General features: G+C 39.2%; 2 protein-coding genes across 2 annotated transcripts; one reads left to right on the top strand and one right to left on the bottom strand.

Annotated features, from left to right (window-relative positions):
- Positions 1-52,041: 52,041 nt before the first annotated feature.
- On the top strand, positions 52,042-54,406 carry LOC149234654 (galactan beta-1,4-galactosyltransferase GALS1-like). The gene is made up of 2 exons (XM_089461218.1): positions 52,042-53,526; positions 53,618-54,406. Exons 1-2 carry the CDS (start codon positions 52,316-52,318, stop codon positions 53,973-53,975), a joined length of 1,569 nt encoding a protein of 522 aa, XP_089317344.1. The 5' UTR covers positions 52,042-52,315; the 3' UTR covers positions 53,976-54,406.
- Positions 54,407-61,778: 7,372 nt separating this feature from the next.
- LOC149234653 (CCG-binding protein 1-like) lies at positions 61,779-68,705 on the bottom strand. The gene is made up of 3 exons (XM_089368332.1): positions 68,352-68,705; positions 62,476-62,549; positions 61,779-62,147 (listed from the first exon to the last, which is right to left on the bottom strand). Exons 1-3 carry the CDS (start codon positions 68,602-68,604, stop codon positions 61,779-61,781), a joined length of 696 nt encoding a protein of 231 aa, XP_089224458.1. The 5' UTR covers positions 68,605-68,705.
- Positions 68,706-72,089: the final 3,384 nt, after the last annotated feature.

Raw genomic sequence — 72,089 nt, 5'->3', positions numbered from 1 at the left:
GAGCTGACTCATGCTCCCCCTGACAGTAGGCCAGATCTGCAAAAGATGTTCTTCAACAAGAACCAAGACTTATACACCATAAGGGACCTTCCTATCACCAAAAGACTCAATACATACATCCATACTCCCTACCAAGAGGGGACATATCAGAAACAAACAATTATATTACAGCATTCATCCTAGGCATAGTGGGGAAAACAACATAGGCCGTTACATGACCTTGACAACATAAAAGAAATATCACAAAAGAGAGGCATGACATAGAGACAACAGATCTAGACCAAGACTTTATGAAAGTCACCAGCAGCATCTGATAAACATCTTTTAGATCAGCAACCAGGATTTCTTTCTGAGAAACCAATAACCAAAACATCGAAATGCCAACAATGCTTTATGAGACTTTTAAGCTGCTCTTCCTGAACCTGTGCCTACTGCACCCCTTGAAACTGTGTCTGAAGAATTCTGACATACCCATCTCAGATCTTTTTAAACCAGAGTTTGCACTTGCTGTTCAGAACTCCATATACGCGATTTCTCCTGCATAGACCAGCGTATGTACGCGGATATACTCTCTGCAACATGCGTACAACATACACGCGACTTACCCCCCATAAATCTGCGTATATACGCGGATATCCCTTACGTAACTTGCGTATACCAACTTTTCTGTAGAACAGACAAGATTTAACAGTAGGATGAAGCATCAACTACTCCAAGCTTTTGTCTGAGATATTCAAAAGTTTCCCTGGGCAGTGGTTTTGTGAGAATATCAGCAACTTGTTCCTTAGAAGGAACATACTCCAACTTGACCTTCTGCTCAAGCACTTGCTCCCGAAGAAAATGGTACTTGATTGGTATGTGCTTGGTCTTTGAGTGCATGACTGGATTTTTTGAAATGCTGATTGCACTTGTATTATCACATAAGATAGAGACTGGTGGAGTGCAAGTGATTTGAAAGTCCTGCAAGGTTTGCATCATCCAAAGAAGTTGTGTACAACAAGATGCCGCAGCCACATATTCTGCTTCAGCTGTAGATAAGGCAATCGAACTTTGTTTCTTGCTGAACCAAGATACTAGTCTGGAACCCATGAAGAAAGCACCACCACTTGTGCTTTTCCTATCATCCACACTTCCAGCCCAATCTGCATCTGTGTAAGCATGAAGAGTGAGATCTGTATTTCTAGGATACCATAAGCCATAGTTTTGTGTCCCTTGAAGATACTTGAAGATTCTTTTGACTGCCTGAAGATGAGTTTCCTTTGGGTTGGCTTGAAATCTTCCAACAATTCCTACTGCATGTGTAATATCTGGTCGGGTACCTGTCAAATAAAGCAAGCTCCCAATCATGGATCTATAAGTGGGTTGATGAACTGCTGCTGATCCATCATTTGCACTGAGGCTGCATCCTGTAACCATGGGTGTACATACAGGCTTTGACTCTTCCATGCCATACTTCTTCAAGATCTGCTTGAGGTATTTGGTTTGAGACAAGAAGATACCTCCTTCATTTTGTTGGATTTGCAATCCAAGAAAGTATGTCAATTCTCCAAGTAGTGACATTTCGAATTCTTTCTGCATAACCAAGGCAAAGTTTTGACTCATAGTCTCTTCATTGCTGCCAAAGATAATATCATCTACATAAACAACAAGAATTAGTAATTTGTTATTTTCAACTTTTATATAGAGATTGCTATCTGCTGATCCTTTTGAAAAGCCTTGTTGGTGAAGATATTTGTCCAACCGATAGTACCAAGCCCTTGGAGCTTGTTTGAGTCCATAGAGAGCCTTTTTCAATCTGCATACAAGGTTTGGATCATTCCCAAGAATGAAACCATCTGTCTGTTCAATATATACTTCTTCTTCTAAGTCCCCATTCAGAAAGGCTGATTTCACGTCCATTTGAAATACCTTGAAGTTTTGAAAGCTTGAGAGAGCAAGGAACATTCGGATGGCCTCAAGTCTTGCCACAGGAGCAAAGGTCTCTTCAAAATCTATTCCTTCTTGCTGCGCATACCCTTTACAAACAAGTCTGGCCTTGTTTCTAATTACTTCTCCATTTTCATTTAATTTGTTCTTGAAGACCCATTTTGTTCCTATTACATTCTTATCTTTTGGTCTAGGAACTAATTCCCAAGTGTTGTTCTTTTCGATCTGCTCAAGTTCTTCATCCATTGCTTTGACCCAACATTCATCTTTGCAAGCCTCTTTAACATTTTGTGGTTCAGTGGAGGAGAGTAATGCCAAATAGCTTGAAGCTTCTGCAAGTGTCCTTCTTGTTTGTACTCCTGCTTCTTTCTGCCCCACAATCTGAGATTTTGGATGATTCTTTTGAACATATCTGGATGGAGTCTTCTCTTCTATTCTTGTCTGCTCCTCTGGTTCTTCCTGAGGTTCTTCTTCTTCTTGAGGTTCTTCTTCTTCATCATTCCGCCTTTGGGGGTAACCTTCATCTTCTTCAATGTCTTCATGATGAACTTGCCTAGGAATATATCCCTTCTCGTCAACCACTACATCAATGTTATCAACAATTCTGCCAAGTCTTTTATTGTAGCACTTGTATGCTTTGCTATGTGGAGAATAACCAAGAAGAATGCCCTCATCTGCTCTTGGTTCAAGTTTGCCAAGTTGCTCATCAGTATTCTTGATATAACATTTGCTTCCAAAGATTTTGAAGTGCTTCACCGAAGGAGTCTTACCACTCCAGAGCTCATGAGGTGTTTGAGTGCTGTTTACTCGGACATTTGTTTTGTTAAGAATAATAACAGCAGCATGTGCAGCTTCACCCCAGAAGGTTGCGGGAGTACCTGATTCATCGAGCATAGCACGAGCCATTTGTTGGATAGTTCTGTTCATTCTTTCCACAACCCCATTTTGCTGAGGTGTTCTGGCTGTAGAGAATTCTCTTCTTATCCCATGTTCGTCACAGAAATCGAAAAATTCATTTGAGGTGAACTCCCCACCTCTGTCAGATCTGAGGCACTTAATTTTGTGTCCTGATTCATTTTCAACCAAGGCTTTGAAGGATTTGAATTTTTCGAATGCTTCATCTTTGTGCTTCATGAGCCCTAACCAAACAAATCTGGAGAAATCATCAATGAATAATATCAGATATTCTTCTCCTCGAGGTGTCCTCTTCCTAAATGGACCACATACATCTGTATGGACTAGCTCGAGAGGCATGCTAGCTGATCCTTCCTTCTCTGGAAAGTTAGTTCTGGTTTGCTTTCCAAACTGACAAGATTTGCATATGGTATTGTCTGGAATTTTGATATCTGGAAGACCACGAACTGCCTGATATTTGCATGCTTTCCTTATTTGTGAAAAGCTTAGATGTCCTAACCTTCGATGCCATAACCAGTGCTCTTCATCCTTGCTTAGATAGCATTGTTGTTGTCCTTCTTCAAATATGTACAGATTATTTGGAGTTCTTTTGCCTTTGAGTACTGTTTTACCTGTATCAAGATCACGAACAAGACATCCATTCGATCTGAAAATAACCTCGGTTCTTTGATCACACATCTGGCTGACACTTAGAAGATTATGCTTCAATCCATCAACATACAAAACATTTCCAGCTTTGACCTTTCCTTTTAACTGAGCAATGCCTTTTCCTTTTATAGTTGCAGGAGTATTGTTTCCAAAAGAGACTTTCTTTCCTTTTTCTAGAACAGAATAAGATTCAAGTTTTTCTTTATCACCTGTCATATGCTTCGAACATCCACTGTCAATGTACCATAGATTTTCCTGTCCCTCTGCATAAAATGCTATTCCACATCTTTCTGTTTGAGGTTCCTTTATTCTCCATGTTTTGGTGCTTGAGGCTTGCTCCTTTTTCTGCTGAAACCTGCTCCTGCATTCAGATTCTTCATGACCAAAGTTATTGCAAATAGAACATTCGACTTCATTTTCAAGAACTGAAAAGTTGTTATAGGTCCTTTTTGTCATCCCTGTCATACTTCTTTGTTTTTGAGCTTCCCTAGTCATGATTGTTTTATATGCAACACATTGAGCTGCTTTGTGACCAAAATTATGGCAAGAAAAGCATTGTCCATTGAAGAAGCTTCTGCGGTTATTGAATCTACCTGCCAACTGATTGTAATTTCTATTTTCATCTTTTCTTGAACCAAACTGAGAATATTTTACCTGTGGCTGGTTGTAGCTTTTGTTCACCCTTAAGATGGATTGCCCCTGATAGTTTATGTTTGTATTTTGTCTCTGCTTTACCTAATTATCTTCATTGTTCTTCTGCTCATTTCTTCTTGCCGCATCAAGATAACTTTTTGAGGTGGATGCTTGAGAGGTTTCTCCATTGTAACCCAAACCTGTCTTGTTTAGAGGAGACCGCTGCACATTGATAATCTCATCCAAAGTTTCAGATCCTTTGACAAACTTAAGATTAATAGCTTTTTTTTTCTCAATTTCTTTTCTGAGACCAAGAATTTCACCTTCTAGTTTTTCAAGATGTTTTTCTTTTTCATCAATTTGAAATTGTAGAGTATCAATGATCACATTCTTTTCTTCTATACATCTCTTGAGTCTAGTAATTTTATCATAGAGGGTATTCACATCTACAGCATCCTCATAATCATCATCTTCAAATGCCATTAACAACTTATATTTATTACCTTGTTCATCTTCATCACTGTTTGATAAACCATCACTATCTTCATGGGTGTAGTAGCTTTTCTTATTTGCACTTTGTTTCTTGTTCCATCTAGCAGGTTCCTTTCCTTTATCCTTATAAGGACATTTTGCAGCATAATGACCTACTCTTCCACAAGCAAAGCATTTGAAAGGTAGCTTACCTCTGAACCTTCCAGAACCCCTTTGAAGATTTCTGACAAAATTTGATTCTTCTTCCTCTTCTTCTGGAACATGGCTTGCTTCATAGTAATCTTCTTTGCCTGATGCCTTAAAAGCAGCCTCCCTTCTATCTGATGGACCTCCCTTTCTCATTTCATAAGCAGTTAGAATTCCATGTAGCTGAGACATAGTGAGAACACGGAGATTTTCCTTTTCTTCTATTGCAGATACTTTAGATTCAAACTTGGGGGATAATGATCTTAGAATCTTTTGAACTACTATAGCCTCTTTTATTTCTTCACCCAAATTTTTCATACAATTAACAATCTCATCTACCCGAAGAAAATAATTAGCCACACTTTCATCATTATACATCTTGAGAGTCTCATATTGAATCCTGAGAGTTTGAAGTTTAGCTTGTTTTACCTGTTCATCTCCTTCATAGCTCGTGACCATTTTGTCCCATATCTCCTTTGCTGTTTTGAAGTGCATTACCTTCATGAATTCTGTTTTGGATATACTTCCTAATAGAGTACTGACTGCTTTTGCATTTGTTTCATACTTCTTTTTCTCAGCTGGATCTGTAGGAGTAGCTGAAGGAAAAGCATAGCCTGTTTCTACAATGTCCCAAACTTTTGTACCAAGAGATTGAAGATATGCAGTAACTCTTACCTTCCAATAATTGAAGTTTGTCCCATCAAAAACGGGTGGCCTGATTGATGCTTCTCTCTCGTAGTTGCTCATGATGAACGATCTACCTTCAAGCGATCAAGCTTCTCTGAAGGACCTGCTCTGATACCAATTGATGGAAATAATACTGAGAGGGGGGGGTGAATCAGTATTATCAGAACTATAAAACTTTTTAATGCTTAGAAACATATACGCTACTTTCGTTAAGAGAACCAGCGTGTACACGCAACTGTGAATAAAGAAAACAGCGTATAACTAGAAATCTTATAATTCAGTCAGTTTATCTTCAGTTAAGTGCATGAGGACATTATTCACCATATTAAGAGTAAGCAGATGCAGTAGAACAGATCACACAGAAACCATACACATGAACACCAAGATATAAGGTGGAAACCCAATGTGGGTGAAAACCACCTGCTGCAAGTTGTCTCTATCTTTCTTTAATATGAAACTTCAGTTTACAATATTTTTGTACTGGTGCAGCCTTATACCAGTACGCAGGCTACAACCTGCAGAAGGCTACAACCTTTTCTCGTTCTCCAAACTTCCTTGGAAGGGAGCTCCAACCCCCCTTTGCTCTTGTACTAGCTAAGATACTAGTACGCAGGTGCTGACCTACAATCTTCTTTCTTTCAGGTACCACCTTTCATACATTTTCAGACTGGATATTCCTGAAGCACAACATTACAATCTGTAGACCCCAATTCATTCAACTTTCACAACAAACCAATACTAGCATTATCAAACTTTGAATCACTGAACCACTGAACCCTGTCAATCACCAGATACCAGAACACAGAGCAGTCTACAGAACTCTGCAATAACAGTCAAATCCAACTGCAAACCCAAAAATCAAGGTTCAAGAGATATACGCTACTTCAATGAGCGAAACCCGCATATACACGCGCTTTTACCTAAGCCAACCTGCGTACAGATCTAAAAATAAATTCTCTCAACTTGCAGCTGTACCAGACATCAGTTAGACCCAGAACATAATATTGCGACAGTATGTAGATCTAGAAATACGCATAATCAACCATATCATAATAGTGCATTTCAAACCATTAGATCCCGATTTATCCTTAGATCTAGTCTTCCATCAACCGATGTGATTTCTCCTTAGCTCAGATCAAGCAACCCAGACCCTGCATATCAGATCTCTTTCTCTTTTAGATATTCAAGCCTTGTCGAAAGATGATATTGCCTAATGATCTTCTTCTCCTTATATAGCCTTAGGCCTTGCTCAATACCAAGAGCCAAAACCATAGTAACACAATACCATCAACTTCAAAACTAGGGATCGACACGCCCGTCGAGACACAATGGTCCGAAACCATAGGCACAACTTCCAAGGACTAACCGCCATGGACCAAAGGTACTTTTCCACATACACGCGCTTTTGCTGAAGCCAACCAGCGTGTACACGCGACTTGGGCTTAACGAACCTGCGTATATGAACTTCCTTGGCATGCTGTACTAGGATCTGTCTTCTGATTAAGTTGCCATCACCTGTACCAACCTCTGAGCACCTGTACCAACCTCTGAGTGAGTTGCCATCAAGGACAACACTTGAATCATAATGCCAACAATTACCATGCTTGGTAGAAGGGAGGCTAGACATATAGTCCATGGAGATGGATTCCCATGGCTGGCTGGGAGTAGGAAGAGGAGTGTATAGGCCTTACTTCTTGATGATTGGCTTGGCGATGGCGAGGACACTGTAGGATATGATATGTTTCTCAACATCCAGTCGAAGTTTGGGCCAATAAAAGTACTTTTGTAGTATAGCGACAATTTTCTCCACACCAAAGTGTCATGCGACCTGATTGTAGTGCGCCTCCCAAATCAACTTAGCATGCTCACTTGAAGGAACACAAAGGTGGCCTCGGTAGCATAATAATGCATTCTGGAGTTGGAAATTAGGAACTTGCTTTCCATCTACTAGCATCTGGTATGTGGAGGTGAACTCTGGATCATTTTTGTATTGTTGCGGCCATCTAGAGGTCTCATGACCACAAGAGTTTAGAACAATAGTTAGTGCTACAACTAGGAGTTGGCTAAGGCAATTTGAAACATTATTGGTGCTTCCCTTTTTGTATTTAATGTTCAAGTGGAATTGTTGCATATATGTAGACCACTTCTAATGGCGATCGTTTTGCAACTTTCCCTATGTCTGTATAAATTGAAGAGGTCAGTGATCAGTGTGGATGACCGTCTCCTTCCCCAAAATGTAGTGCTTCCACTGTCAGCAAGCTTGTACAATGGAATAAATCTCTTTATCATAGGTGGGGTACTTCTGAATTGTATCGGAAAACGTCTCACTATGATAGGCCACTAGATGCCCGTGCTAGGTGAGGATTACACCAATAGCATAGTTTGAGGTGTCTGTCTCGATTTCAAATGGATGCTGCAGGTATGGAAAGGTAAGTATTGGTGCAGAGAAGAGGTGTTGATTCAATTAAACAAATGCCTTATGTTGGGACTCAGACCAGAAAAACTTTTCTTTCGCCCCGCCCTTAGTAATCTCAATCCAAGGACAAGTAATATGGGAGTATCCCAACACGAACCTCCGATAAAAATTTACAAGACCCACAAAGCTGTGAAGCTCCGTTAGAGTGGTCAGGGCTGGCCAATCCTAAATGACTTGGATCTTAATTGGGTCCACGTGCACGCCACACTCATCTATGATGTAACCTAAGTATTGGACTTGGCTCATGCCAAAGTTGAATTTCTCCAAGTTGGCACACAATTTGTGCTTCCGAAGGGTTTCAAGAACCTGTCAAATGTGTTGCAAGTGTTCTTCCCAACTCTTGATGAAGATGAGGATGTGGGCCAGATAAACCACCACGAACGAGTTGATGAAGGGCCATAAGATGTCATCCATTAGCCTCATAAAAGTAGCAAGGGCATTTGTCAACCTGAAGGGCATAACCAACCATTCGAAAAGGCCTTCCTTGGATTTAAAGGCGGTCTTCCACATATCTGTGGGCTCTATTGGAACCTGGTGATAACCAAAATTTAGATCGATCTTGGTGAAATACTTGGCCCCCTTGAGTTGTTTCAGTAGTTCATCAATCTGTGGGATTAGATACCTGTTCCTAACAGTGATTTTGTTTAATGCCCGATAATCGATGCAAAGCCTTAAGGTCCCATCCTTCTTCTATACAAGTACAATCAGGCTCCCACAAGGCGAGGAACATGGTCGGATGTGCCCTTTTTGTAGAAAATCCTGCATTTGCCACTTGAACTCTTCATTTTCCAAAATGGAGCAACGATATATCATCTCATTGGGTAGAGGTTCTCTAGGAGTCAGATCAATTGAATGCTTGACCTGACAATGCAAGGGTACCCCTGTGGGTGAGGAGAAGATCTCCCTATATTCTTCCACGACTGTATGCACCAGCGTCTGCTTCTTCGAGGAACCCTTCTCGAGGGCCATGGATGTGTCCATGACCTTTCCCTTACTTTGAGAGTGAATCAGAAAGAAAATGAATTTCCTAGACTAGGAGATGACCTTACTGCATTGTTTAGTAGAGATCAAAGAGATGGTGGTAGGTGGGGCTACCTTCTATATCCTGTATAACTTCGTACCCAAAGAAATAATAACAAATCAAGGTCTAGACTCATATACAACATGTCGCTTCCATAAGTATGGTTTTCTAATAACATCACAAACTTCAAGAGGAGTGATATCACATAGTACCTCATCTGTGAAGCGCTTGATACTGTAGAGAAGGCGAAACTTCTAGCTGACACAAAGATCTCGTCCTTGATGAAGCCACCTGATGGTGTATGACTTTAGATGTGTTGTAGTCTGTAGGCCCAACCACTTCATGACCTCTACTAAAATGTGGTTATTTTGGCTCCCACTGTCGACAATGAATTGCAACAGAGAACACTTCACCCACATCTATGAGTGGAATAAACGCTCCCCCTCTTATGGATCTTCAGGCTCAATATTCTGGATCTTGGTGGTGGCCATAGTGGCAATGGGCTCCACATCAATGATCTGATTCCATTTTTCATCTCCCTTATCAGGTTTTGACTCAAATTCAGAATATGTGTCGGACTCAGAAGCCTTCAGCTGGGCCACCAGTGACCGCTTGGCCCAACACTCACTTGTATTGTGAGTGGAGCTCTTATCGAACTCACACAACTTTCCTGTTTCCTTCATTGTATTCGTGGTCTTTTTCTTTGCTTGCGGCTTTGGTGGGTTATCCTGGGTCACCCTGCCTTGGCTTGGCCCTTTTCTCCGCAGTTTGGGGGCACCTTTCCCTTGCTTCAGATTCACAAATCCAAAGTCTTGTTTTTTCTGTTTGTGTTTCTACTCAATCTTGACAACATATAAATATGCCATGCCAAGCGAGGAGATGTCTAGGAACTCCATCTCATCCCGGATGTACCTGTGTAAGAAGTCACGGTACTTGAGTGCCAAATGTTTCTTAGAATCCTTGATACCCAACTTTGTGTGAAGGGTATGAAAAACATTGGTCAACCTTGGCACGTCTTGGTCCCTTCCATGTCGCAGTGTGGCCCACTTTATGTATTTATCCTCATAGCTCCCGACAGGGTAGTACTACTCCTTGATGGCATCCCAGAATGAATCCTAAGTGGGTGCGACTAAAAAGAGTGAGGGCGTAATTTCATCCTTCTACTCACAGTAGGTTTCCCACTAGTCCTTGACTTGGGGGGCGGCTTTGAGAAGAGAAAAAGTAATCTTTTCCCGGCTAAAAAAATCATGAAAATAAAAATATCCTTCTAGCGGATTTAACCATTTATCTACAATGTTCACATCTATCTGACCCTCAAATATGGGAATGTCAAAGTTAACTTGTACCTTAAAGAGCGTGGCGCTTCAAGAGCAGTTGTTTGAAGTAGATGTGTTGCCCTTGGGTAGTTGCTGAAGGGTCTGGGCAAAATTGTCCATCATCGCATTCCTTTGTCACTTGAGGGCTTCTTCGAGCAAGATTTTGAAAGGATCCACTGCCCCCTCACCTTTCCTTTCTTCTGCCATGGAGGTCGTTGGGATTTGGGAGGCTGGTCTTGCAAAGGTTTGACCAGTTCAAGCCCTAACTCCTTATATCCTGACCTCATTGGGGACATGCAAAGAAAAATAGAGAAAGAGCATACCACTCTGATACCAATGATCTGAATTTAAACATGAATGCAAAAAATTACATATATAACCATAAATACAAAGATACAGTAGAAATAACACTTCATTTCATTAATATCAAATACTAAAATATGCTTACAAACATAATGGAAATAAGACTAGCTCGGGCGATGGTAGCTTATCTCTGAGAAGAGATGTGGTAGCTACATGCCTCTGAATTGTGTTACAATGAGGCTCAAGGGCCTATTTATTATTGAAAAACATGAGAAAACCCTAAACAACCAAAACCATAACCCCAGGAGATATAACGCCAAGAGTTTGAGAATTTCGTTGGGGTTAGTTGGGCAGCCAACTTCTCAGGGTCATAACTTGGTCATATTATCTTTGTTTGGTGTGTATGATACCTTATTGGAAAGGTCTCTCCGAGCACTATAGGTTTTTCCACAGGCTCTTGCCTATGGCAATGGGCTTGCAATAGACCTAAAAAAACATCGTTTAGGGCATAAAAACTGCTTCGGAAGTTCGAGACCCAAAAACTACTAAAAATAGTAAATGCTAAAATAAACAAGGAAACAAATGAAACCGACTGGAGCTCTAGGTGGAATACGTTGGTGGCCACCAATATCCACCTAGATCAGAAGTAGTATCGCATTAACCCCTACTTGTTTCTCTTGTGCCTGCATGATTTTTTCATTCTCCGCCTTACAACTCCTTATTTCTTCCTTCAATCTTATCAATGTATCTGCCAAATCAGACGAGATCCCAACACCATGCTTCTCATCTGATTCATAGGGAGAGTTTCTGTATTCTACCATCTTTCTAGCCATTTTAATCTTTCTCCTGCAAGGCATACTATGTCAGCTAAACCAAATCACAATAAACCAATGTACCTTAGCATAGTTCGGGGAGGATATCTCATCTGCAAGATCATCAAATCAGCATGATACATGTATAACATAATCATAACAACATATATACATATGATACATAAGCATATAACCATGTAACCATTAGTCTAGCTAGAGTTCTGTCATCAACGCATGAACATATCAACTACACATACCATGACCTCATGCATGACAACACAACCATATCACTGTATACTGATCGTACGCAAACAGAAACAACATGTGCCAAATCATACACTCATGAAAACACACTTCACACAACAACATCCTCATTCCCATCGCAACATCGCTATGACCATGACTAACACCATGCATATGCAACAATAATTCAAGGATTACTAACACATGTGAAATCAACATGAATGCATGACAAACACATTCACCCAAGGAGAGTGCAACCACACTCTGATACCAATCTGTAACCACCCTCCTCCCACATCTACCCAAGTAACCAGCCAACCGGGGTAAACATGTGATGAGAGAGGCCAATATGAAGAGATTCAACCTCCTTGGTGACCTTAAAGAAATGGAATTGACGTAACACATCAATCATACCTTCCACATCAACAACACCCCAGGAGACATCCCAACCACTCAGATATCCTGCCCTTGGGTTCCATTGATCTTTTAGACCTCTTGACCTTTAGACGCTCTCATGCTATGGGCATGCCAGTGATCCAGATTGTTGGCTTGTGGGGGACTGACCCAGGTTCAATGTTAATTAGCCAAACAAATCCCTACACTACTGGCCCTTTCGACATCAACCCGTGGAGCGCAGATCGAAGTCTCACCCGAATCAATATTGGGGGATGCTAGAACCAAGTTTTTGCACCTTGAGATGGTTGTGATGGCGGTTTATTCCTTCTATTCCTACCTTCGCGCAAGTCACTTAGATCTAGGGCTCGCCATACTAGCCCTTTATTCTGCCCTTCAATACCTCTACGAAAGGGTACAATTGACCTTCACGTATCCCTAACCTATGGCTTAGGTACTTTCGCACTGCTATGGCAGCGTACCGTGCAGATTCCCAAACTAGTTTAAGTGTCTTACTTATCTTATTAAGAAATCATAGTCAACACCACGTAAAAAGATGTTCTTACTTGCGTTCACTTAACCAACATAGTTACATACATTTGTGCATCATATAAGAAATATAAATGAAATTCATACATAACATGTCAAAATGTAGTAACCAGAAACAAAGACAAAAAATTACAGAATACTTCTCTTTATTGATAATTTCAAGTAATTACAGACTCTATCTGCCCTACGCACACAGTTGCAGGGGTCTGTGCACTCAGTTGCAGACTTCTGCCCTAGGCCTTTGCGCACTCAGATGTAGAGCCTCTACCTATGCTACGACCCGAAACTTAGACTTCTATTTCAGATCTATGATTCTCTTCTTCATGACATGACTCTAAAATTACTTAGAGCTTAGCTCTTTTTATACATTCACATGGTCCGTGGACCATGGGTAGATCTTTTACAACCGACTTTACTTTACAAAACTAATGGTGGGCAACCCTTTATGACTTATGACACCTTTGCGCTCCACGACCACAAAATGTGGAGTCTTTACAAGTTTATTACAAAATTTGACCAAAACATGGGCTTTTAGCCCCAAAACTGTCCTTGGGAGATCCCGTTCCCACTAGGCCCCCAAAAAAAACATCGTGACTCACCCTCGAGTCACTCAACACGTGCGGAGATCTTTACGCGAAGCCCTTCCAGCTCGACCCGTATGACCACAACCTCAGCAGTGCACTGAACTTCCACCTGTTTCGCATCTTCGATCATCTGCTCGGTCACTGCTCCTACGCTGTCGACCTAAAGCTTTCGCTGCATTTCTTGCAGAATCACAAGCTTGCCTTCTATAGATCCTATCACTGTGTAAGCCTCATCCAGCCAGGGCTTTAGTCTGGCCTTCAACACTACTTCCTTGTGTAGCATTGCATCCACCTGTTCCTTCAGCCGCTTGGCATCCTGCAACTTGGCTAGTCTTTGTGTCAGCGCGATGATTCACATTGTGCCCTTAACCTCATCATAGTGTTGTTGTAGCTCGCGCGCTTTCGTCTCTAGCTGTTGTACATTGGGGTCCCCATGCAAGCTGGTCAGGACCTCAAATGACTGCTCAAACAATTGCATGCAATCTGCTACTGCACTGTCCACCGCCCTTCACCTCCTTGTGAAGCCTAGCATTCTTGGGAAGAAAGAAAAGACGCGAAAAACTACTGTGCGGTCTTTCAAAATGGTGCACCTTGTTCTTTTCATCCACTGGTTCCTCCAATACACGTTCACCTCTGATCTAATTCCCAAGGTGTCTCGACTGGTTACATCGTGATTCCTTGAACCCCACAATAGACTATGCTTCAGATTTAGGCCTACTGAATTCTTTGTTCCGCACGGTCTAGATGTCTGCCACTTTGGCATTCAGGTTATCATTAGAGTACTTGATGTACCAGGTTAGTGCGCGATCCTGCAGATCACTAACCAGTGTCGCCTTCTTCATGTGATAATTTGTAACATCCTGAGCTTCCCATAGAGCTTTCACAATGAATTATGAGTTGAATGTTGGGCCTTCAATTGTAATTCTGTCATTTGTAGGTTCAACTCCAAATGAACCCATGCCATCTTAGTACGAGTGTCATGCATCTCTGTGGCCAACTTGTGGATGCATACCTCAACTGGCTCCTCCTTCTAAATGGCCAACTCTAGGACCATTCAGCATGCCTCCTCAACGACCTGCATAATGTGCTTGCTCTGATTTTTCACCTTAGTCTCGACGGTAATGTCAACATCTCTCAGTACTGCCATATGCTCATTGTTGATTTGCTATTCACTGATCACCTAGAGGGCACAATGCTCTTGGGACCTCATCTCTGCAATCACTCCATCCTGCAAGAGGTGGAGTGCTTCTCGCAGGAGAACTTCCAGGTTCAACCCTACTCCCTTTAGGGTGCTGATAATGGGCATGTTAGCCTCATTCTCTATGATCAGTGCTCCATCAGGCAGCACTATCGCACTGATGGCCTTCATGTGCAGCATATCAGCAGCCTCTAAAGTGTCAATATCCAAGCTGATAGACACCATGCCAGCCTATGACGCACAGGTTTGCAACTCCTACAAACCTGTCTGGATAGCCCCCAAGATGATCTGTTGTTGTTGCTCAAATTTTTGCAGGGCCTCCGCGGTGACATCCCTCACTGTGTCACCGATATCATGCAAGTCGCCTTCTGTTAATGTGATAGGGTCCAGTGATGTCTTGGTAGCCTTTGATTTCTTTCTAGGCCCTCCCTTCTCTAGCTCCCTTGGGTGCTTGATGCGGGTGGACATATCCTATGGGTCCGTGTCATGCTCTTCTGTCTCAGGAAAAGGCGACCTCGCGCCTTTGTCAAAGCCTCACTCTGTCCCATTTGTCTACTTCACTGTCTGTTGCACAGCCTCGCTCTCTGCCTAAGCCTTATCATTGGCCTCATTCTTCCTCTTTTCAGCCAACTGAGTCATCTTTAGCTTGGCCTCCTCCTTCTTCTTCTGCGCAACGGACTTTCTCCCTCCCACCGCCAAGTCTGTTGTGGCGTGCCATTCTACTAGCCATTTATCAAGTACCGCATCAATGGCGTCATCTATTGCGAGATAAGGCAAGTCGTACCATTTCTGCATAGGGTCCTTCCGCACCCTAATGGATACACGATGAAAGTTTGCTTTAAATTCTGCATAGCCCTACAGGTTGGTATACACCGTAGGCGAAAATCACGGTTTTTGATTGATGGCCATGTGAATGTTCATCTCCATCAAGATCCAAAATATCTTGTTGTCCCTAACTTGTTGCGCATCCTTGGTCGCCCACAACAAAGCGTACTTCGGTGCTTCTGGGAGGTCTGGCATGACCGAAGGGAACTGGCTATCCTCTGGTAGCTCCCATGCTACGAGCACAATTGACAGGAAGAGCTACGCATAGTGGAACATCTTGCTGAGCTCTTGTGCTTCGCGACAGTTCGCCAAGAACTCTCCACGAAGGTAGTCCGACCAGTTGAACTGGACCCCTTCAGTGCATTGGGCTGTTAGCACAATGACAGGCACCAACACCTCATCGAGCGACACTTCCTCATCACCTTCCCTGCTAAGATCTGTGTGGCTACCTTCACAGCAGGGTCGCAGATGCTGGATATAGCATATCCGTGCGGCTTCATCACCAGTTTGAATTTTTCTTTCATGGATTCTACGAGAGCCTGCTCGCCACCTTTTTTTCCAAATATCATGGCCGGATTCTCTCTTGTATACGGAAATCACGTTATCCTATAAATCAATCTATCTGTGATGGGTATTGGCTCCTCCAGCCATAGACACCCATCATCAACCAAGCACAGCAGTTGCTTGATGACCAAAACTGTCACCAGGGTGTGGTTGTAGTGCGGCACCCAAAGAAGGTTGAGCAACCCTACCTTGTCTACTCCTCTGAGCCACCTCCGCGACTCCAATGCAGTCATTCAAGTATTGTTAAATAATGCGGCGCATCAGCTGCTCAGTCGCTTGATGCGGGAATTTCTCATGATCATCCAAGTCTCAATCCTCAAGTTTCAGCAACGGCACCTGCGCCAAGCGCGGTTCATCGAAAAAAATCTCATCCAGCAGCAGAGGGGTTTGCAAGGGGATCTTGCTCTCATCGATGTCCTGCGGCAGCTTGGTCTTGGGCTTGTGAAAAGGGACATACTCCAACAACTGAGTAATAAGGTCCGCACGCTGGGCTTCAATCTCCTCCACTTCAACTCCCACATCCTCATCATCCATCAAGATGTCTTCAACGTCTTCCTCCTTTGGCTCCAAATTTATGGCCTTGCCCTTCTCTTGTGCAATTGGTTTTGGTGGGTTTCTCCTTGGCGATGAATGCACCGGTATCGCAAGTTGCTTGCCCTTTTTATCCTTGGAGGTCTCTTTGGCCGGGGTCAACTTTGGTCTCGGCGTCCTAGGTGATTTGGGGACTTCAACTAGAACTTCGACGACCTCTAGAGCATCTACTTTTGCCTCCATCTCAACTTCTGGCATTGATTCCTCTACTCTGGTATCTACAGCTTCTATGGGTGCTGACATAACACTTTCTAACAATGCTTGCAACATCTCTAGCAAGTTTGCAAATGCTGGAGTCTCTTTCAAAGCCTCGAAGAATTCTTAGTTCATGGGTGCCTGAGAGCTCAACAACTAAATTCTCAAAATGCCAAGTGTTTTCCATTGGACAGCCACTTTTAATTTATAGGGCCTTTTGAATTCAAATCCGACCGCTCCCCCTAAATTCAGTTCATTAATGTCGGATTGGCAGAAGATTTTCAAGGATCTGAGCCATAAATTTTGTCTTAAATGTTGGCCGCCCACTCCATTTGGCTGCATTTCAACTGTCAAATCATGAACACTGACTCTAATGGTCACTTTCCGGCTAACCTACACGATTTCTCCCAAGGTAGCGCAGCTCCTCTGCGCTGCCACGAACCCTGTGACACTTCCTTGCTTCATACAGACCTCCAATCGCACAGCTCCACATTCTGGGAAGTGTAGTTTATAGTCTTGCGCCTCCTTTCAGCTTCCTGGAGTGTTAAGACTGTGTTGCCTTCATCTAGTCACATTGTCGGACCACTGGTGTATGGCTTCAACCGACTTCCATTCACGTTTCTTGAGAAGGGCTCTCCATTCAATTTAACCAGCTGTATCGCTCCTTCGTCGATAATTTCCTTAATGACATATGGCCCTAACCAGTGCATTCTGAATTTCCCTAGAAATTTATCAAACTTACTGTCATATAACAAAACCAAGACATTTACCTTAAAGGTGCACAGCTTAATGTGTCGATCATGCCATGCTTTTTCGCCCTGCTTTTGGACCTGTTGGGAAATGCAGCTAGAAATCTCTCTTCCTTGAGCTCATCCAGCTGTGCGAGCCTTTCCTCCAAGTCTCCATGATCCGTCATACCAGTGAGTGCTTCTATTGGTATACTAGGCACAATATATTCCATAGGCATTACCGCTTCAACACCATAGACAAGCCTAAGGGGAGTTTGTCCAGTCAACTTCTTGCATGTCATTCGATAAGGCCATAGTACTGCGGGTATGCGTATGTCCCAATCACTTCGTTGAGCATTACAAACCTTGGTCAGCACGTTCTCCAACACTTTATTGAATGCTTCCACTGTCTCATTAGCGTGTGTGTGATAAGGCATTATTTTCTAGTGATATACCTAAAATTCCTCCATTAGCACGTTGATTGTCTCATTCAGAAAGTGTGTACCGCGATCACTCATCAAGATCTTTGGACAGCCAAATCGCGTCAGTACATGCTCAAAGAGTAACTTTACAGCAGTTGCGCCTATGCAATCCTTCACAGGTTGTGCCTCCGCCCAACGAGTCAAATACTCCATCACGATGATAATGTACCTCGCTCCTATCTTTCCTTGGGGCTGAATGGGTCCCACAAAATCTATAGCCCATTTCTCAAAGGGTTGCAATGCCATTTGTGGATTCAAAGGCATCTCATCTCTCCACAATGGCCTGCCAGTCCTTTGACACACATCACATGCCTTGCAATATGCTTTTGAGTCCTGATGGAGGGTTGGCCACCACAACCCTACACGTAGAATATTTTGTGTGGTCGCTCTCCCTGCATAATGTCCTCCCACGGCGCCCCCATGAGCATCTGCGAGGATGCTGCTTCTTTCAAAATCGGGTACATATCATCGCAATACCTCATCAGACCCCATTTTTACAGATGCCCAGCAATGATAGAGAAATCTGCCGCATGTGCCACTAATTCCTTCTTCTGTTGGACAGTGTATCCTTCCAAAGCAGTTCCTGCCATTAGGAAGTGTATTATATCCTCAAAATGACCATCCGTGATGTGCACTACAAATCGCTGCGCGTCAGGAAATCCCTCCTCCAGCTTAGTGGGCTCTTCCCCTGTTTTGATGCGCGACAGATGGTCTAGTCCTGCATTCATTCATCCAGGCTTTACAATAACTTCAAAATCATATTCCTGGAACAGTAACATCCATCTGCAGATTCTCCCCCCAACACAGGCTTATTGACCAGATACTTCAACGTGGAGTGATCTGTATACATCTTACAATGGCCACCCAGCAAGTATTGTCTAAACTTCTGGAGCGTGTATACCATAGCTAACCCTTCGCGCTCGGTCATGGAATAGTTATTCTTTGCTTTGGATAACCTTATTCTTACAAATGTGATAGGATGGTCCAAGTCTCCTCTACCATCCTGTGTCAGTACTGCTCCCAGCGCTATACATGACATGTCGACATGTACATGAAACTCCTTTTTCCAATCCAGGAAGACTAAAATTGGCGCGGTGGCCATCTTCTCTTTTAATACATCCAAGCTTCTCTTACAGTCCTTGTTCCAGTAGAATGTGACATCCTTCTTTAACAATTTATCCATAGGCGCAATGATCTAGGCATAGCCTTTGATAAACTTTTTGTAATATCCCGTATGTCCTAATGTAGCGCACAGCTATTTCACACTCCTCGACGCTTCCAAGTTCAGTATCACTGCGATCTTCGTGGGATCTACTATCAGTCCCTTTCTGCAAACCACATGACCCAGCAGGGTCCCAAAAGGGACACAAAACAGACACTTCTTCAGATTGAGTGCGATTTGGTATCTTCGACAAGTATCTAGCATCAAGCATAAACTGGCGACATGGCGTTTCACCAGCCTAAACACAGTCCAGTCATCAAAGTATACTTCCAAGAACTTATGAATAAATTCCTTGAACGCAACAATGACTATGTACGAGAAAATCGTAGGCACATTCTTTAATCCAAATGGCATTACAGTGTACTGGAAACAACCCCACTCAATTGTGAATGTTGTCTTGCTCCTATCCTCCGGCGCGATTTTGATCTGGTGGTACCCCGAGAACCCATCAGTGAAGGAATATGCTTCTTGGCCACCTACATTTTCCAAATCTTCATCAGTGAACGGAGTTGGGAAAGGATCATGTACACAAGCGTCATTCAACTTCCTGAGATCCACGCATATCCTTATTTCATCCTTCTGCTTCTTCTCATGTACCACAATTCGGCTTACCCAGTTAGATTCTTCCACAGGCTCAATGATGCCTGGCGCGAGCATTTTGTCTAGCTCTAAGCAGACCTTCTCCTTATACTTCGGATTGAGACGGTAGGGTCTTTGCTTAACCGGCTTCACGTCAGTTTTCAACGTGATCTTAATAACACCTAGGTCTCTGATCATCCCTTTTAGATCTATAAACTTGGTAGGGAATAAATCTTGGTATCCGCAAAGAAATTTAGCGACCTTATCCACCGTCATGTCATCCCAGTAATCTCCAACCTTCACAAATTTGGGTTCGGCCTCTGTACCGATGTTTACTTGTTTCGTTTTCAGCGGTGCAGTTATATCGAGATTCTCAATCTGTGGTCCTTCAACCTCACAATGACCTTCTGTTTCAGGAATGTTAAGCTTTCGCGCATCTTCATCCTCCTCTTCAGCGGTTACATTATATCATTCTAGCACGTGAATCAGCTAAGTAGCCCACTCAGGCTGAATCAGGTCCAAAGGATTCTGTGGTATCCTAAAGATTGTTGCTTTCACCTCTTGTAGTGCCTCATCAATACAGTCAAACCTGTCTTCAAAATTGAATGTCATTATAAATTCTTCGTGCAGAATACCCCATTCACCTATACCATGGCGAAGCTCTATTTCTACATACCAGTTCATCGGGACGATATCCAAGGTATGACAAAACAAGCACACCCATTCAGGTTGGGGCTTCTCTCCATAAGCCTGAGCCCATTTGGCCAAGTGCGCATGCGGATCATCTTGCCCATCATACTTATCTATCATTCGCACCTTCGGCTTCCCAAAGCGTGTTCTCATCATCCTCCTACATTTGCGCCACTCATCAAAGCTTCCTTTATGCCTACCCCACCACCTTGCAAGCGTAGTGCACAATGCCTAATCCAACTCCTGGAAGCGCGACTTTTCTGGCACCTCCCTCTCAAATGCATCCAAAAAGATATCTACATTATTTAGGCCATCATAAGTGGGCAGATTCCTTACCTCCAACGACACACAGCACAGCGACTGGGTCATCATGTTGCAGCTCAATGTAGTCACCTCATGTAACCGATTCTGTGAGCGCTCTAACTCTTCATCAGAGTCTGAGGTGCAGGAACTCTCGTGATCCCATGTAATTCTTCCATCTGTTGTTGGATTCAGCCAATCCTAGTCTCGCGTTGTTATCGTATAGATACAGTCCATATCGTCATCACTCTCATAATCGCAAACTGGTTCAGTATAGCGTGATCCTTTAGCAGGATCTAGGGGTACTATTACGCATAGCAATTTCTTCTCAAATATCATATTTCACTTCTTTAGGTTGATTGCCCTATTCATATCAGTAGCCCAGTCAATTCCTAGGAGTGCAGGATATGAGTTGTTTTCATCCACAATTTCTATTACTTCAAAGTCAAACAGCACGCTCGCAACTTCAATATCCATAGTTACCCCCTGCAGCCACCCCATGGGGATGATCTTTTGCTGGTTTTCCATCCTTAGCTAAATCAGAGACCATTGCAGCGCGGGTCTCCCCATCCGTTCCCAAGTCTGCTTCGGTAGGAAGTTCACATCTGACCCCAGGTCCAAAATGAACTGATCCATTTCATACTCTCCTATCTGCACGGTCAGTCTCATCTCCCATCCTGTCCTTGTTTTATGCTTACCAATATTTCGTACTACACGTGGCTCACCCAGAGTGTTTTTGGTGCATCTATTTATAAGATCTTGTAGTCCCTTCACAGCCTTGCTATCGCGTAGTAACTTCATACAGGTCTCCAAGAAGGTTGTAAGCATAGAAGGGTCCATCTCCTGATTAGGCTTATCCTTGCTCCCTGAGGTGGAAGCCTCAACGAAGCTCTTCTTCGCTTCCATGAATGTTTCACATGCGTGCTCCAAATCGAACTCAGCCTCCTTCGCGAGAGAACTGCGAACCGATGTACTATCTTCACGTTGTTTCCCCTTGTCATCTCTTGTTGAGATTCCACTTTGGAGCACTATATTCATGTTTGGATCCTCTTCGTGTGCCTCAAACCTCATCATCTGTAGGTTCTAAGTTGGCGGAGCTGGTAGTGCCCCTTTGTCACATATCCTTGATATCAATGTAGGACAGTCTTCTGTTTCATGATCAAACAGAGTGCAATACTTGCATGATGGACGTGTTGGGTTATTGAAATCGTGGGCATAGTGTCCTAGTCCTCCGCAGTTGTAGCAGATCAAATGTCCCCGACCTCTACCAGGTCCTCCTCTGCCTCGCCCTTGTCCGCGCCCCTGAAATCATGCCCGCGCCATCCTCGCGCCCTCATCAAGGGGTCGCATTTCCGCCTGAACCCTATAGGTGGGATTTCTATCCATCATCAATTCATAACTCCTGCAATTACACTCATCATGCCCTACCGACCTACAAAAGTTATAGAACAATTGTTGCAGTGTCTGTACAAATTTTTGCAACATATGACAGTTATCTGTGTCATGTTTTCCTGTTACCTAACATATAGTGCAGCACAATGTAGGCCACGCGCTTGGTCCTGCTTGAGCTTCCGGCCTTAAAGGCATCGGTCCTCCTCCTGCAATGTAGTTCGCAAAGACCAGGCAATGGTATTTGTCATGCCCCTGCCCCTTGCATTTCAAGCACCATAACTCCTGCAATTACACTCATCATTCCCTACCGACCTAAAAAAGTTACAGAACAGCTATTGCAGTGTCTGTACAAATTTTTGCAGCAAATGACAGTTATCCGTGGCATGCTTTCCTACTACCTGACATATAGTGCACCACAATGCAGGCCCCGCGCTTGGTCCTGCTTGAGCTTCCGGCCTTAAAGGCATCGGTCCTCCTCCTGCAATGTAGTTCGCAAAGACCAGGCAATGGTCTTTGTCATGCCCCTGCCCCTTGAATTTCAAGCACCATAACTCTTCGCGCACCTCTGGTCGAACTATTTTGTCCTACTTCAAACTTTGCATCTCGAGGCAAAGATTTTTGAACTGTGCATGGATCTATTGAACCCCCAGATTTGGATCTTGCATTGATGTTTCATGTAGTCTCATTGCAATCTCTAAGGCCTTCACCTAAGTCGTTATCTTCTGTTGTGACAACGCAACCCTTAAGTGTGGCAGTAGCAAAGCCACAAACCACTCGCGATGCTGCCCGTCTACCAAGTTCATATTATCTTCGTGGATTTTACACTTCAACCTCTGATCTAATTCCCAAGGTGTCTCGCCTGGTCGCAACGCAATTTCCTTGAACCCCACAATAGGTTGTGCTTCAGATTTAGGCCTACTAAATTCTTTGTTCAGCACGGTATGGATGTCTGCCACTCCAGCATTTGGGTTATCATTAGAGTACTTGATGTACCAGGTTAGCGCGCGATCCTGCAGAGCACTAACCAGTGTCGCCTTCTTCATGTGATCATTTGTAGCACCCTGAGCTTCCCATACATCTTTCACAACGAACTAGAACTAGTCTGGGTCCTCATTTCCTAAGCCTTTGAACAAAGGTAGCTTTACTGAATTGGCCATACTGAATTGCGGTGGAGGTGTAGGTGGTACAGGTGAAGTTGTAGGTGATGGTGGTGAAGTTGGAGGTGGTGTGGGTGGAGGTGGCAGTCACGGGAATCCTTGCCTTAGTAACTAAATAACACTCCTCGGAGAAGCCTATGTTATCCCTTTTTTGTCACCTCGCGGAGGTGAAATCAATGGACTATATTCATGACCCTTTTTTCCTTCGTTCCTGTAAGTTTTTTCACTTCGCGTAGCTCCGAACATCAAGGTAGCTGCATAACCCATTTTTCGCACAATAGCATTTTAATCGAGGTATTCAAAGATTTCACGTACTTACCTCACAGTCCTTTGAAAATGCGTCGTTCCACCTCGTTGTAGCTGACTGAGGTGTCGAACGCGAATTCAGTCACAAATCCTCCTATGACGTGATCGAGCCAATGATTGACAGCATGGGCGATCTTGTCCTTCGAGGCTTACAATTTCTGTACTAGCTCCGGGTTCCAAACAATAGGACCATCAAGTTTCCACCTTCCTTAGTTGTCTACTAGCTTCGCAATCCACTCGTATAGATCAACCCGAAAGGAGCAGAAGAAGATCTTATGGATCTTTGTATATAGTTACCTATCCAACCACTGTTCCTTTGTCAGTCGCGAGTTTTCTGTTCTCCTGCGCCGCGAATTCATGGATCTTTCTGTCCAACCAATCTCCAATCTCTTTCTTATTTGGATTCCAGTGATACGACATCACACATCTCTTATGAAAATTCTAGCCCCCGCAACGGAACTATTTTTTGGCTTTTGGGGGCCTAACCTAGGTTCATCGTTAGTTAGCCAAACAAATCCCTACACTACTGACCCTTTAGGCATCAGTCCGCATAGCGCGGACTGAAGTCTCACCCGAAGCATTATGGGGGGATGCTGGAACCAAGTTTCTGCACCCTGAGATGGTTGTGATGTTGGTTTATTCCTTCTATTCCTGCCTTCGCGCAAGTCACTTAGCTCTAGGGCTCGCTAGACTAGCCCTTTATTCTGCCCTTCAATACCTCCGTGAAAGGGTACAATTGACCTTCGCACAACCCTAACCTGCAGCTCAGGTACTTTTGCGCTGCTATGGTAGCGTACCATGTAGATTTCCAAACTAGTTTAAGTGTCTTACTTATCTTATTAAGAAATCATAGTCAACACCACGTAAACAGATGTTCTTACTTGCGTAAGCAATATAAATGAAATTCATACATAACATGTCAAAATGTAGTAGCCGGAAACAAAGACACAAAATTGCATAATACTTCTCTTTATTGATAATTTCAAGTAATTACAGACTCTATCCATACTGCGCACACAGTTGTATGGGTCCGTGCACTCATCTGCAGACCTCTGCCCTAGGCCTCTGCACACTCAGCTGCAGAGCTTCTACCTATGCTACGACCTGAAACTTAGACTTCTATTTCAGAGCTGTGATTCTCTTCTTCATGACATGACTCTAAAACTACTTAGAGCTTAGCACTTTTTATACAATCCCATGGTTCACGAACCATGGGTAGATCTTTTACAGCCGACTTTACTTTACAAAACTAAGGGCGAACAACACTTTATGAATTATGACACCTTCGCACTCCGCGACCACAAAATGTGGAGTCTTTACAAGTTTATTACAAAATTTGATCAAAACATGGGATTTTAGCCCTAAAACTATCCTTGGGGGATACCATTCCCAACACCGATTTAAACAGGAATGCAAAAAATTACAGATACAACCATAAATATAGAGATGCAATAGAAATAATACTTCATTTCATTAATGTAAAATATTGAAATATGCTTACAAACAGAAATGGAAATGCACTAGCTCGGGCGATGGTAGCTTATCTCTAAGAAGAGATGTGGAGGTTACATGCCTCTGAACTATGTTACAATGAGGCTCAAGGGCCATTTTATTATTGAAAAATAAGAGAAAACCCTAAACAACCAAAACCCTAACCCGAGGAGATGTAAAACCAAGAGTTTATGGGCCCCGTTGGGGTTAGTTGGATAGCCAACTTATTGGGGTCGTGACCTGGTCATATTATCTTTGTTTGACACGCATGATACCCCATTGGAAAGATCTCTCCGAGGAATGCGACAGAAAAGATGATTTTATAAAAAAACCGTTGGCAGTATATTGCCAAAAAAATGTCATTTAGGGCCTCAAAACAGCTCCAAAAGTTTAAGACTCGAAAAACTGCTAAAGATAGTAAATTGTGCTACAATTAAGGAAACTAAAAAGTTGAAAGAAACAATGGTGGGAGTCCAAGTGGAATTGGAGGGTGGCCAACAATATCCACCTGGATCATTCCTCCCCCCTTAGGAAGCAATGGTCCCCATTGCGTTGAGTTCCTCCATGAGATGAGGAAACTTCTACTGAACTTGGTCCCTAGTGAGACACTTGCCCTGGTGAAGGAGTTGGCCTTCTTTGACAACTCAATACAGTTGGATCTTCTACTGGCGAGTGTGCTTGATCTGCGTGTCCATGATCTAATCAGTTTCACCTTGTTCCATGTTATCTGGATTTAACTCTGTTGGTGTGAGTTGTTCTGCAATGTCGGATGTGTCTAGTAATGGTGGAAAGTATGGTCGAAGGCGGTCCACATTGAACATTGGGTGCAAGCCAAGGAATGGGGGAATGCTAAGCTCAAATGAATTGTCTCCCACAGCCTTGGTAATGGTGTAAGAACCATATCAGAGTGGTCTAAGTTTCTGATAGGCTCCAGTAAGGTGTTCCTTTTGCAAATGCAACCAGACTTTGTCGCCCACCTGAAACTTGTGTGGCACCCGATGTTGATCATGTCGCTACTTGTACTTGGCATTTTATTTCTCCAGAATGTCGTGGACCTACTGGAGGATATGTTGGATGTGCTTAATGAAGTTTTTTGCCTTATCGGTTTTGGACTTGACATGAGCTGAATCTGCCTGAGTAGCTGCAAATGGCATGGCCACATCAATGGGACATAGTGGCCAGAATCCCAAGTCCACCTGAAAAGCGATGTGGCTAGTCGAGCTATGGAGAGCTTGGTTATAGTTGTGTTGAACATCGGGGAGGCTCTCATCCCATTTGCGTGGATTCTTTGAGTTGTACATGCACATAATGTGTATGATCATCCTGTTGACGACCTTTGTCTGGCCATCAGTTTGGGGATGGAAAGCTGTGGACTTAGTGAGTTTGGTGTCCAGCATTGACCAGGGACTGGACCAAAATGTACTGAGGAACCAGTTGTCCCAATATGAGATGATAGACTTTGGGATCCCAAAGTGTACCCACACTCGTTCAAATAAGAGTTTAGCAGTGGATTCTATTGTGATATTCTTCTTATAGGCCGCCATAATGGCCATCTTCGAAATTCTATCGATGACCAAAAAAACACAGTCGTTTCCATGCTTAGTAGAAGGAAGGCCTGACATGTAATCCATGGAGATGGATTCCCAAGGTCGATAGGGGATAGGCAATGGAGTATAGAGGCCTTGCTTCTTGATGGTTAGTTTGGCAATGGCATAGGCAGTGTAGGATCTAATGTACTTCCCGACATCTTGTCAAAGATTTGGCCAATAGAAATACTTCTGCAGTACTACCATTGTTTTCTTGACCCTAAAATGCCCAACAACCCAACTGTAGTGCGCTTCCCAAATAATCTTGGCACGCTCGCTTGAAGGAAGACAAAGTTGACTTGGGTGGCATAACAGGGCATCTTGGAGGTGAAAATCTAGAACATGTTGACCCTCCAAGAGCGTCTGGTATGTGTGGCCAAATTCTGGGTTGCTTTTGTAGAGAAGTGGCCAATCAAAAGTCTCGTGCCCACAAGAGTTGAGCATGGTGGTTAACACCATGATCGGTGGTTGACTGAGGCAATTCGCAAAATTATTGGTGCTGCCCTTCTTATACTTGATATTCAAATGGAACTGTTGCAGGTATGTGGAAAACTTCTGATGGTGATCATTCTGCAACTTCCCTTGCATCTGTATGCACTATAGGGGCCAGTGGTCTATGTGGATGACCATTTCCTTTCCCAAAATGTAATGATTCCATTGTCAACAGGCCCACACAATGGAATACATCTCTTGTCATAAGTGGGATACTTCCAGACTGTGTCTAAAAGTGTCTCACTGTGATATGCCACTGGATTCCCGTGTTGAGTAAGGACTGCCCCAATAGCATAGTCAGAGGAATCTGTCTCGATCTCAAATAGCTGTTGAAAGTTCGGTAATGTGAGCACTAGTGCCGAGCAAAGACGATGTTTCAACTCTGTGAATGCTTTTGTTGAGATTCAGACCAAAATAATTTTTCGTTTTCTCCTTCCTTGTTGACTTGACTCAAGGGCCAAGTGATATGAGAGAATCCCAACACGAACCTGTGGTAGAAATTGGAAAGACCCAGAGAGCTGCGGAGCTCTATAAGAGTGGTTGGAGATGGCCAATCCCAAATGACTTGGATCTTGGCTAGATCCACATGCACCCCCCGTTCATCAATAATGTATCTGAGATACTAAACTTGGGTCATGCCAAAAGTGTATTTCTCCAAATTGGCACATAGCTTTTGCTGCCACAATGTTTGGAGAACCTATCAGATGTGGTGGAGGTGCTCTTCCCAACTCTGGTTGAAGATCAAAATGTCATCCAAGTATACCACTAAAAATGAGTTGGTGAATGGCTGCAAGATGTCATCCATCAACCTCATAAATGTTACAGGAGCATTCGTCAAATCGAAATGCATAACCAACCATTCGAAAAGTCCCTCCTTGGCTTTGAAGGCAGTCTTCCACACATCGGAGGGTTCGATTGGTACCTGGTGATATCCTGACTTCAATTCGATCTTGCTGAAATATTTTTCCCCCTTCAATTGGTCCAGAAGGTCATCAATACGTGGGATCGGGTACCTATTTCAAACAGTGATCTTGTTCGGTGCCCGATAGTCAATACAGAGTCTCTAAGTCCCATCCTTCTTCTGTAACAACACGATCGGGCTCGCACAAGGCGATGAACTCAGTCGGATGTGACCTTTCTGCAGCAGCTCCTAAATCTGTCTCTTGATTTCGTCATTCTTCAGAACAGAGCGCTGATAGATTGGTCCATTGGGCAGTGGCGCACCTAGGGTCAGATCGATGGAGTGCTTGACCTGACAGTGCCAAGGCACCCCTGTGGGGGAGGTGAAGATGTCGTCGCACTCCTCCGTGACCTTGTCCATATGTTGTTGTCGTGTGGAGGGGCCAGGGAAAATTTTAAGAACCCCCCCTAAATTTATAAATATAATAAATGGGCGAATCTCCATGGTATATAGGAAAAATGGAAGGCAATTTTATCAATAATATAATATGTATATATATTTTTTTGCCGAATCTCTCACCAGGCATGGCGAATATTTTACTCAATTATAAAATCTTATAAGATCTTGGCGAGTCTTTCACTAAATAATAAAACTTTGTATGGATCTAAGAGGATAGAATTTCCCCTTTAAAAAGACTATGCTCACATGAATACCATGGTATTACCATGGGTCAATACCATGGGTTATCATAAACCTTGAGCTTAAAAATTACTATTAGTAACTTATAAAAATTAATAAAATTAATAGTTGATTTTTATTTTAACCAAGCTAAAATGTTTAACCTACATTAAATTACAACATCCATTTTTACTCTTGACCAAGCCCCAAGAGGATCAAATATTTTTTCACTCTATGCTAGTTTGCATATCACGATATTTGATGGGGTTAGTAGATCCAGAGTAAAGATGGATGTATGCTGATTTAATTCCCCCATTTAAATAGGCTACATTCCAGGTGAAAACCATGGGTCAATACCATGTGCCATTTTGGTGAATACCATGGGTCAATACCATGTGCCATTTTTATTTTTATTAATTCTAATATTAGGGTTAATAATGGTTTTTTGCATGGTATTAATAACAATCTAGTCCATGGTATTTGTCCCATAGTATTTTGCCCATAGGTTTCACCTAAATATAACCCATTTTTTGAGTGTTCGTAAATATAAGGTGACTTATGGAGTAAATATAAAAAAAAAAATTATTTGTTTACCATACCTCTCGTTTATTTATATTTTTATTAATTTACCATACCTCTGTTACAAATATGGTATTTGGCCCATAGGATTCACTTAAATAAAACCTCTTTCTTGAACCTTCATAAATAGAACGAGGGTTATGGACTAAATATAAAAAGAGGTTTTATTTATTTACTATACGTCTAGTTTATTTATATTTTTATTTATTTACCATACCTCTCATTTATTTATATTTTTATTAATTTACCATACCTCTTTTATAAATATGGTATTTTGCCCATAGGATTCACTTAAATAAAACCTATTCTTGAAAATGGGCGAATGGATTCACTTAAGTAAAACCTATTCTTGAAAATGGGCGAATGGAAGGTTGTAACTCCTAATTTCAAGGGCTAAATTTACCTTTTTTACCCTCTCCCTTAAAATAAGGTGGGCTATTTGAGGTGATTTGTAAAAATGTACCATGATACAAAATATTCGCCCAATAAAAATTTAAAACCCCTTAATTTCGCCAAAGGGCGAACATTCGCCCCTAAAATTATCCTTGGGAGGGGCCCTGTTTGGAGGTTGTGGCCACCGTATTCTTCTTTCCCTAAGGGCGTATCATCAGGAAAAAAAAATTCCTAATTTTGGAAATGAGCTTACTGCATTCTTTTGCAGTAACCAAAGAGATGGTGGTAGGCGGTGATACCTCTAGTATCATGGACAACTTATTTCCCAAAGTAATGATAACAGCACGAGGCCTTGACTCATACATAGCATGTCGCTTCCACAAGTATGGTTGGCCTAATAATACATCACAAACATCAAGGGAGCGATGTCATATAATACCTCATCCGTGAAGGGCTTGATGTTGTATGGAAGGCGACACTGTTAGCTCACGCGAAGATCCCTTCCTTGGTGAAGCCACCCGATGGTGTACGGTTGGGGATGTGTTGTGGTCGATAAGCCTAGCTGCTTCACGACCTCTACAGAAATGAGGTTCTATTGGCTCCCATTGTCAACAATGAACTGTAGTGGGGAACCCTTTACCCACATTTAGGAGTAGAAGAGGTGCTCCTCCTCCTATGGATCTTCAGATTCCTCCTTCTGGATCTTTGTGGTGGCAACAGTGGCATTGGGCTCCGCATCAATAATTTGCTTCCCTTTTTCATTCCCCTTGTTGAGTTTTGACTTGGAGTTGGAACATGCATCTGATTCCGAAGCCTTTAGCTCGGCCACCAGTGACTGCTTGGCCCGACACTTACTTGTGTTGTGACTGGAGCTCTTATGGAACTCACACCACTTTGTCATGTCCTTCTTCGGCTTGGAGGTGTTGTTCTTTTCTTGTGGCTTTGGCGGGTTGCCCTGGGTCACCCCGCCTTGGCTTTGTCCTTTGCTCTGTGGTTTGGGGGCACCTTTCCCTTGCTTCGGATTCATAGATCCAAAGTCTAGCTTCTTCTGTTTAAACTTCTGCTCGATCTTGACAGTGTATCGGTGAGCTGTGCCAAGCGAGGAGATGTCTAGGAACTCCATCTCATCCTGGATGTTCCTATGTAGGTAGCCGTGATATTTGATTATCAAATGCTGCTCAGAATCCTTGATAGCCAACTTTGTGCGAAGGGTATGAAAAATATTAGTAAACTCTGGCACATCTTGGTCCCTTCCCCACCACAGCATGGTCCACTTTATGAATTTATCCTCATAGCTTCCAACAAGGTAGTACTGCTCCTTGATGACATCCCAGAATGAATTCCAAGTGGGTGCGGCTGAAAACAGTGAGGTTGTACTTCCATCCTTCTGAGTGAAAGTAATCTTTTCCCGGCCGAATAAATCATGGACAGAAAAAAAACCCTTCAAGCAGATTTAACCATTTATCTACAGCCTCTACATCTATCTGACCCTCAAATATGGGAATGTCAAAGCTAACTTGTACCTTAAAGGGTGTGGCGTTCCCAAAGTAGCTGCTGGAAGTAGATGTGTCGCCCCTGGGTAGCCATTGAAGGATCTAGGAAAAGTTGTCCATCATCACATTCCTTTGTCGCTCGAGGGCCTCTTCGAGCAATATTTTGATAGGATCTCCTGCCCCCTCGTCTTTATTTTCATCTGCCATGGGAGGCCGTCGGGATTTGTGAGGCCGGTCTTGCAAATGTTCGACTAGTTCAAGCCCTAACTCCTTATATCCTGACCTCGTTGGGGACATACAAAGAGAAACAGAGAAAGAGCAAATCGATCTAATACCACTGATCCAGATTTAAACAGGAACGCAACAAATTACAGATATAACCATAAATACAGAGATGCAGCAGAAATAATACTTCATTTCATTAATGTAAAATACTAAAATATGCTTACAAACAGAAATGGAAATGAACTAGCTCGGGCGATGGTAGCTTATCTCTAAGAAGAGATGTGGTGGCTACATGCCTCTGAACTATGTTACACTGAGGCTCAAGGGCCTTTTTATTATTGAACAATAAGAGCAAACCGTAAATAGCCAAAACCCTAACCCAAGAAGATGTAACACCAAGAGTTTATGGGCCCCGTTGGGGTTAGTTGGACAGCCAACTTCCCGGGGTCGTGACTTGGTCATATTATCTCCGTTTGACGTGCATGATACCCCATTGGAAAGATCTCTCCGAGGACTACGACGAAAAAGACGATTTTATAAAAAAATTGTTGGCAGTAGATTGCCAATAAAACATCGTTTAGGGCCTCAAAACGGCTTCGGAAGTTTAGGAACTAAAAACTACTAAAAATAGTAAACTATGCTACAATTAAGGAAACTGAAAAACTGAAAGAAACAATGGTGGGGGTCCAAGTGGAATTGGCAGGTGGCCACCAATATCCACCTAGATTAGCCAGGGTCCAAGGACCTATGGACTCTCTCACAGGCATGTAAGCCAGTGTCCAAGGACTTTTCCCAGCATACCTGTGCTAGCGTCTGCAGAATTTAAGGCACTTTTCTAGCCCATAATTTCGGCCACTACCTAGAACTTTTTGTAACTTTAGAATCCATCAAAGACATGGTGAAAAGACTAATAAACCAAAAATCAACCTCAGAACTAGGCCTGACCATCCTCAACCGGGATTGACATTTTGTCAAACACTTGGCATCAATGCAATCTACAAGTCTAGGGTACAAGATAGAGTGTGAATGAATGAAAACTCTTATGAAACATGACAAGAAGGATCACCACCTTCTCCCTTGAACTGCTATAACATCAATTAGGTCTTGCATCCATCATTTTAACAATTACAAGTAAATACATGAGATGACCATGACATGAACCAGTCAATATACCATGCTCATAACCAGCATAAAACCATATAAACAAGTGAAAAAGAAAGAGAACTTAACTTTCATTAATCATAGGCAAATATGACACGTACCACCCAACCCTAGACATGGCTAAACCAAATCTTTCTTTCAGACAGTCAGCCTCGTGCCATATTCCAAGCATGAATGTGGGATCTTGTTGGGAACGAGATCTGCCAAGGATAGTTTTGGGGCTAAAAGCCCATGTTTTGGGTCAAGTTTGGTAATAAAGTTGTAAAGTCTCTACATTTTGTGGTCGCGGAGTGCGAAGGTGTCATGAGTCATAAAGGGTTGTCTGCCCTTATTTTGTAAAGTGTAAAGTTGGTTGTAAAGATCTACCCATGGTCCGTGGACCATGGGATTGTATAAAAAGAGCTAAGTAAGCTCTAAGTAGTCATAAGTTTTTGGGAGTAGAAGACAAGGCTTGGAGTCTTGGTAGAGAAGTCTAAATTTCAGGTCTTAGCGTAGGTAGAGGCTTTGCAGCTGAGTGTGCAGAGGCCTACGTTAGAAGTCAGCAGCTGAGTGTGTGGATCCCTACAGCTGTGTTTGCGGACCCCTGCAGCTGTGTGCGTAGGGTGGATAGAGTCTATAATAATCTGAAGATATCAATAAAGAGAAGTATTCCGCAATTCCTGTGTATTTACTTCTTGTTAATGCATCTTGTCATATTGTGTATGGATTTCATTTATAATGCTTATGTGATGCGCGAATGTATGTAATTATGTTGGTTAATTGAACACAAGTGAGAATCTCAGTTTACACGGCAGTAACTATGATTGTTTAGTAAGATAAGTAAAGCACTTAAAATAACTTGGGAACCTATAATAGTCTGTTGTCATAGCAGCGCGAAAGTACCTAGACCGCAGGCTAGGGCTGCACAAAGGTCAATCATACTCCTTCACAGAGGTACTGAAGAGTGAAGGGCTAGAATGACAAAGCCCAAGAGCTTAGCGACCTGCGTGAAAGCAAGAACAGAGGGTATAAACTGACATCACGACCATCTCAGGGTGCAGAAACTTGGTTCCATCATCCCCCCATACTGCTTCGAGTGAGACTTCGGTCCACGCTCCACAGGATGATGCTAAAAGGGCCAGTAGTGTAGGGATTTGTTTGGCTAACTAACGTTGAACCTGGGTCAGGCCCCACGCAGCCAACAAATGGTTCCATTCTCAGGACCGGAATCTGCATAAGAGATGTGTGATGTCGTATCATTGGAATCCAACTAAAAAATGGATCGAAGATTGGTTGGATAGGAAGATCCACGAATTCGCAGCGCAGGAGAATAGAAATTCACGACTAACAAGGGAACAATGGCTGGACAAGTACATATATACATAATTCACGAGATCTTTTTATGTTCCTTTCTGTTTGAGTTATATGAGTGGATTGTGAAGCTAGCGGATAGCCAAGGAAGGTCGAGACTTGACAGTCCTATTGTCTAAACCTCAGAGTTAGTACAGAGACTAGAAGCCTCTAAGGATAAGATCTCTCGCGTTGTTGACCATTGGCTCGATCGCATCATAGGAGGATTTGTGACTGAATTCACGGTCGATACCTCAGTTATTTACAGCGAGGCAGAGCGGCGTTTTTTCAAAGGTCCGCGAGGTAAGTACTTGAAGTCTTTGAACACTTGGATTGAGATGTTATTGTGCGAAAAATGGGTTATGCAGCTACCTTGATGCTCGGAGCTACGCGAAGTAGGAAGACTTACAGGAACAAAGGGAGGAAGGGTCCTGAATATAGTCCATTAATTTCACCTCCATTAGGTGATGAAGAGGGAGTAGCGCAGGCTTCTCCGTGAAGTGCAATTCAATTGATAAGACAAGGCTTCCTGCGACTGCCACCTCCACCCACACGACCTCCGACTTAACCACCATCACTTACGACTTCACCCATACCACCACCACCTCCACCCTGGTTCAGCATGGCAAATTCAGTGAAGCTGCCTTTGTTTAAAGTCTTCGGAAATGAGGACCTAGACCAATTTTGGTTCGTTGTGAAAGCTATATGGGAAGCTTAGGGTGTTACATATGATCACATGAAGAAGGCAACATTGGTTAGTGCTTTACAGGATCACGCGCTAACCTGGTACATCAAGTACTCTAATGATAACCCAAACATTTGAGTGGCTGACATTTAGACCGCGCTGAATAAGGAATTCAGTAGGCCTAAATCTGAGGCACAATCGATTGTGGGGTTCAAGGAAATCGTGATGAAACCAGGCGAGACACCTTGGGAATTGGATCAAAGGTTGAAGTGTAAAATCCGTGAAGCTAATATGAACTTAACAGATGGACAGCACTGCGAGTGGTTCATGGCTTCACTCCTGCCACACCTAAGGGTTGCGCTGTCACAACAAAAGATAACGACTCAGGCAGAGGCCTTGGAGATTGCAATGAGACTGCATGAAACACCGATGCAAGATCTGAATCTGGGGGTTCAGCAGATCCATGCGCAGTTGCAAAATCTTTGCCTTGAAATGCAAAGTCTGAAGCAGGACAGAACAATTCGACTGGAGGTGTGGGAAGAGGTATGGTGCCTGAAATGTAAAGCTCATGGGCATGACAAACACCGTTTCCCAGTATTTGCAAACAATATTGTAGGAGGAGGATTGATGCCTTTGAGGCCGAAGGCCCAAGAAAGACCAAGTGCGGGGCCTACGTTGTGGTGCGCTATATGTCAGGTAGCAGGAAAACATATGATGGATAACTATCATTTGCTGCAGAAGTTTGTACAAACACCACAACAACTGTTCTGCAACTTCTGCAGGTTGATAGAGCATGATGAGTGCAACTGCAGAAGCTATGAATTGATGATGGACAGAACACCCGCCTATAGGGTTTAGGAAGAAACGCGGCCCCTGACTAGAGCGCAGGGATGGTGTGAACAGGCTTTCAGGGGCACGGACGAGGCCGAGGCGGAGGAGGAACTGGCAGAGGTCAGGGATAGTTAATTTGCTACAATTTCAGAGGACCAGGACACTATGCCCGCGATTGCACTAACCCTATGCATCCGTCATGCAAATATTGCACTCTATTTGATCATGAAACAGAGGATTGTCCTACGCTGATAGCCAGGATACGCAACAAAGGGGTGCTACCACCGAAACCGACTCAGAACCTACAGATGATGAGGTCTAAGCCTCACAAAGAGGATCCGAATGTGAATATAGTGCTCTGAAGTGGAATTGCAACAGGGGATGATAAGGGAAAACAACCCGAAGACACCGCATGGGTTCGCAAAGCTCCAGCGAAAGAGGCTAAATTTGATTCGGAGTGCTCCCACGAAACGTTCATGGAAGCAAAGAAGAGCTTCATTGAGGCCTCCACCTCAGGGAGAAAGGATAAGCATGATCAGGAGATAGACCCTTCTATGCTTACGACCTTTCTAGAAACCTGCATGAATTGTTGTGCAATAGCAAGGTTGTGAAGGGATTACAGGAGCTTATAAATAGATGTGCCGGAAACACTCTGGGTGAACCGCGCGTGGTACAAAAGATTGGCAAGCATAAAACAAGGACCGGACAAGAAATGAGACTAACCGCGCAGATAGGAGAATATGAAATGGATCAGGTTATTTTGGATCTAGGGTTAGACGCAAACGTCCTACCTAAATAGACTTTGGAGCGAATGGGAATACTCGCATTGCAATTGTCTTCGATTCAGTTAAGGATGGCAAACCAGTAGAAGATCATCCCCATGGGGCGGCTACAAGGGGTGTCTATAGATATTGAAGGCGCAAGCGCGTTGGCTGACATTGAAGTAATAGAATTTGTGGATGATAGAAACCCCTACCCTGCGCTCCTTGGCATTGATTGGGCTACTAACATGAATGGGGTAATCAACCTAAAGAAGTGGAAGATGATATTCGAAAATAAATCGCTTCTCGTAATAGTACCCCTAGATCCTGTTGAAGGATTACGCTATACTGAACTAGTCCGCGATTATGAGAGTGATGATGATTTAGACTTTATATATAAGATAATAGTGCAAGACCAAGATTGGGTGAATCCAACAGCTGATGGACGAATTACATGGGATTGCGAGAGTTCCTGCACGTCGGACTTTGATGAAGAATTAGAGCGCTAGCAGAATCAATTACATGAAGTAACCACACTAATCTGTAACATGATGACCCAGTCATTGCATTTGTGTGTCGTCAGAAGTAAGAAATCTGCCCACTTATGATGGCTTGAATGATGTAGATGTATTTTTGGATGCATTTGAGAGGGAAGTACCAGAAAAGCAGCACTTCCAGGCTTTGGACTAGGCACTGCGTGCTACACCCGCAAGATGGTGGGGTATGCACAAGGGTAGCTTTGATGATTAGCGCGAGTATAGGAGGATGATGAAGACACACTTTGGGAAGCTGAAGGTATGAATAACAGACAAATATGATGGGAAGGATGTTCCACACGCACACTTGGCTAAATGGGCTTAGGCTTATGGAGCGAAACCCCAGCCGGAATGGGTGCACTTCTTTTGTCATACCTTGGATGTCATCTCGATGAACTGGTATTTGGAAATAAAGCTCCGCCATGGTACAGGTGAATGGGATATTCTGTGCGAAGGATTCATAATGCCATTCAGCTTTGAAGATGGGTTTGGATGTATTAACGAAGCACTACACGAGGTGAAAGCAACAATATTTAGGATATCGCAGGATCCTTTGGACCTGATTCAACCTGATTGGACCACTTAGCTCAACCATGCGTTGGAATGCTATAACGTGACTGTTGAGGAAGAAGATGAGGATCCGCGAAATATTAACATCCCTAAAACAAAGAGTCACCGCAAGGTTGAGGGACCGCAGATTGAGAATCCTGATATAACCATGCCACTGAAAACGAAGCAGGTGAATATTGGTACTGAGGCAGAGCCCAAATTCACGAAGATTGGATATTACTGGGATAACGCAATGGTGGATAATGTCGCCGAATTGCTCCGTAAATACCAGGATTTATTCCCTACCAAGTTTACAGAGCTAAAAGGGATAACAGGAGACCTGGGCATTATGAAGATCACATTAAAACCCGACGCAAAGCCGGTTAAGAAAAGACCTTACCACCTCAATCCGAAGTACAAGGAGAAGGTCCACTTAGAGCTAGAAAAGTTTCTCGCTGCAGGCATCATTGAGCCTGTAGAAGAATCTGATTGGGTAAACCCAATGGTGGTACAGGAAAAGAAGCAGAAGGATGAAATAAGGATATGCGTAGATATCAGGAAGTTGAATGACGCTTACGTACACGATCCTTTCCTAACTCTGTTCACTGATGAGGTATTGGATAATGTAGGTGGCTAGGAAGCATATTCCTTCATTTATGGGTTCTCTGGGTACCATCAGATCACAATCGTGCCGGAGGATAGAAGCAAGATGACCTTTGCAACTGAGTGGGGATGTTTCAGTACACTGTAATGCCTTTCGGATTGAATAATGCACCTGTGTTTTTTTCACGCGTAGTCATTGTTGTGTTCAAGGAATTTATTCATAAGTTTTTGGAGGTGTACTTTGATGATTGGACTTTGTTTGGGCTGGTAAAACACCATGTGGCAAGTTTTCACCTGATGCTAGATACCTGTCGAAGGTACCAAATCGCGCTCAATCTGAAGAAGTGCCTATTTTGTGTTCCTTTTTGGACTTTGTTGGGTCATGTGGTTTGTAGATGGGGACTAATGGTAGATCTCACGAAGATCGCGGTGATACTTAACTTGGAAGCGCCAAGGAGTGTGAAATAGTTGTGCGCAACCTTAGGACACACTGGGTATTACAGGAAATTTATTAAGGGCTATGCCTAAATCATCGTGCCTATGGAGAAGCTGTTGAAAAATGATATCACGTTCTGTTGGAACGAGGACTATAAGAAAAGCTTGGATGTATTGAAGGAAAAGATGGTCACCGCGCCGATTTTAGTCTTACCGGATTGGAAGAAGGAGTTTCATGTACATGTCGACATGTCATGTATAGCACTGGGAGCAATGCTGACATAGGCTGGCAGAGGAGAATTGGATCATCCTATAGCATTTGCAAGCAAAAGGTTATCCAAGGCTGAGAAGAACTATTCACCACCGAGAGTGAGGAGTTAGCCATGGTATACACGCTCAAGAAGTTTAGACACTATTTGTTGGGTGGACATTTTAAGATGTACATGGATCATTCCAGGCTGAAATACCTTGTCAATAAGCCTATGTTGGGGGGGAGAATCTGTAGGTGGTTGTTATTATTCCAGGAGTACGATTTGAAGTCATTGTGAAGCCTAGACGACTGAACACGAGACCAGACCATCTGCCGCGCATTGAAACATGGGAAGAGCCCACTAATTTGGAGGAGGGATTGCCTGACACATAGCTATTTGTTGTGCTCGTTGCGGATGGACATTTTGAAGATATCATACACTTCCTAACAGTAGGAACTGCCCCAGAAGGTTACACCGTCGAGCAGAAGGAGGAGTTAGTGGTGCACGCGACAAACTTTTCTATCATTGTTGGACATTTGTACAAAATGGGATCTGATGAAATATTGTGATGATATGTACTAGAGTTTGAAAGGAGAAGTATCCTCGTGGACACTCATGGGGGCGCCACGGGAGGTCATTATGCAAGAAGAGCAACTGCGTAGAAGATTCTACGTGCAGGGTTGTGGTGGCCAACCCTCCATCAAGATTAAAAAGCTTATTGCGAGGCGTGCGATGTGTGTCAAAGGATGGGCAGGACATCACGAAGGGATGTGCTGCCTTTAAATCAACAGATGATGTTACAACCCTTTGAGAAATGGGCGATAGATTTTGTGGGGCCCATTCAGCACCATGGTAAGAAGACAAGAGTGCGGTACATTATCACCGCGACGGAGTATTTGACTCAATGGGCAGAGGCACAGCCTGTGAAGGATTGCACAGGCGTGACTGCTGTGAAGTTCCTCTTTGAGTATGTACTAACGTGATTTGGGTGTCCAAATATTTTTATGAGTGATCACGATACACACTTTCTGAATGAGATGATCAGCGCACTGATAGAGGAATTTCAGGTATATCACCAGAAAAGCACACCTTATCACTCGCAGGCTAATGGGATGGTGGAAGAATTCAATAAGGTGTTGGAAAATGCGCTGACCAAGGTTTGCAATGCTTAGTGAAGTGATTGGGACCTACACATACCCGCAGTACTATGGGCCTATCGAACGACATGCAAGAAGTTGACTAGACAGACACCCTTTAGGCTTGTATATGGCGTTGAAGCAGTGATGCCCATGGAATACATTGTGCCTAGTATGTGCATAGTGGCACTCACGGGTATGACGGATTGCGAAGCCCTGGAAGAGAGGCTCGCGCAGCTAGTTGAGCTCGAGGAAGAGAGATTTCTAGCTAGATTTCACCAACAAGTCCAAAAGCAACGTGAAAAAGCATGGCATGATCGGCACATTAAGTTGCGCACCTTTAAGGTAAATGACCTGGTTTTGTTATATGACAGCAAGTTTGATAAATTTCTAGGGAAATTCAGAATGCACTAGTTAGGGCCATATGTCATTAAGGAGATTATTGACGGTGGAGCAGTTCAATTGGTTAAATTGAATGGAGATCCCTTTTCAAGAATGGTGAATGGAAGCCGATTGAAGCCATACACCGATGGTCCGGCCGTGTGAGTATATGAGGGTAGCACAGTCTTAGCGCTCCAGGCAGCTAAAAGGAGGCACGAGACTATAAAATACACTGCTCGGGTTGGGGAGATGCACGATTGGAGGATTGTGCGAAGCAAGGAAGTGTCACAGGGTTCACAAAGGGAGCTACACTACCCTAGGAGAAATTGCGTAGGTCAGCCGAAAAGTCACTGTTAAAGTCACTATTCATGATTTGACGGTAGAAATGTTGCCAAATGGAGTGAGCAATCGGCATTTAAGATGAAATTTATGGGTCAGATCCTTGAAAATCTGCTGCCAATCTGGAATTAATGAATCAAATGTGGGGGGAATGGTCAGATTTTAATTAAAAATGCACTATAAATTATAGGTCGCTGCCCAGTGAAAAACACTTGGTATTTTGAGAATTGAGTTGTTAAGCTCTCAGGCGCACATGAACCAAGAATTCTTTGAAGCTCTGATAGCGAGTTCAGCATTTGAGAAATTACGAGAGGTAACATGAGAACTGTTGAATTACATTATGGACACTTGCCTAATTTATGGACGCCGAAGCAGTGATAGTCAAGGAGGTTGTGCCGGAAGTTTTTATGGAGGTAGAGGAAGTTGCTCCAGAGGTTTCCAAAGTATTAGCGGAAGTTCCCAAATTGCCATGGATGTCGAGACCAAAACCAACCCCAACCAAGGAGAGCACGAAGGATAAGAAAGGCAGGCAGCTTGCAATACCGAACTACAGTTGAAGTCCCAACCTTCAACACTGCCAGAAGTAAAGGAGCAGCGTGCAACCGCTGTCATAGAAGCAATAACGGTGGTCAACAGTGCAGTAGTAGACTGCACACAACTTTTTGAATAGTCGTTTGAGGTCCTGACAAGCTTACAAGAGGGCCCTAATATACAGCAGCTGGAGACACAACCGCGAGAACTGTAGCAGCACTATGACGAGGTCAAAGGAACAGCGTGAACCATCGCACTCACACAGAGACTGGCAAAGCTACAGGAGGCCAAGCAGTTGCAAGAACAAGTAGCTACAGCGCAGCACAAGGAGGCAGTGTTGAAGGCATAACTAAAGCCCTAGTTAGATGAGGCTTATGCAGTTTCAGCCTCTATTGAAGGAAAACTTGTGACTCTACAGGCAACTCAGCAAAAACTTCAGGTCGACAAATCAGGAGCAGTGACCGAGCAGATGGTTGAAGAAGCGAAGCAGGTGGCCGCATAGTGCACTGCCGAGGTTGTGATCATATAGGTTGAACTGGGAGGTCTTTGTGCTAAGATCTTCGCGCCCGCAGAGTGACTCGAGGGCGAATCACAATGTTTGTGTTAGGGGCCTGTTAGGAACGAGATCCCCCAAGGACAGTTTTGGGGCTAAAATCCCATGTTTTGGGTCAAGTTTGGTAATAAAGTTGTAAAGTCCCTGCATTTTGTGGCCGCGGAGCGCGAAGGTGTCATTGTTGGGTGTGGAGCCTAATTATCTTCTGTATTCAAAGGTTTCAGCCGGATGTATACCCTAGGAAGACTGTACACCCCTCCACATGAGGGGGTGCGGGGGGGACTCGTCTTCCCCACGAGGGTCCGGGGGAGTAAATCCCCCCCAGCTGGAGGGTCCGGGGGCCCCCAAAGCCAAAAATAGATGTAAAAATTCCTTGTAAAAGTCTAGTAATTTCTAGTCAATCTGGGCCGTTCATTAGGCGGATGATCTGACGGTAGAATTTATGTTTAATTTAGGGTTTTTTGCCCTAGAAGGCAACCCCTCATTATATATGAGGGCATTGTATTGCATCTATGTAGATCTGTATTCTGAGTGAGAAAGAGAGAGGAGATTGAGAGCGAAGACGGTGTTACAGCGAATCTATTGTAGGTTGTATCTCTTCAGTTTGCTGGATAATATAATAAAAGAAGGACTGGCTATTTCTCCGTGGATGTAGCCCAAACTGGGTGAACCACGTATATCTGTGTCTCTCTTGTTTTATGCATTTTCTATGTTTATATTTCTGCAATATTTTATGTGTTCCATTGCTCTGTAATATATAATTTCCTAACAGTGATGAGTCATAAAGGGTTGTCCACCCTTATTTTCTAAAGTGTAAATTCAATTGTAAATATCTACCCATGGTCCATGGGCCATGGGATTGTATAAAAAGAGCTAAGTAAGCTCTAAGTAGTCATAAGTTTTTGGGAGTAGAAGACAAGGCTTGGAGTCTTGGTAGAGAAGTATAAATTTCGAGTCTTAGCGTAGGTAAAGGCTCTGTAGCTGAGTGCGCAGGGGCCTAGGGTGGAAGTCCGCAGCTGAGTGCGCAGACCCCTGCAGATATGTGCGCAGGGCGGATAGACTCTGTAATAATATGAAAATATCAATAAAAAGAAGTATTCTGCAATTCCTATGTATTTACTTCCTATTAATGCATCTTGTCATATTGTGTATGGATTTCATTTATAATGCTTATGTGATGTGCGAATGTATGTAATTATGTTGGTTAACTGAATGCAAGTGAGAATCTCAGTTTATGTGGCGTTAACTGTGATTGTTTAGTAAGATAAGTAAAGCACTTAAAATAACTTGGGAACCTATAATAGTCTGTTGGCATAGCAGCATGAAAGTACCTGGACCACAGGCTAGGGATGCGCAAATTTCAATCGTACTCCTTCGCGGAGGTACTGAAGGGCGAAGGGCTAGACTGACAAAGCCCAAGAGCTTAGCGACCTACGCAAAAGTAGGAAAAGAGGGTATAAACCGACATCACGACCATCTCAGGGTGCAGAAACTTGGTTCTGGCATCCCCCCATACTGCTTCGGGTGAGACTTCGGTCCACGCTCTGCGGGCTGATGTCGAAAGGGCCAGTAGTGTAGGGATTTGCTTGGCTGACTAACATTGAACCTGGGTCAAACCCCACGCAGCCAACACATCTCATGGATAAACCAATCCAAAAACAAACAAGGGAATCCATAGGTTAAACCACCTCCACCCTCACCAAACTATGATCACACCAAAACCAATGCTCTGATCACAAAACCGAACCGAGCTTGGAATGCCATCTAGAATCCATCACTATCCTTGAGGAATTTTCCATCTCCTTGTCTCTTAGGCTTTACCACAATCCAATCCTGGATCACTTAGCCCTAAATCGAGACCAGTCTCTCAGGCTTTACCACACTCGAAACCCGGACCAATACGCCCTAAACCAAGACTCCTCCCTCAAGATTTACCGTGTATCCCACCAAAACAGGTCAAGGGAATCCTAGGCCTTTGGGAATGAACCTTGATACCACCTCCACCCCGGATTTCGAATCCATCCAACAAATCCAAAGCTAAAAAATAAGATAAAAATCCCATCACACCATGGCATCTAAAAAAGGAAAGGCTATGCTGAAAACCACTGTCATAACCCAACAAAACCATGACACTGACAACAAGAGAACCATACACCAACGTGAAAATCCATGCATGTCAAAACGAGCTAGGAAATCACACACGTAATATGTTATCAGCAAGTATTCCTGTTGAAGTTGTTTGATCCTACTCTTCATTCCTTGATCATTGCTTTCTTTCCTTTCCCTTTACTTGTTTTTCTCTTCCTTACTCCAAAGCTAGAGTGCTCTAAGAAAACTCTAAGTGACCAAGAGTGAGAGAGAGAGAGAGTAATGAGAGAGCTCCAAAACTTGAACTGGAAAAAAGGTTACCAACTGATCCTCATAAGCCTTTTAATTAATGAGGCCTCTATTTTCTTCATTTTCCATTAATTTCCTTCAATTTCCTCCTCACATGCAACCTGTGACCTTTCACCTTACTTTTCTCTTGTTTTTCTTTAATTTCATAAATAAATGTGCAAAAAATGTTTTTTTTTCCTTTTAATGCCTTTGCCAATTTCCTTTTCCTTTATAAGTCTCTTTCCCCCTCCACACTCCACCCGATCAGAAAGAGGATCAAGAAGCCGAAGAGGTATGATGTTGGGGATGCAAAATTTTTATACAGTCTGGAGTGGGAGGACGGATTCAAACCAAAGATTATGATGAGGTCATATGCATGGAAGTCCTGCAACAAGAAGTTTCCATCATTCCAAGTTCTGGGTGGCCACAAGGAAAGCTTCCAATTAAAGGATTCTAAGTCCAACTTACCCAAGTTGCTCATTCACAACCAGAACGATGAGGGCTTTAAGGATGCAACTTTGGCTTCTCTCTATAGACCTCCCGTTGAGACTTATAAGCAGAGTTTAACTAATGGGATTAAGAAAGTTTAAATGCATGAATGCCCTCTATGGCATAGGAATTTTCCATCTGGGAAAGCTTTGGGCAGTAAGAAGAGGACTCACTCCAATGCCCCTGCTACTAGTACAAACACTTATTCAAGCCTCAAACATGGTGAATCAATCCAATCACCTTCATGTTTATATATATACCCATTAATGATTCTCTAACATATTGAACATGGTGATATGCATCAACCCTAGTTGGATATCCTCGACTTTCAAATATCAAGGATATACAATAAACAATGTGAATTAACCGACCAATGTTGATTTCTCCTTAACGTGTATAATTTGTAGACTGATGATGTAGGCGAACACTATTCACTCGGTGAAATCAGGAGAGTTGATAGATTGCCATGAGTCATGACATGCCTTACTGGTATACACTTATTGAATGTAAGTTTTTTTGAAATTTTTATTGAGTTATAGTCAAGGTATTATGTATTTGTTTACTAAATCTTTATAAAAATGCCATTTTGAATAAATCTTCTCTATTCCATTAATATAGATGCTTAGGAACGCATTGCTAACTCCTTTAGAAAGTGACCATTTGATCTGGAAAATCATGTTTCAATATTTAACGAATGAGAAAGAGCCAAAAATATATAATTTTATTTAAAAAAACCATAGTGACTATGGAAGAAATATCACTCCTGGAGCAACGAAGGTTGTACATTAATTTCTTTTTTAAAAGACACAAACACAATCTTCAACTTATGAAGAACAATTTTTGAACAATAGGGATAGTTGTTATTAGGAAACAATTTTTAATGGTTAACCCAAGTGGTTTAGAGATGGAATTGGAATTATTTGATATTGTTACTAGTATTTAAATTTAAAAAATATATTAATTCAATTAATATAATTTTATTATTAGAGAAATATTAATCAAATTTAAAAATATATATCTTAATTAATTTATATAATATTTTAAAATATATTAAAATAAATTTATGAGAATTTTATAATTTTTAAAATATTTTTTCAATCTAATTTTTATTTTAAATTATTAAAAAATAATTTTTTTTTTTTAAATAAATAAATTGCAATTTAGATAAATATGTAAAATATTATAATGTGTAAATTAAGATAAATATATTGTATATAGTTTTTAACTGTTTTTGTCAAATTAAAAGGATTATTGATAATCGGATAGACGATATAAATGTGGTTTTAAGGCATTCTTTGCAGAAAAAGTCATCAATAAAGATTTATTGTATTAGATAAATATGATTAAAATAAATATTATATTTTAATTTATTTATTTTAATACATTATTGATTTACATATATTTTTAATATATTTTTTGAATTTTTAGAAATATTATTTTTTCCCCATTAATTTATTAATTTAATTTATATTGTAAATTTTCGATTTAATTGGTATTGTAATTGTTAAATAAAATAAAGTAAAAGAAATGATACATTAAGAGAAATTACATCATCATCATTATTATCATCACTATCATCACAATTATATTATAGTTATCCTATCTTGGTAAGAAATCTTGAAGATGATTACGAAGAAACCTTTTTTAAAATATGATATTATATTTTTAATTTAAAGGGGTATTTAGATTTTAAATTTAATAATTATAGTAGATGAAAGTGATTTAATCTTTATTGAATATTCATAAGATATTAACCTAATCTATGGGATTTATCGTGTATCTAATGCAAAAATTTTGTTTTTTTTTAAGTTGTTTTGAAGCATTGATATTTATTTCTTAAAAATTTAATATCTTAAAAAAATTATTTAAATTTTGAACATTAAAATTTATCTTAGAATAGGTTATTGCGACACTACTATAGGGCTTCATGTTGTGATGTTTGCATGCTATAAAAATCAATCCAATGTTGGATTGTGACAAACATTATCGCAAGATGACAATTAATTTGATACCCATTGTCGCAATATTACATTACATTGCAAATTATTCAATTTCACCTCTCAACATTAGAAAATTAGGGTTTATTAATCCCTTGGGTTTATAATATTATTCCCTTATGTTTATTAATTCCTTGGGTTTATAATATTAATCCTTTGGATTTTTAATCTCTAGGGTTTATAATATTAATCTTCTAGGTTTACTAATCCCTTGGGTTTATAATAACATTAGGGTTTATGTCATGACATTTGAATAGTGCAAAAAATCTATCCAACATCGCATTGTGACAAACATTGTTGCAATGTGACAAGCAGTATGAAAATCATTGTCGGGGCCTTACATTTAATTGCAATTTTTCAACGTCACATTGGGACACTACAAAAGGGATTCATATTGTGATGTTTACAAGGTATAAAAATCAATCCAATGTCACATTGTGACAAATATTGTTGCAAGATGGCAATTAATATGATAATCATTGTCGCAATGTTACATTACATTACACTTTATTCAATGTCACCTCTCAAAATTAAAAAAAATAGGGTTTATTAATTCCTTTTTTTATAATATTAATCCCTCGGGATTATAGTCCCTAGGGTTAATAATATTAATCCCTTAGGTTTTTATTCTTTAGGATTTATAATATTAATCCATTGAGTTTACTAATCACTTGGGTTTGTAATAACATTAGGGTTTAATGTTGTGGTGTTTGAATGGTGTAGAAATATATCCAATGTCACATTGCCACTAACATTGTCGCAATGTGACAAGAAATATGGCAATCATTGTTGGAACCTTACATTACATTGCACTTTCTTGAACATCACATTGCGACACCAAAATAGGGTTTCACATTTTGACATTTACACGATACAAAAATCAATCCAATGTCACATTGTGACAAACATTTTCACAAGATGCCAATTAATCTGATAATAATTGTCGCAATTATACATTACAATGTAGCTTATTCAATATCGTCTCTCAACATTAAAAAAGTAGGGTTTATTCATCCATTAGGTTTATAATAATTTTAGGGTTTAATATTGTACATTTGAATGGTGCATAAATTTGTCCAATGTTGCATAGTCACAAACATTATCGCAATATGACAAGCAATATGACATCATTGTTGAAACCTTACATTACATTGCATTTTTTTCAATGTCACATTGTGACACTATAATAGGGCTTCATCTTTTGGCATTTGCATGGTACACAAATCAATCCAATATTGCACTGTGACATACATTATCGTTAGATGACAATTAATCTAATATTCATTATTATAATGTTACATTACATTGCAATTTATTAAATGTCACCTCTTAACATTACAAAATTAGGGTTTATTAATCCATTGGGTTTATTAATTCATTGGGTTTATAATATTATTCCCCTAGGTTGATAATCCTTAGGGTTCATAATATTAATCCCTTGGGTTTATTAATCCCTTAGGTTTATAATATTAATCTATTGGTTTTATTATTCTCTTGGGTTTATATTATTAATCCCTTGGGTTGATAATATTGACAATATGAAAATCAATCGTGGTCAACCATGGTCAGCCATGGTCCAACACTACATTGTGACAAAGATTGTCTCAATATGAAAATTAACCATGGTCATTTGTAGTCAATCATAGTCAATCATAAAGGTTTAATGTTTATTTTAGGGTTTATAATATTTATCTTAGGGTTTATATCCATTGGGTTTATAATATTAATCCCTTGGGTTTGTGACAAAGATTGTACCAATATGAAAATCAACCATGCTCAATCAAGGTCAACCATAGTCAATTATGGTCAACCATGATCTAACGTCACATTGTGACAAAGATTGTCTCAATATGAAAATCAGCCATGGTCAATCATGGTCAACTATCATCCAGCATGGTCAACCATAGTTTATAATATTAATACCTTAGGCCTAGCAATCCATTGGGTTTATAATATTAGTCCTTTGAGTTTAATATTATTCCCCTTGGTTTATAATCCATTGGATTTATAATATTGATCATAAGGTTTATAATATTAATCTTAGGGTTTATTTTCCTAGTGTTTAATATTAATCCTAAGGTATAATGTTATTCCCTTGGGTTTTTAATCCCTAGGGTTTTAATATTAATCCAATGGGTTTATTGATCCATTGTGTTTATAATATTGATCCCAAGATTACTAATATTAATCATAGGGTTTATATTCCTAGGGTTTACTATTATAATAAAATAATTATTATTATTATAAATTCTCATTATAATTGTTTTCGATAATGTCTTTCAAATTAATCATATCTTAAGTTGACCAACAACTTAAGATGTGATTAATTCGAAAGACATTATCAAAATCAATATGGATCACAAAAGTCTAAAATCAAACATTATGATTGTTATAATTATTGTTGTATTTATTATGTAATGATAATAATATTTTATAATATAATTATTATTATTATTATATATTTAGTAATGTGAATTATAATTCTAATTCTAATTCTAATATAATTCTAATTCTAATTATAATTATAGTAATTAATTAAATAATTTTAATTTTAATTTTAATTTTAATTGATATTATAATAAAATTGTAATTGATATTATAATATAATTATAATATTAATTTTTTGGGATTATTAAACTAAGGATTCATATTCCTAGGATATAATATTATTCATAGCGTTTGAAACGTTAATTTTATGGTTTAATATAAGTCTTTTGGGTTTATTAATCCCTTCAGATTATAATATTAATCTATTGGGTTTAATATTATTCCCCAAGGTTTATAATATCTTAGGTTTATAATATTAATAACCCCTTTGTTTAATTTTCAATATATAAAAAGTAACCCACTGTGTTAAAAAAATAAATAAATAAATAAAATATATATCCCTTTGTTTAATAATATCAATAAAACCTTAGATTTATAATAATAATAATTATAATAATGTAGTAATTATTATTATAAATTCTCATTAAAATTGCTATAATTATTATCGTAATTATAATATAATGATAATAATATTTTATAATATAATTATTATTACAATTATCCACGAGGTTTTGGATAGATGGTGATCAGGTCTTATGTTAAGGCATTCCTTCAGTTCAATTCCTTGCCTTGATTGGGGTGACATATTGGACATGATGAAGATATATTCCCACCAAGCTAACAAAAAAAAATATATTATTATAAGTATATATTTGTTAATGTCATTTATAGTTATATATTTATTAATGTCAATATTAATAGTAATATTAAATCCATATCATTCATACCTATCAGTGTATATCAACTACATTTAATAATATGCTTGTGCATGTAATTGATATACCCTTATTCACATATATCAATTATATTTATTAATATAATTATATTAATAATTACCTATATGACTGTAAATAGTGATTAATAAATCATGTCAAATAGACTAATACTTACCATGTAAACCATGTTATTTAACCAAAAATTATTACAACTTATAATATATATATATATGACAATTTGAAAAAGAATTAGCTTACACAAACGAAATTATAAATTCAAATAGCAAAGGACTTAAATTCGCTTCCCATACCATCTTTTATTAAAAGGACATTTAAGCTGATAATTAAAATAGATATGTAAAAAGAGTAAAGCGAATAGGATCTCTTTGGTGGGATTCAAATTTCAAAACTATCTATTCGACACTCTAAACGACATGGTTGGAGGACATTGTACACGACCCTTCAAAGAGCACGCTTTCTCAATTATGTTGAGAAAAAAAACATAAAATCATTATTATACAAGAAAATGAATTCCAACTTTTTCGTTTTTTAATGTTAGAAAAATATTATTAATTTAATTTTTAATTTTTATAATATTGTTTTATGTATAAGTATTCAAACGTAAATTGTATTTACTTTTGAAAAAAATATATATATTTTTAATGGTTAATTTTATATAAATTATATATATATATATTTTAATGTGTTTAGGGTAGTTCAAGTAGTGATGGCTGTGGAATGAAGTCTTACTAAATGGGAGATCTTGAATTCGAATCTTCTACTACCCTCTCTGTAGTTAAGTGAAAAATAGACATATCTGGAAAATAAAAATCTTTACCAAACTTATAAAAAATATATATCTTAATTTTATTATTAATTTTAATATATTATTTTATATCTAAAAATATATAAATATTATTTTAATATTAAATATATTTATTTTCGCATATAAATATATAAGCAAGCAAGCAAAAACATATTTTTCTTCTTAACTCTATTTTGAATATATATTTTTCCGCAGTCTAAGACATAACTTTAAATAAATAAATAAAATATATATTTTCAATTTTTCTTCCTAACTCTATTTTGAATATATATTTTTCTTGCATTCCACGTTATTTATTTTACTTTTATTTATTTAAAAAAGAATGTCGAAGTGACATCAGTAAAACATTCGTGAGTTAGCATATGAATTGTAAAGATAAATATTATAATTTAAATGACGTATTAGAACATCCAAGATTTTATATATTTTATTTTATTAATAGCGTATATGCTCGATATTTTTTCTAAATATTTATAGGAAAATTATGATTATGGATATTGTTCCCAATGATAATGCTGTGATAATGATGTAAACCTAATATATGTTTGTAAACGGCAGATTACTTGATTATTGTTTTGTATTTAACAAATTGTTAATTTAAATTTTAGGGTATATTGCTATTGTTTTGTATTTAACAAATTGTTAATTTAAATTTTAAGGTTTTTCTCTGAAAAAAAAAATTTTAAATTTTAGGGTATATTGGGTAAATTGTTATAGGTCTTATTTGAAACTATTATAGAGAGTTTAACGGGTGATCAACCACAACTAATAACAATGTCAAGGAATTTTTAAAAATGAGTTTTTTAAATTGAGTTATTTTTAGTGAGATTTTTTTTAGAAGGTTTTTGGTTTAATTTCTTTAAAATCTGGCAGGAATTTATTGAAATCATAAGTTTGATGAATAACCCTTGCACAATCAAAGTGTTTTAGGAGTTGTTCAGGGTGCTGAATTCATATATATAGTGAAAAAAACAAATTTAAATAACACAAATCAAAATTTCACATCAAATTTTTCCACCAGATTGTGGCAGAAAGTCCAAAAAGTCGCACTAAGGACAACTCCCTTTAAAACTATCAAACGACTAATATAACCATAATTTCTCAATTCAACCTTTTGTAATCCATAAAGAAATAAAAAAAATCTTTCTGTAGAAATCACATAAAAGAAATTTCCCTTTAAAACTATCAAACTACTAATATAACCATAATTTCTGAATTCAAGCTTTTGTAATCCATAAAGAAATAAGAAAAGTCTTTCGGTAGAAATCACATAAAAGAAATTTTTGGCAGACGCATTTCAAAACCAACAAGTGTGGTACCTGATGATGAACCACACTTGTTTTTTTGGCCAACACTTGTTCTTTTTGGCCGAGGCGTTTGAAACCAAGAAGTGTGGTTCCTGATATGAACCACACTTGTTGGTAGTTCTTCATGATGAACCACACTTGTCGGTTCAAAATGTGTAGGCCAAAAGTTTCTCTTCTGTGATTTCTACAGAAAAACTTTTCTTAATTTATATCTATAATCGTTTTTAACATTTTAATTTTTAAGATTTTTAATTTTAATTTTTTTAAATAATTTAACAATAACAAGTTTAAATATTTTTTTTAAATAATTATTATTAAAATTTAATTAAATAAATTTCGATAAAATTAAAAGTTTTCTTTATTTAAACATATTTTCTGAATATATATTTCAAACAAAACGGATGGTACAAAAAAGACATATTAGGCCAACCACTTCTGTAGGTTACGATGTCAAACCTCGATAGGTCCAGGGATCTGTCCCAGAGAGGAGAACGAATTTAATGCGAATAAAATAACAGGTTCGACTAGTGGGGCTTACAGTTTGCCTTTTCTCCATATACTTTCCTGCGCGTCTTTCTGCCTTCATTTTCCAGAGATAATTGGTATCTCAGACTGCCGGCTCCCACTCAGAAAGGCCTTGCCCTGTTTAATTTAATCGTCTTCTTTTGGGTTTAGATATGACAAAGAATTCTAGATTTTAGGGGTGCCCTGTGTTCGATTTTGCGATGGCAATGGGGAAACAGAAAGAGACAGAGAAGGAATATCCAGGCCCTGGATTTATTTCAGGCTGCAAGGGAGCTAAAGTTTTCATGAAGACGATTATAATTATGGGGCTTTTGCTTATAGCAGGCCACTATTTTCTATTTGGAAGACAAGATTTCTCCTCCTCTAAATCTCTGGCACAAGCATTTCTCCAGGGAGATTCGAACCCTGGTGCATACAGTGTCGAAATCAGAAAAACAGAGCTGAAGGATATGATCGTGGCAAGTAAAATGCATAATACTGGTATTGTCATGAACAGCAACAGCAGAATCACTGAGTTAATTCATGTGAAAGAAGATCCGAACAAGAGGGTGTTTCGTCCTTATGGGAGCGCTGCATACTTGTTTATCCAAATGGGCGCTTACAGAGGAGGTCCAGCCACGTTTGCTGTAGTTGGGCTCGCTTCCAAGCCTCTCCATGTTTATGGAAAGCCACGATTTGAATGTGAATGGATCCCCAAGAATTCGTCTTCTGGAAGATTAATAAAGGGCAAGGCCTACAAAATGCTCCCAGATTGGGGCTATGGCCGAGTTTACACAGTCGTGGTTGTCAATTGCACATTTTCTCAGAGCGTGGGCACCGATGACAATAGTGGAGAGCTCATTCTTCACGCAATCCATGGCGACGAGTTTGGAAAACCAGAGAGGATCGTTGCTCTCGAGGAAGAAAAAGGTAGCTACAATGGCTCTGTTTATAGCCAGGCTCCTCCCTATGATTATCTCTACTGTGGTTCCTCCCTGTATGGTGACCTGAGTGCTCAGAGAATGAGGGAGTGGATGGCTTATCATGCTAAATTATTTGGGCCTAGGTCGCATTTTGTTTTCCACGATGCAGGTGGAGTGCATCCCCAGGTTAGAAAGGTGTTGGAGCCATGGATTAGGGCAGGTCGAGTGACCTTGCAGGATGTAACAGAGCAGGAACAATATGATGGGTATTACCATAATCAGTTCCTTATTGTGAACGATTGTTTGCACAGGTACAAATTCATGGCGAATTGGACGTTCTTCTTCGATGTAGATGAGTATTTGTATATTCCCCGTAGGAAAACACTGCAATATGTTTTGAAGGAGCTCTCTGGTTATACTCAGTTCACTATTGAGCAATATTCCATGTCCAATAAGCTTTGCTTGCAGAATAAACTGCACAGCAGCTCGGCCAACAGTACTTATTCCAGGTAAGACCCATTATAGTTTCAATTAATTAGAAGTAAAGATTCGATTATGGTTTTTGGATTTGAAATTTAATGTGATAATTCTGTTGTGCAGGGAATGGGGATTTGAGCAGTTGGTGTTCAGGGACGTGAAGAGAGGGATAAGGAGGGATCGAAAGTATGCAGTGCAGGCGAGAAATGTGTACGCAACTGGAGTTCATATGTCTGAAAATGTGATGGGGAAAACGCAGCACAAGACAGAGGGTAAGATACGATATTACCATTATCACAACACAATCACCAGCAAAGGGGAACCGTGCAGGGAATTTGTGAAGCCATCGATGAGAGTGAACGTGACTTGGGTGGGAGGCACTCCATATGTATACGATGGTACAATGAAAGCGCTTGCTCGATCCATTAAGAAGTTTGAGAGAGACATGATAGGATCCGAGCTTGCATCCATTGCAGAGTAAGTAGGAAAATTCTGTAAAACATTAAAAGAAATTTATAAGTACCTTATGAAAGACAAAAAATGATGGCAAGAGCTTCAATTCGATCAATAAATTCGGAGCTCACTGTTCAATAATTGTACTTCAGCCTCGAATGCATCTATGTGTTGTAAATCTTGGCTGGCTTAAATCTAACAGTAAGCATGTAAATCTTGTGCTTGCTTAAATCTAACAGCAAGCATATACAGTCTACACATTGTATATACATTCCTACACATTCAGTCCCTACACATTGTACGCCCCTAGGCAGCAGGGTGGATTTTTTCTTCCTTTCTTTTACAGTGGGATTGGGCCTGCGGCCTGCCTGGGATGCGTCTATGATTGATTGTACTGTATTCTTTTATTAATTAATGAAAACTTCAGTGGACTTTGTGGCTCCTCTAATTTGAGTCCCACCTTACTTTGTACCGTGCTTACGCCACAAAATACTGACTCTGACTTTCGATGCTTTTTGTGCATTGTTCACAGCGTCATTATATTTTTCTCTTTTGATATGATTAATAATTCCATGTATTGAAGTGATGGACCTGGAGACTTTTGCATAGTCTAATTCAAGAGAATTTTATCTTACGTCGGGTGGTTAGAGAAGAAGGACGTTCTTTTCTTCATTTAGATTCAAATTCTGTTTATGATATGTTTAGGTGTTTAAAAATGATACATGTAGGTGTTTAAAAATATATCGTGTGTAAGTATTATTAATAGTATATTTTAATTTATTAATTAATTAATTAGTTTAATTTTATATATTAAAATAAATTTAATTTGAGTTTTTATGAGTATTTTTTAAATTGGTATTGTTTATGGTGTCAATTTTTTTATAATGAATCAAACTATTTTTTTTCAAAAAATTTAATAGTAAGAGTGTTTGAATCTTGTTTTTGACTGTGGAAATGAATTCAGAACCATCAAAAACTCTTATGGCAGACAAATTCAAAACCTCATAAGACTAAGTGTTTTAAATTTATTTTAAACTAGCATTTGCACCAGACGCTGCAAAGGAAACACCGTAAGTCGGTAGCGCATATGGAAGAAGAACTTAAATGAAAAATATGTGATATGTTAGGTGATCTAACTATAGTCAAATCTGAATGAAAAAATAAATCTAAATGTTAAATGTAATACAATCAAACAATCTACTCAAACCAAGGGCATGCACAACTTCCCTAGAATAGGATAAGTTTATTGTTATATTTCAAGTTAAAGATACAGTGCTAAAGTTAGATCAGGCAATTCTGTTTTATTTTTCGCGTCTTTTTGTATTCATTTTTTATCAGTTAGATAGAGTGCAGATCCATATATCTAAGCAATATATATATTTTTATGAACCCTATGTGTCACTTATAAAAGAGAGTGAGAGTACCACTTCCCTTCGCTTAGCTAGGGATGGAGTTTGTCTCTCAGCACAATATGATCTTATTTTTATTATAGTTAACCTTAAAACATGATTAAAAAACAAAAGCAGATTATGAATTTGTAATTGTCTAGAATTATAACGAAACAGTCATAAAACCAAAATTTTATGATCTTATTTTTATTATAATTAACCTTAAAACATGATTAAAAAACAAAAGCAGATTATAAATTTGTAATTGTCTAGAATTATAACAAACAGTCATAAAACCAAAATTTTCACTGTTTTACCTTATAATCACAAGTCTCAACAATGTTTATAATTCTACTACTTCTTATTATTCTAAACCATTCATACAAGCTGCTGCCATCTGGTATTTGGGTGCACCTCTATATCATACATATCATTAAAATACACTTTTCTTTGCAAATAAGAATAAAAATAGAGTGTTTTGTACTCCCACCTAAAAAATTTGGAAGAGTCAATTTGAGTGGAACACATTATAGAAGCTTCCAATGTCAACCGTGTGGCTTCTTTAAGTTGTCGGAGAAGATATTTTGCTAAACCATTCACATCCCCCAAGAGAAAATACAACCACTCATTTCCATTCACTGAAACAGCTTCGAATCTTTCAAAAATGTCTGGAATCACAAGAAGCCCCGCAGATCATATTGACAAATTCACAACGCTATCAGAACAAAGTGAAATGTAACACGTTTAATTGATTAAGAAATTAAGACTTGACCGACTTTTTAATGTGTGGAATTTTTCTAAGAAAAGAGGGAATATATCCTATTTCGCCTGGTCAAACAAATTAACAATATATCAATGCTTTTTCACATGATAGGTGGATTGAAGTTGAAAAAAAAAAGCATCAGTACAGTATGTTTGTACGAAACTACACCCAGGAGTCAGGGGCATATTATATGGGTAACTTAGACAAATGGGGTAGAGGGCATATTATATTATTCGGGAAAAGGCATTGTCATTGGAATTAGATGAAGGAAAAAATACAGAGAAGGCATAGATTCGTAGATCCAAACAATTTTTCAAGGTTTTTTTCATCAATTCAAAGGCCTTGAAAAAGCCTAGAGCCTGTCCCTAGAAAAGCTCATTGTCCCCACAATCCAATTAAGTAAAGATAATTCACGGATGGCGTAGATACAAGCCGTTTTAGGAAATTGTAAGGTTCTGAATCATTTCAAAAGCCTCGGAAACCAATAGAGCATGGAGGAACTATGCCGTAGGAACTTTGACAGGTGAACCCATACCAGGCATCTCAAATTTCTATACCATGTTTTGCCTTGAGCTTGACCAGAAAATAGGTGGTTTTGAATCATTTTTATCATACACAGAACTGGCATATTATATTCAAAACAACCTAGAAAATTTAATTGTGGCCGGAACCTGGACAAGTAAAAAAATTCACAAAAGCCATACATATAGACCATTCGAACATTTTTCAAGACACTGGGTCGTTTCAGAAACCAAAAACCTAAAATTAATAAAAACCAATCGATAAAAACCTAAAATTAACGAAATTTCATTAGAACATTCATCTTTACATGTTAGACATTCCATAACGAAGAACCTTCAAACACATGACAAAACTGTCATTATGAGTTTGTGGATTAACCAAGTCATGAGAGGAAAGGATGAAACATAAAATTTTATGATCTTATTTTTATTATAATTAACCTTAAAACATGATTAAAAACAAAAGCAGATTATAAATTTGTAATTGTCTAGAATTATAATGAACAGTCATAAAACCAAAATTTTATGATCTTATTTTTATTATAATTAACCTTAAAACATGATTAAAAAACAAAAGCAAATTATAAATTTGTAATTGTCTAGAATTATAACGAATAGCCATAAAACCAAAATTTTCACTGTTTTACCTTATAATCACAAGTCTCAGCAACGTTTATAATTCTACCACTTCTTCTTATTATTCTAAACCATTCATACAAGCTGCTGCCATCTGGTATTTGGGTGCACCTCTATATCATACATATCATTAAAGTACACTTTTCTTTGCAAATAAGAATAAAAATAGAGTGTTCTGTACTCCCACATGAAAAATTTGGTAGAGTCAATTTGAGTGGAACACATTATAGAAGCTTCCAATGTCAACAGTGTGGCTTCTTTAAGTTGCTGGAGAAGATATTCTACTAAACCATTCACATCCTCCAAGAGAAAATACAACCACTCATTTCCATTCACTGAAACAACTTCGAATCTTTCGAAAATGTCTGGAATCACAAGAAGCCCTACAGATCATATTGACAAATTCACAACGCTATCAGAAGAAAGTGAAATGTAACATGTTTAACTGATTAAGAAATTAAGACTTACCGACTTTTTAATGTGAGGAATTTTTCTAAGAAAAGAGGGAATATATCCTATTTCGCCTGGTCAAACAAATTAACAGTATATCAATGCTTTTTCACATGATAGGTGGATTGAAGTTGAAAAAAAAAGTATCAATACAGTATGATTGTACGAAAACTACACCCAGGAGTCAGGGGCATATTATACGGGTAACTAAGACAAATGGGGTGGAGGGCATATTATATTATTTGGGAAAAATCATTGTCATTGGAATCAGATGAAGGAAAAATTACAGAGAAGGCATAGATTCGTAGATCCAAACAATTTTTCAAGGTTTTTTTGTCACTTCAAAGGCCTTGAAAATACCTAGAGCCTATCCCCAAAAAAACTCTTGTCACTTCAAAGGCCTTGAAAATACCTAGAGCCTGTCCCCAGAAAAGCTCATGGTCCCCACAATCCAATTAAGTAAAGATAATTCACGGATGGTGTAGATTCAAGCCATTTCAGGAAATTGTAATGTTCTGAATCATTTCAAAAGCCTCGAAAACCAGTAGAGCATCGAGGAACTATGCCGTAGGAACTTTGAAGCCCTGCAGTGTTGCTTTTTGTATCCTTTTGGAACGTTCTAATCATAAGAATCCCTGCATATCATATTGACAAATTCACAACACTATCAGAAGAAAGTGAAATGTAACACGTTTAATTGATTAAGAAATTAAGACTTGACCGACTTTTTAACGTGAGGATTTTTTCTAAGAAAAGAGGGAATATATCCTATTTCGCCTGGTCAAACAAATTAACAATATATCAATGCTTTTTCACATGATAGGTGGATTGCAGTTGAAAAAAAAAAGCATCAGTACATTATGTTTTTACGAAAACTACACCGAGGAGTCAGGGGCATATTATATGGGTAACTAAGACAAGTGGGGTGGAGGGCATATTATATTATTTGGGAAAAATCATTGTCATTGGAATCAGATGAAGGAAAAAATACAATTTTTCAAGGTTTTTTTTGTCACGTCAAAGGCCTTGAAAAAGCCTAGAGCTTGTCCCTAGAAAAGCTCATTGTCCCCACAATCCAATTAAGTAAAGATAATTCATGGATGGCGTAGATACAAGCCGTTTTAGGAAATTGTAAGGTTTTGAATCATTTCAAAAGCCTCGGAAACCAGTAGAGCATGGAGGAACTATGCCGTAGGAACTTTGACAGGTGAACCCATACCAGGCATCTCAAATTTCTATCCCATGTTTTGCCTTGAGCTTGACCAGAAAATAGGTGGTTTTGAATCATTTTTATCATACACAGAACTGGCATATTATATTCAAAACAACCTAGAAAATTTCATTGTGGCCGGAACCTGGACAAGTAAAAAAATTCACAAAAGCCATACATATAGACCATTCGAACATTTTTCAAGATACTGGGTCGTTTCAGAAACCAAAAACCTAAAATTAATAAAAACCAATCGATAAAAACCTAAAATTAATGAAATTTCATTAGAACGTTCATCTTTACATGTTAGACATTCCATAACGAAGAACTGTCAAACACATGACAGAACTGTCATTATAAGTTTGTGGATTAACCAAGTCATGAGAGGAAAGGATGAAACATAAAATTTTATGATCTTATTTTTATTATAATTAACCTTAAAACATGATTAAAAAACAAAAGCAGATTATAAATTTGTAATTGTCTAGAATTATAACGAAACAGTCATAAAACCAAAATTTTATGATCTTATTTTTATTATAATTAACCTTAAAACATGATTAAAAAACAAAAGCAGATTATAAATTTGTAATTCACAAAAGCCATACATATAGACCATTCGAAATTTTCCCTCCTTTGTTGTACTTTTTCTTCTCACTGTCCATGGTTTCAGTCTGCATGATAAAACCCTAGGTTTGGTAGGAGGAAAGGGTAGGGTAGTATTGGGAAAACAGGGAAAATGGGACAGTTGTGTTGAGGGAAGGGAATGAAGGGGTTAGGGGTTAGGTAAATTTATGGGAAAATTCTAGGGGGTAGGGATAGGTGTTAGGGAGTGTAGGTAGGTGGAATTTCCTGAAAAGAGTGAGGGGAAGTAGGGAAAAAGGACAAAAAAATGTCCTAGCCTAGGAATTTGCCAAAAACGCAACGTGGGGCTAGGGTTTTGGGGAAAATGATGGGAATGAGGGAGAGGAGTGTGGGAAAGGGTTGAGGGAGGTGTATGAGGTGTGTTCAAGGGTATTAGGGCAAGAAACTAGGAGTTTTAACCTTGAATTGAAGCAGAAACCAAAGGACACCGAAAGCACAGTGAAATCCTTAGGAGAGGGAATTCACCACTTGCTGAAGAAAATCTCTGTATAAAAGCTGATGTGATGTTATACTTACTTGGTGTGAAGGCTATGGATCCTGTAGACTGATGGAAACACCCTGCTATAGCTTCCTTTTGCCTCCTTTTCCAAAAGCGCAGTGAAACTGCCAGAAGCACAATGAAACTGCAAGAAGCGCAGCGAAACTGGGAAAGCAAGGGTTTTAATGAGGAATTTCAATGCTCTGGTGGCTGGGATGATGCTCGATGGTAGAGAGATGCTCAATGAAGGTGAAATGAGCAATTAGGAAACTTCGATGGTCTTCTTATAGGCTGGAAGTCAATTTTTTTTATGATGGCATGACATCATATGTCTTTTTTAGAAATGATGAAATATGGTAGTGTACTGCAGTTTTATTACTTTATTCAGCATAGTTACATCTTCACAAGGAGGAAAATGAACCTTAGAAAACTCTTTGAACACTTTTCCCTAATTACTACTCCCATAATGGTGACATGAGGTGATGACATGACCCCTATATGACTCTTCGATGATATGACCTAACAATGACAACAAATGGACATCTAAGATCATGATTTGGACCTTTAGACCTTTGCAGTATAAGTGACCATGAAATGATAACCAAGATACCCTTTAGTGACCCTTTACAAGGAGTGATGACAAGACCATGACAATGTTTATTGACCTTGCGAATGGAGGGAGTAGTAATGACCTAGAACTGAACAATGATCAAATTTTATTTGAAAATTTATTTGAAACTATAACAATTTGACCTAGGACCCTATCAACCATATTGAAAGAGTACATTTGATCACTAGTGACGCATAGACACTAACACACTTGTCTACTGATACTGAACAAAGGAACAAAAATAATTTCATTCAAATTGGACATATATACCAGGGATGGCTGAGTCAACCATAAACTCTAAAAATAATGAGGAATGTTGCAACAGTCCATATCAAAAGGTTGCAATACTCAGCTTCACATGGTCACGTCTCCAATCATGATCAACCATCAAGGCTATGCTCTTAATCACTCACTGGATTGAATACCCTATTCGATCACTAAGATATAAAGACAGGCCTCATAAACACCTAATAACTTAACAAGGTATTCCTATGGCCTCTTATTGAATCAAGGATAGCTTGAATTTAGCCACATTTTCTACAACAATCAACGGGTGGGGGGCCTCAGTTTGAAGAAGCAAATATCCCATTGACATAATCCACAATCCCTAAATGGAAATGGAAACTAGCTTAAGGACAGTCTGTGGACACCAAAATCTAATATGCCAAATTAAGAATTCCCCCAGAAACCAATAATTAAACAAAGTGTTGATTAAGAAGAGTGACTTCAATCATATGGTAGCATGGATAGCTAATTCACATACTGAATACTCATAATTCAAATATGAGGCATGAGTGTTCGGTTTTTATTATCCATTGAAGAACAAACAACGAAACCAGAATAATTTACTCACAATATGCTCTACTCCATTCCTGGTGGAGCACACATCACATTTAGAAAAATGTATCGTACATATAATATTTACATTAGCCATAAACAGTAAAGGCTCTTACAAAACTTCAGTCAACTGCTTTCTTCCTCCCAAAGAACACTGCGAATATATAGGAAACAGAGTGGACCGAGATCATAATGAAATGAAAGTAGAGCCCTACTTATTGTATCTTACAAATCACCTGCTGGAGGTGACCAGTGTCACAAACTCGAACACAATTCAAAACATACAAATAGTTTCACTCTCTAGATGAAGTAAATATTAAAAATCGTCTCAGCATTTTTGTATAGGGTGAATCAGACATCTTTTCCCTCTCCTCTTCATCCAGATCTTCCTGGGATTTTGGCAATTCATCTGATTGAATGAAAGGAAGTTCTTTTGGTGAATTGACATCACTAACTGGAGAACTGGATGAAGTCATTGGGATTTGTTCTTTGCTCTGAGCCTCATTTTGCAGCTTTGGCATTTTTGCAATCATGCTTACATTGCCAATGAGAGATTTGACGCCCCCTGATTGTCTCACTAAGTTTTCCATTCGTTCCAAGGGCTGACAGTCAAAGATTCCATCCTCTGAAGATGAAACATTACACAGCTCCTCAGATTCCTTCTGCAAATTTTACATTTTATATTCTCGTTAAACACATTAGAATGTGTATCTAGCTCATAAGGCTAGCATTCCAGATCTTTTTTGCGTCTGTGCTATATTTCAGCAATTTTCAACCGAGCAAAATATATAAAAGTGGATACAAGCTCTTCATTTGCTGATCAGAATACTTGCATCACTATAAAAATTGGGAAAGTTCACCAACTATTTAGGAAAGAATGTAGTTCCTTAATGCTTTTCAACTATTCTGATATAATAATCACTTCTTACATTTGGCCTCTTACTCTTACATGCTAAACAGAACAAATATCAATGTTTATGAAAATGAAACCTTCATCTTCTCAAATTCAAAAAATGTCTCCCAGCAGCTGAATGATTCCTCGCCTTCTAGAGTTGAACATCGCTCTGCAGAGAAAATTTAAGTTACCTTAACTAGACTTGGATATATCAACCACAAAAAGAAATCAAGAATATGCTCATCTCAGCAATTGTAGAAGATTCAAGTACAAGAAATTTGCACAATCTCGAAGTAATAATTCAGTCCTAGGCAAAGTAGTCCAATAGGTCTTCATCAATCTCAAATTTGAATTTTAGAAGTATCCATTTACTAAAGTTCCATTCAGCATAAATCCATCTTAACTCTTTATTTGGAAAAGAAACCATTACACTAGCATCTCAACGTAACTTATATAAAAACTTGTGCTCTTTTGTTGTGAGGCCCAACAGAGATATCAATGTCAAATCTTAATTTTGAAATAAGTACTCATTCACTTACCAATTTAAGATGTTCCAAGTACCATAAATCTAACTTAAACCTGAATACAGGGATCAAAAGGCAATTAAACAGCAATTAATAGATCCAGGGTTTATATATATCCTATTTGTTTTTGTATGGATAGGACCATTATGAACATAAAGACATGAAGAAATGACATCTTCCCCATCAGGGCATTAAAGCACCTCATTTCTCTTTGATACTGGCATCACTAACAATGTCAGTGTCATATTCTGTAGGTTCTTTCTAGTTTGTAGTTGTATTTATGTGGGATGGTTCGTTCTTTCTAGTTTGTAGTTGTATTTACTATTTATGTCGGATGGTTAAACCAATTGAAGTAACTCTCAAAGTTATGATTGTTATCTATGTGATATTAGAAGATATTATTACAGTCACATATCCATATAATGGAATTTCATTCAAAAGTCATTAAAAGATAGATACGCATTTCATATGATATACCCCATTTACAAAGACTTCGTTATCCCTCTTTAGAGAAAGATCCTGAAAGACCAACCCTTCATATGGTTGGCCCTGGAAGATCTTACAGGAGAAGTTAAAAGTAAAAGGAATCCTAAAAGGTCTTCATCATAGTTCAAGGCAAGGAAGTAGGTACGCAATAGCGATATATAGAGACAACAGAACGTAGACACTATCTTAGCCACTGTAATTCATATAGTTGCAAAATCTAGGTAAATTCCCGCACAAATTATAAATAGCCTAAGATTTTAAATACCTCTTTTAGAAAGGTTGGTCTTGAGAGGTTAATCCACCCACGTCTAACAGTATAAAACCAAAATTTTATGATCTTATTATTATTATAATTAACCTTAAAACATGATTAAAAAACAAAAGCAGATTATAAATTTGTAATTCACAAAAGCCATACATATAGACCATTCGAAAATTTCCCTCCTTTGTTGTACTTTTTCTTCTCACTGTCCATGGTTTCAGTCTGCATGATAAAACCCTAGGTTTGGTAGGAGGAAAGGGTAGGGTAGTATTGGGAAAACAGGGAAAATGGGACAGTTGTGTTGAGGGAAGGGAATGAAGGGGTTAGGGGTTAGGTAAATTTATGGGAAAATTCTAGGGGGTAGGGATAGGTGTTAGGGAGTGTAGGTAGGTGGAATTCCTAAAAAGAGTGAGGGGAAGTAGGGAAAAAGGACAAAAAAATGTCCTAGCCTAGGAATTTGCCAAAAACGCAACGTGGGGCTAGGGTTTTGGGGAAAATGATGGGAATGAGGGAGAGGAGTGTGGGAAAGGGTTGAGGGAGGTGTATGAGGTGTGTTCAGGGGTATTAGGGAAAGAAACTAGGAGTTTTAACCTTGAATTGAAGCAGAAACCAAAGGACACCAAAAGCGCAGTGAAATCCCTAGGAGAGGGAATTCACCACTTGCTGAAGAAAATCTCTGTATAAAAGCTGATGTGACGTTGTACTTACTTGGTGTGAAGGCTATGGATCCTGTAGACTGATGAAATCACCCTGCTATAGCTTCCTTTTGCCTCCTTTTCCAAAAGCGCAGTGAAACTGCCAGAAGCACAACGAAACTGCAAGAAGCGCAACAAAACTGGGAAAGCAAGGATTTTAATGAGGAATTTCGATGCTCTGGTGGCTGGGATGATGCTTGATGGTAGAGATATGCTCAATGAAGGTGAAATGAGCAATTAGGAAACTTCGATGGTCTTCTTATAGGCTGGAAGTCGATTTTTTTGATGATAGCATGACATTATATGTCTTTTTGAGAAATGATGAAATATGGTAGTGTACTGCAGTTTTATTACTTTATTCAGCATAGTTACATCTTCACAAGGAGGAAAATGAACCTTAGAAAACTCTTTGAACACTTTTCCCTAATTACCACTCCCATAATGGTGACATGAGGTGATGACATGACCCCTATATGACTCTTCGATGATATGACCTAACAATGACAACAAATGGACATCTGAGGTCATGATTTGGACCTTTAGACATTTGCAGTATAAGTGACCATGAAATGATAACCAAGATACCATTTAGTGACCCTTTACAAGGAGTGATGACAAGACCATGACAGTGTTTATTGACCTTGTGAATGGAGGGAGTAGTAATGACCTAGAACTGAACAATGATCAAATTTTATTTGAAAATTTATTTGAAACTATAACAATTTGACCTAGGACCCTATCAACCATATTGAAAGAGTACATTTGATCACTGGTGACGCATAGACACTAACACACTTGTCTACCGATACTGAACAAAGGAACAAAAAGAATTTCATTCAAATTGGACATATATACCAGGCATGGCTGAGTCAACCATAAACTCTAAAAATAATTGAGGAATGTTGCAACAGTCCATATCAAAAGGTTGCAATACTCAGCTTCACATGGTCACGTCTCCAATCATTATCAACCATCAAGGCTATACTCTTAATCATTCACTGGATTGAATACCCTATTCAATCACTAAGATATAAAGACAGGCCTCATAAACACCTAATAAGGTATTCCTATGGCCTCTTATTGAATCAAGGATAGCTTGAATTTAGCCACATTTTCTACAACAATCAACGGATGGGGGGCCTCAGTTTGAAGAAGCAAATATCCCATTGACATAATCCACAATCCCTAAATGGAAATGGAAACTAACTTAAGGACAGTCTGTGGACACCAAAATATAATATGCCAAATTAAGAATTCCCCTAGAAACCAACAATTAAACAAAGTGTTGATTAAGAAGAGTGACTTCAATCATATGGTAGCATGGATAGCTAATTCACATACTGAATACTCATAATTCAAATATGAGGCATGAGTGTTCGGTTTTTATTATCCAGTGAAGAACAAACAATGAAACCAGAATAATTTACTCACAATATGCTCTACTCCATTCCTGGTGGAGCACACATCACATTTAGAAAAATGTATCGTACATATAATATTTACATTATCCATAAACAGTAAAGGCTCTTACAAAACTGCAATCAACTGCTTTCTTCCTCCCAAAGAACACTGGGAATATATAGGAAACAGAGTGGACTGAGATCATAATGAAATGAAAGTAGAGCCCTACTTATTGTATCTTACAAATGACCTGCTGGAGGTGACCAGTGTCACAAACTCGAACACAATTCAAAACATACAAATAGTTTCACTCTCTGGATGAAGTAAATATCAAAAATCGTCTCAGCATTTTTGTATAGGGTGAATCAGGCATCTTTTCCCTCTCCTCTTCATCCAGATCTTCCTGGGATTTTGGCAATTCATCTGGTTGAATGAAAGGAAGTTCTTTTGGTGAATTGGCATCACTAACTGGAGAACTGGATGAAGTCATTGGGATTTGTTCTTTGCTCTGAGCCTCATTTTGCAGCTTTGGCATTTTTGCAATCGTGCTTACATTGCCAATGAGAGATTTGACGCCCCCTGAGTGTCTCACTAAGTTTTCCATTCGTTCCAAGGGTTGACAGTCAGAGATTCCATCCTCTGAAGATGAAACATTACACAGCTCCTCAGGTTCCTTCTGCAAATTTTACATTTTATATTCTCGTTAAACACATTAGAATGTGTATCTAGCTTATAAGGCTAGCATTCCAGATATTTTTTACGTCTGTGCTATATTTCAGCAATTTTCAACCGAGCAAAATATATAAAAGTGGATACAAGTTGTTCATTTGCTGATCAGAATACTTGCATCACTATAAAAATTGGGAATGTTCACCAACTATTTAGGAAAGCGTTTAGTTCCTTAATGCTTTTCAACTATTCTGATATAATAATCACTTCTTACATTTGGCCTCTTACTCTTACATGCTAAACAGAACAAATATCAATGTTTATGAAAATGAAACCTTCATCTTCTCAAATTCAAAAAATGTCTCCCAACAGCTGAATGATTCCTCGCCTTCTAGAGTTGAACATCGCTCTGCAGAGAAAATTTAAGTTACCTTAACTTGACTTGGATATATCAACCATAAAAAGAAATCAAGAATATGCTCATCTCAGCAATTGTAGAAGATTCAAGCACAAGAAATTTGCACAATCTCGAAGTAGTAATTCAGTCCTAGGCAAAGTAGTCCAATAGGTCTTCATCAATCTCAAATTTGAATTTTAGAAGTATCCATTTACTAAAGTTCCATTCAGCATAAATCCATCTTAACTCTTTATTTGGAAAAGAAAACATTACACTAGTAGCTCAATGTAACTTATATAAAAACTTGTGCTCTTTTGTTGTGAGGTCCAACAGAGATATCAGTGTCAAATCTTAATTTTGAAATAAGTACTCATTCACTTACCAATTTAAGATGTTCCAAGTACCATAAATCTAACTTAAACCTGAATACAGGGATCAAAAGGCAATTAAACAACAATTAATAGATCCAGGGTTTATATATATCCTATTTGTTTTTGTCTAGATAGGACCATTATGAACACAAAGACATGAAGAAATGACATCTTCCCCATCAGGGCATTAAAGCACCTCATTTCTCTTTGATACTGGCATCACTAACAATGTCAGTGTCATATTCTGTAGGTTCTTTCTAGTTTGTAGTTGTATTTATGTGGGATGGTTCGTTCTTTCTAGTTTGTAGTTGTATTTACTATTTATGTCGGATGGTTAAACCAATTGAAGTAACTCTCAAAGTTATGATTGTTATCTATGTGATATTAGAAGATATTATTACAGTGGCATATCCATATAATGGAATTTCATTCAAAAGTCATTAAAAGATAGATACGCGTTTCATATGATATACCCCATTTACAAAGACTTCGTTATCCCTCTTTAGGGAAAGATCCTGAAAGACCAACCCTTCGTTATCCCTCTTTAGAGAAAGATCCTGAAAGACCAACCCTTCATATGGTTGGCCCTGGAAGATCTTACAGGAGAAGTTAAAATTAAAAGGAATCCTAAAGGTCTTAATCATAGTTCAAGGCAAGGAAGTAGGTACGCAATAGCGATATATAGAGACAGCAGAACGTAGACACTATCTTAGCCACTGTAATTCATATAGTTGCAAAATCTAGGTAAATTTCCGCACAAATTATAAATAGCCTAAGATTTTAAATACCTCTTTCAGAAAGGTTGGTCTTGAGAGGTTAATCCACCCACGTCTTCCTACAATCAAATTTTGAATTTTAGATCCCAAATATTGGTCTCTTAATTTCTGAACATCGTTTCTGAAAGAAATTCATTGATTTCCCATAGATGTAAACTGAACCATGTGGTTCAATCATATCAAAATGCATAGGTCTCAGAACACAGTTTTATCTAGCCCATTCATTCATTCAAGATACAGAAGATACCAACTAATCCGTAATCACATTTTCTGCTTTCTTCAAGGAGGAATTTTTTGAGTACAGTCCATTGAATGTAAAGGCCTCAGAATATATTTTGATCTAAAGCATGCATTCATTGAACATACAAAACTAAGAAGATACCAACTTACCCATAATGGCCTTTTCTGCTTTCTTCAACAGGCGAGGTTCCCTTACTCCCCTAGTAATCTTGTCCCTGCTGAATGGCTCAAGCTTGGGTGTCTGAGCAGTCTGATGAGATGGGTTCTCAGATTTCTGGTTTGACATTGCAAGTATCTGATTCATATTGTTCCTTCCAAGCCCACCAATTTTCTTCTGAGGCTGTGCTGAAGCACAACCCACGTGAAGAGGGCTGCAACAAGCAGATGATGATACACACAACATTTTTCCCAAAACAGATATAATCTGAAACTGTACTTCAAATTGGGTGAATTGCAGATGGTATATGGTTATGAAGTATGAATTGCCCAAAGCATAAAACAGTTCATAAACTTGGAAAATTAAACCCTTCGAACTTTGAAATGTAGATCTATACAGTTATCACTAAGATATTGGAAATTTTCATTGTGACCATAATCTGGTAAAGTAAAAAAATTCACAGAAGCCATTTGGGAGTACGATATCATACACCACGTCGAAAGTATATGAATCGTCATCTTTTACCAAATTAGAACCCACAAGCAAATTTATTTGGCGCCTTGTAGAGAAATCAGATGATTTCTGAGTACCATTATTATTTCTGGCTCTTCTTGTGAAATCAGTTGATTTCTGAGTATCATTACTATTTCTCGCTCTTCTTGTCACTTTGGAGTATTTGTCTGATTGTTGTTGATTAGAGGATGAAGAACTATACCTTTGCCTGGTCGGAGTCGATCCACTGACCTGCTGTGAGCGGGATGACCTCGCATCGTCGACATCGATGCTATTAACCCTACTGTACAACGTCGCGCTCCGAACGAAGAGCTTCCCATCGAAAGCGAGGCTTTCTGGTCCATCTTTCTCGGTCCAGAGATCGATTCCCCCGGGCTTCTGAAACCTGTCGGCCAAGGCTTGGAGATTCTTGTCAGCCATAACGGCGAACAAAGTAGGGGCTTTGGTGGACTTTTCCCAGGGCTTTTCAAGATTGGTCGTGGCTGCTCTGAGCTCTGCTCGCTTCCACATTTCGTAAAGCTGGCGCTCTCAGAGGCGGGTTTTGAGGAGTTGCTTGGATTTCTGCTCTTGCATTCTCTTCCACTGCCTACCTACCCAACGAATTCATAACTACTTTTTTGTGATCGAACGGTTCAGCCTTTCCCAATCGTCTAACATATTATCTAACAGTATGTAAGGGTGACAAGTAGACATGAAGGGGAGTTGATTTCAGAGGGAAACGCCTTACGGCGTAATTATAAAAAAACAAAATAATTATAAAAATAATGCGATCAAAAGAAAACTAATGCGATGAATCCGGAAGATGATCTACACAATAAAAAAAATATTAATAACTAAAAACATGAGCAAAGAAGAAGTAGAATAATGTAAATATATTTCCCATCATGTGTTATCTCCATCTCATGATTTTAACCATTCTCTTCCATATTTATTTGTTATTAAATTGTAAATAAATTGTTTTGTTTGATCATTTTTATTAATGGTTTGTTTTGGGAACATTTCATGAAGATGACACAATGTATTTGTGGGCCTAATGGTTAAGATCATGTGTTTCCTTCTAAGAGGCCACCAGAGGTGTAGAGTATGTATGCATTCTTGTCCCACAAACAAAGGGTCTCATACACCAATTAAATTGGGTAATAATAATAATAATATTTTATTTATTTATTCATATCACATCAATGTTTGTAATATTATTTTAACCATTTTTTTAATATTAATTATTATTGATTTATTTTAATATTTTTGGGTAGAAAAATTGGAGTTGTTGATTTATGTGGCCTATTTGAAGGGTACGTCATGTTTTGGTGATATAAGTTTCAAAAAATTTCAAATCTTACTTGAAAATTTAAATGGTTATTTGGGGTGTCTAAGATTTGTAAACATAGTTTAGAATATCTAAGCATTGTTCTATACACTGAGAATTTTCCAATAATGTGAGGATCTTCTCAACTAGAGTATATATGGGGAATTTATGTTTCCCGCAATTTACCTTATCATGTTGACTGCCATGAAAATAACATTAGTACACATTACTTACACATGGAGTTATTATGTATGGGGAAGTTATGTTTCCCACAAGTTAACTTATCATTTTGACGACCATGAAACTAAGATTCGTACACATTACACACACATGGAGTTAGTCATGGGTGGACTTTCAAGAGACTCTAGAGGGTCCAAAACCTTAACATTAATTTGGGTTTCAAGCATACAAAAGCCCTAAATTTCTATCAAGCCATGTTAAACACTAGGCCACTAGGATAAGAAGAGACTCCATTCTTATTGTATGTTGTATTGTTCATTTTGAATATAGCATTGGGAGAGGGATATTGAAGAAGAATAATGTAAATAGAAGATCAGGAAGTAACCATGTTTGCCACAATATTCATGGCAACTTTATAGTGATTTCCCCTTCTGCTGAAAAATGCAGCAAGAAACTCTCAATTTGATTTTTCCTTAATTAAATTGAGAAAATTCAAATTTCCACATCAGCAGACAACTTGGAGGCAGTGAACTTGTGTGACATGGTTTGTGTCACTCATTTTACTCAGTAAATTTGAGTTGGAGGAGTAAGAGTTCAGTTAAGTATGTGTGATTGCTAATTTGTAGCAATCAAGGTTAGTTATTTCAAATTGTTTTCAGTTAAACTAGTTCTAACTGTTGAAGGAACTAGTGGAAGGTTAGTTGTGCAATGGGACTTCTATCTAACTCAGTGATCATCTAGTTATGATCTAAATTGGATCATTATATTTTTTTTCATCCATCTCGATGCATTTGAAGTGGAAAAAGTGGAGGAATCGGTTCACGACAATGTTTTTACTAGCGGGACCCAGTTTGGCAAAACGGGGCTTGAAACCTTCCAAGAGCGTTTTGAGGCATCAAACGACATTTTTGGGGTAAAAATTTTCCACTCACGTGAAGAACCTTTTCGTGCTATCCTACAAACAAAAAGTTTTCCAACAGCGCAAGAATCGCGTCAATCCAAGTCCGTATGCAAAAGTTATGCCACTCAGAATTTGACCTTCCTATTTTCACACCTATAGTCCAAGAGGATGCCACGTCATCCCCATTACTCATGAAAAAGGGGCTAGACACATGTTTGTGATGTAAAATACTCTAGAAGAGTCTATTTTGTAAATCTAGTTAAGAATTTATATAGTCAAACTTAACCTTAACTAGCGCACTAGGAGGAAGAGGCATTCCATTATTTCGAGAGCATTTTGTTCCATAGTTGAGGAAAGATAGCTAGGAGAGATAGGAGGTAGAGCACACAGAGAGGATATATGCACTGTAGCAACCCACGGGCCACAAACATTACTTCTTTGTATCTGCATCCATATTTCTAGACAAATAAAGGGAGCAAAGCGGCCTCACCTTCCAACTGGGTTTTCTCTCGAAAGGGTTGTTGACAGAGAATACCTTTTGTATTATGTGTGTGTGAGCTTATTTTGTCGTTCTCTACTTTTCTGCTTGATTTACTTTTACATGCACGCACTAATTACAATTAATTTTACAGATCTAGAAATTAAATGAAACTGTAATAATGTGGAATCTCATATTTTTTATCAAATCTGTTGTGAGTCCACTAGAATATCCACAATAGTTTATGGATCAAGTTAACTAATCAATCAACCCAAAATAGCTAGTGCGTGCATAGAATTCGAGTTCCCCAACCGTGGTAGAGATTCCAAGGCAATGTAACATTAGTTGTAGAC

Source organism: Pinus tabuliformis, chromosome 8 (assembly GCF_031772625.1).
Source record: "Pinus tabuliformis cultivar Carrire ecotype Pingquan chromosome 8, CPIR1, whole genome shotgun sequence".
In the NCBI taxonomy this organism is placed as follows: domain Eukaryota; kingdom Viridiplantae; phylum Streptophyta; class Pinopsida; order Pinales; family Pinaceae; genus Pinus; species Pinus tabuliformis.
Note: the sequence above shows the minus strand (reverse complement) of the source record. Positions and strands in the feature narration are given on the sequence as shown.

Coding starts and splice junctions, on each gene's coding strand:
- LOC149234654 (XM_089461218.1), top strand. CDS start 52,316: ATGGCAATGGGGAAACAGAAAGAGACAGAGAAGGAATATCCAGGCCCT. Junction 53,527..53,617: donor GCCAACAGTACTTATTCCAG/GTAAGACCCATT, acceptor TCTGTTGTGCAG/GGAATGGGGATTTGAGCAGT.
- LOC149234653 (XM_089368332.1), bottom strand. CDS start 68,604: ATGTTGTGTGTATCATCATCTGCTTGTTGCAGCCCTCTTCACGTGGGT. Junction 62,550..68,351: donor AGCAGAAAAGGCCATTATGG/GTAAGTTGGTAT, acceptor TTTTCTCTGCAG/AGCGATGTTCAACTCTAGAA. Junction 62,148..62,475: donor TTGAATTTGAGAAGATGAAG/GTTTCATTTTCA, acceptor TAAAATTTGCAG/AAGGAATCTGAGGAGCTGTG.